Here is a 72,089-nt window from a genome sequence, read left to right on the forward strand (position 1 = left end):
ACGACCAGGTGGATTACTGCAGAATCTTGAGATTCCCGAATGGAAGTGGGAGCATGTGATTATGGACTTTGTTACACATTTGCCTATGACGTCATGTCAGTGTGATGCTATCTGGGTTGTCGTTGACCGTTTGACGAAATCAGCACACTTTATTCCTTATAACCAAGAGTCTTCTTATGATCGCATGGCACGCTTATATATCCAGGAGATAGTGCGATTACATGGGATTCCAGTGAGCATAGTCAGTGATAGAGACCCGCGATTTACCTCACGATTTTGGGGTAGTTTTCAGAAGGCATTGGGTACCACTCTGAGTTTGAGCACTGCATATCATCCGGAGACTGATGGGCAGTCAGAGCGGACGATTCGTACGCTGGAGGATATGATACGTTCTTCTATCATGGATTTTGGCTTATCTTGGCAGGATCAGTTACCTTTGATCGAATTTGCCTACAATAACATTTATCATCATAGTATTGCTATGGCACCTTTCGAGGCATTATACGGTCGATGGTGTCGTACTCCGTTATTCTGGGATGAATTCGGAGAATGACAAGTCGAGGGTCCTGAATTGGTGTTGCAGATTGTAGACAAGGTAGATTTGATCAAGCATAGGATCAAAGTTGCTCAAGATAGACAAGCCAGTTATGCTAATATTCGTCGCAGGCCATTTCAGTTTGAGCCTGGTGAATATGTGTTTCTCCGAGTATCACCTTTCAGAAAGGTGATGAGATTCGGCGTAAAAGGCAAGTTGTCTCCTCGTTTCATTGGGCCTTTCCAGATACTGGAGAAGATCGGAGATGTTGCATATCGTTTGGCTTTACCGCCAAATCTTTCCAGTATACATAACGTTTTTCATGTGTCGTTGCTTCGACAGTATATAGCTGATGAATCTCATGTGATTCAGTCCACTGATATTCAGCTAGAGTCATATCTGTCTTTTATTGAACGACCAATCCGTATCCTAGACAGGAAGGAGAAAGTTCTTCGGAACAAGACTATACCACTTGTGATGGTACAGTGGCAACGCCGAGGCGTTGAAGAAGCAACTTGGGAAACTGAAAGTCGTATGCAAGCAGAATATCCTGAGTTGTTTGCCTTATATTTTTGATTTACCATGTAAGATGTAATTACAGTTGTTGTAATAAAACATGGTTTGATGTTTCATATTATTATCTTAATTTGTTTTTAGATATTATTTCGCGGACGACATATCTAAAGGTGGGGAGAATGTAGTAACCCAGAGACCATTTTAAGATAATAATATGTTAAACATGATTAAGGGTTGGTAATTAATCAATTTTGGAGTATTATTGGACTTCGGAAGAGAATATGGGCTTTTGAGTTTGGGCCGGATCGGAAGCTCCGAACCCAGATCGGAAGTTCCGATCCTAGCCACTTCGGAAGCTCATCGAAAGCACAGAGATCGGAAGATCCGATCCTGGAACAGAAATTCCGATCCTGGCCGGGAATTTTGCCTATAAATAGGGCTTCTCAGATTCATTTCTGAATTACGAATTCCCGAGTTTCTTTCTTCAGTTATATAGTGTGAGATATACACTTGAGGGCTCTATCGGTTATAATAGAGGTTCTAGAATAACCAAGGTGTGGTTATAGTCATCCGGGTCTAGCGACTTCAAAGGGCTAACTATGGATCTATTTAAGTTTTGGGAGTACTTATTAGCTTAGTTAAGGCTTACAGAATTTATGTAGTGATACGGTGAACTTTTGAATATAGGCTTGGAACCTAGGATCTTACTATACTTGAACTAGCCTAGAGGTACGTACACATTGACTGAGATTGCTAGCGAGTATACATGTTTATATGTTGCATTTTTTTGGCATTATTATATGGCATGAGATATGATTTACCGCTTTCTATATTCATATGTCATGTGCATATACACGTTGAGCCTATACCGTGTTATACCTGACTATAGAGCCGCTCAGCTCTATACTCGATAGTCTGTCACTGAGAGTACCGCGACGGCGGGGGCATTTATGTCTGTCTACTGTAGTGTACTAGACGAGTGTGGTTGCACCCAGAGGTTGATCCGTGCGGTGGCAGCACTCATGTGGCACCGGTTCTGAGCATGACTTTTCAGATGACTCTGTACCAGTCATCATGTTGCATGCATTATATACATATGTTTACTCATGTCTATGTACTGGGCGTTAGCGCTCACGTCCTAGTTATTATCTTGGACACCCTATTTCATGGGGCAGGTCGCAGGATGGACGGAGCTGGTAGTTCAAGGCAGGACTAGGGTGTTAGAGTAGGTGCCCGTCGAGCCAATGTGTTGGCCGATGGTCCTTGCGAGAACTCTTGTATGACAATCTTTATTTTAATAATATTTGACATTATTTAATTTGGCACATCTTTATCTTTATACCTATGCAAGCTGCATAGATAAAGCCCTTGAATATACAAATAGTAGAAAGAATATGAGATGGTCATGTGATGACTATCATGAAACTCATATTTGGAATACTGTATATTCTAAACTGTTCCTAGTCGATTCAGCCGCCATAAAGAAGGATAAAGGCCGCTCGAGCTTGAGACTAGTATTTGCGATGTGAGTACCATGTTTCATTGGTAGGGGACATGGAGATGTCCAAGCATGCAAATAGGTGCTCCTTGTAGAGTGCACTGAACAACCCTTCCTAAAGGATTTTCCAAGTGGTTCTCACTTATCGAGTGGAGAAGTCCTAGTTTATGGTTGTACACCATTAGTCCTTATAACCCGGGACAACATGGAGACTCTATATGCTAGTGCTTCACTTTGACTTGTTTACCGACTCATCTGGGGTCATCAGGTGGCAATGTTGGGTGTTGTGACGAAACATATAGGAGTCAATGCATTGTAGTCGGAGATTCACCGCTTACCTACGGGTATGGATATCCTATGTTATATCATGCATACGTAGCTTGAAATCTCTGATCAGAGTAAGTGTAATTAAGAAAGGAGTTTCTTGAATTACATTTTCGATGCAACTACGGCATGACACATAGTTATCGATTCAATGACAACTCTCGATAAACCAATGGTTGTCGAATCGGTCGGGATATATGAGTTGAAGGGACCGTAATGCACGCTAACCATAATTGATGGGTTCTTGCAGGCACTATCATTTGATACCTAGGGAGTCATGTAAGCAATGCTGCTAGATGTTTACATGACTGGTTGGGTACTATCAGACTTGAGTTTTCTGACGTTCTTATTATCAATGTGTTGATTAATAAGAATGGAGCTATATAGGGTATGCTCATATAAGGGACGTTTTGATCCCGAATCACATGGAGATGTGAACCCACTGCTAGTTATATCAGTGAACCATTGAGGGTCACACAAGTACTAGCTTTCTAGATCCCGTTGAGATTAAAATAAGTTCAATGTGTTGAACAACTTATAAAGGAGTTTATAAGTAAAATAAATTAGAAGTTTGACTTCTAAATTGGAGAATGAATGGAATAAGTAACTTTTAATTTGTGAATGTGTTCCAAGATTAAAAGTTGACTTAAAATAATTAGTTTATGAAAATGGTGATTTTCTAAACTATTATTTTGAACTTAGTTAATTAATTCAAGTGTTGAATTAATTTAACACTATTGAGTCTAGTAGAGCTCAAATTAATATAGTGTTGTATAATTATTGATACTAGTGGACTTGAATGGGTTCAAGTTAAATTTAATTAATTGATTAAACTTAAATGGGTTTAGGTTTAATAATTAATTAAAAATAAGTTCAAATGACATTTGAATATATATATTTATATATGTATATATATATAGGCGTGTATATATATATATATATATATATATATATATATATGATATATATGTGTGTGTATGGAATTTGAAGGGTTGAAAGATGGTTTGCAATTTTTCATGCATGTCTTGTAATTTTCCATGCATGGCTTAATTGTACTCATTAATCCCTCTTCTTTAATATATTATTTGGAATAATATATACACACACACAATCCACTCCAAAAATCCTAGAAGTGGCCGAACACTCCATTATATTTTCCTCCAAGTTTTCTTTCATTTTTGTGGGAGAAGGAAAGGAAAATCTCAATGAAAAATCCTCTAAATATTCTAGTGCATATTTAGAGTGGATCTAGATCGTTTAGTCGTGGACCTAATTCGGAGGCTCGAAGCATTGAATTCATTTTGAGCAAGGAGTGCTCTTGGAAGCTTGTAGATTGAGTCTACCATTTTTCAAGAGCCTAGTTGTTTATCAACTTGGTTGGAGCCATAAATCAATCCTTGAGATTGATAGGTAAAATTCTAAACACCTTATGGTTGTTTGAGTTTTTGAATACTACACAAGTGCTCGGATTTCTTTTATTAAAAATTTTATATTTCCGCTGCGTTTTCGGGCACGAGTTAACTGATCCCCTTCAGTGGTGTCAGAGCCTAGGTTACTCTTTTGTGTAGTATTTGTTGGATATTATGTTGAGGTCAATTTCTAACCGCATGAGAAAATCAATATTTTAACTTTTAGGGCAAATTTTATAAAAATTATTTTTTTTATTTTCGGGCAGCCCTTGGGCTGCCCGAAGGTGTCCTAGGGGCAGCCGTGGGCTGCCCCATATTTTTAATAAAAATAAAAAAAAAAATTGGCCGGAATCCGGCGACGGAGTTTCGGTGACGACTATGACGACTTGAGTTTTTCAAAAGGTGTTTTGGAATATCATGTGTCATAGGCCCTAAATTGTTAAATATATTATAGTTGATTTTTATGAAAAATTAAACTTTATAATATGTGATTTTTCTCATAAAATAAATAGTTAAAGTGTGACTTTGATTATTTATAGTAAATTGTGATTTACAAGAAATTCAATTATAAATAAATTAATTTGAAAGTAAACAAAGGTGTTTGTTTATTTTGTTAATTTATTTTATAATTGTGGTGGTTAGTGATTGGACCAAGATATATAATATTTGATCAATTAATTATTGAGATAATTAATTGATGGTGTATGATATGTGATATTATGCATGAAGGATGATTAAAAGCCCAAGACCAATTTGCTAGGTGTATGCTAGGATATTTTGTGTTGAATGGTTGTAATAATTATCAAATTACAAAGTGGGCTTGGTTTATGGCCCGTTCCCACCCCATGAGATGTATCCCTATTTGCCATGGATATTTTCATGTAAAATATTTGATAGCGGAAGTTCAAGATTGGAAGATGGTGGGCCATGATGAATTATGAAGATCCAAGACATGTAAATATTGAAAGCTTATGTAATTGTTGCATTTGCATCCCATGCATTCCCTAGGAATTGGACCTAGGCCCGTGTTTGGCTCACACGGGCCAAATAGTTTTTGGGGCGATTGATCATCCTTGTTAATTAGTATGTGCGTTATTATTTTATAATAACAAAGTTGCATGAATCCGGCAAACATACGATCAAACATGGCGATCTTTAAAATTAATGATGAGACCTTTTTCAAAATTAAAAACCCTTATTTTGAATTAGATTCAAAATTTATATCAAGCCCGAAAAGGGGAATTATAAATGTGTTTATAATTTCCATGTCTTCCATCGACAATGGATGCATGACGAACGCTACCCGTATTCAATACTCGGCTCATATTATTGGGGGGGTTTTTGGATGCCGGAAAGCTGTGACATCCATTGACATGGTGATGTGAACTACGTGGAACTCCCATGACTTCGGCTCATATTATTGGGGGAACTCATGGCGACCATCCATTAAGGTTCGATATCGATGGGTAAGGCTTGACACGTAAAGATAAACGACGTCATTTTATTGGGTCCTAATCAAGCGTGAGACAAAAGTTTACGTAAGGGTTGCATGGAGATGCAATTGGAAACTACTTTTTAGAAATTATGATTGGCTGATATTATTCGGGATCGTAATTGGCTAATTGGACCTTATGTACCTACTGAGGAAAGGAGTTTCCCATTTTTACTAGAGGGTAGTAAAAATGTCAAAAACAGTGGGAGTAAATATTTATAAAGTTAAAGTCCACACTTTATATCTTATTGAATATTTTAAAATAGTCATTGACATTTATCTGTTATTATTTTTCAGTACAAGTTTTGACAATGTCATCAATTCGCAATCCGCTATCTACTATACTCGACAAACATTTACTGACCGGTCCAAATTACCACGATTGGCTAAGAAATTTGAAAATCGTCTTGAATTCGGAGAGGATTGCATACACACTTGATGAGTCGCCCCCTGATACGGCTCCGACTGATTGTATCCCTGAGGAGCTACAGACTTACAAGGATTGGTGTGACCATGACTTGAAAGCCAAGTGTTATATGTAGGCTTCTATGAATGATGAGCTTCAGCGATGTTTTGAGAGTGCAAAGCGTGCTGCTGACATTCATTTGCATCTCAAAGAACTCTTTGGTGAACAAACACGCCCTCTTCGACATGCGATTGTCAAGGAGCTAATCACTTTGCGCATGCGAGATGGGGCTTCGGTCCATGAGCATGGCCTGAAGCTGATTGGGCTCGTGGAGAAACTCGTTAGCATGGATCTTGTGCTACCAACTGAGTTGACCACAGAAGTGTTGCTCTTGTCATTGCCTAGCTCAATTTGATCCTTTTGTGGTGAATTTCAACATGAACAGGTTAGATCCAACCCTTGAGGAGTTGGTTAACATGCTTGTTACGTTTGAATCCACAATCAAGAAAGAGAAGTCGGTTCTTTATGTGGGATCTTCATCTGGTTCAAAGAATAGACCACATGGGAAGGAAAAGAAGCGTTCCTTCCATGCTCCCAAAAAGAACGTGCCCTTGAAGAGGCAAGCTCCGAGTCCCGTTGTGGTAGCCACACCAGTTAAGGCTAACAAGACTAATGACGTCTGTCATCACTGTAAGAAACCTGGACATTGGAAACGTAATTGCAAGGAATATCTTGACCATAATGATTCTGGAAAGGTTATGTTCTACATTGAAGTAAACATTTCACTTAAATCTTCTTCTTGGGTATTGGATACCGGCTGTGGCTCACATCTCTGTAATGATTTGCAGGTGATGGAAAGAAGTAGGAGACTCAGAGATGGTGAGACCTTCTTGAGGATGGGTGATAAGTGCATTTTGTATGCATTATTTCATGTTATTTTTATGTCTATTTTGTGTGCATTCATATTATTTTTATGTGTTTTTATGTGTTTTAGTGCATGTGTGTGTATTTCACTCATTGGGTTAATTTTGTAGGAAAATGGATTTTTGAAGAGTGAATTACGGAGCAGCCTTGATCGAAAAATCAAATTTAATTTTAAAGACATTGAAATCCAATCTCCACCGTTCAGATTAAATTAAATATGTTTTGAAGCTTCTGTCTAAATTTCAGCTCAATCCGACGGCTAGATCTCGAGATATGAATTTTTGAAAATTGTCGCTCGGCGCAGATTTTTTGTACTGCGCGCGCGCGAGAATCAAGCTCGCGCGCGCGCGAGTCCAACGTACAGGCCTCTGTTTTTATGTGCTGCGCACGCGCGAGGCCTTTGCCGCGCGCGCGCGCGTGTTCGGGGGTCATATGTGTTCCGAAAAATCCTTGTTTTGAGAAGAAATTAACTGATAGGCGTTTCGGACCATATATATACAAGATATAACATATTTTTTAGGGTTTCGGAAGCTCCAGAGCGCAGACAACGCAAGAGGAGGCGGCTACAAGGCTTGGGAGAGAAGATTTCTTCTTTCTTTTCTTCTTTTTATTTTTTATTTTTGAATTATTGTTTTTAATTATTGAGTAGTTTATTTTCAACCAAGACGACGTGATTGAGCCGAACAAATTCATGTAGAAAACTTAGATGTTTGTTTGGGATTTTTTAGAGTTGATTTTAGTTTATTGATTGTCATATTTATATTTGTCTTGTGAATAGTTTGATCAACTGTTTGCTTGCATGTTAATCAATTTCAAATCGACAGAGGAGGTTTCGATTTTGATCACTCTGATAATTAACATATTGTAAAACTGACTAGAAATAGAATTCGGTTTCATTATGCGGTTTGGGTGTAAACTAAATTTTCATAAATATTTAATGCATTCAAATTTGATTAGAATTACGAAAGATTAGTTCATCAATATTTGAATAGGTTTGATTGTTCTAGAAATAGACCTTTGAACAAATTAGGAGAATTCCCGTGAAATAAGATTAAATCTGAGTCCTGAATTGACTACATGTTACGTGATTTGTTCGGTACCTACGTGTGTCTTGGTTGTCTTTTTTTTAATTATTTTTATCTTTAGTTATTTTCATTCGTATTTCTTAAGCAGTTTTTATTTTATATTCTTATTTTATTTAATTCAAAATATTTTCTATTATTTTGTCTAGATTAAGTAAAATAATTAAATCTTGAGAATTGACAACAGTCCCTGTGGGATCGATACTTGGACTCTCTGTCCACTTTACTATTACTTGACCTGGTACGCTTGCCAGTAGATTTACATCACACCGATTTAGCCGGTCAATGGGCAATGGGGCAAGAGTTGCAGCCAAAGCTATTGGAGATGTTTACTTATTGTTGGACAATGATTTTAAATTATGTTTGAGAGATGTTTTGTTTGTACCAGATTTGGTGAAAAACATTGTTTCCATTTCTATGCTTGATAAAGATGGATATTCTTGTTTATTTGGCAAAGGTGTTTGCAATATTTACAAGAATGAATGTTTAATTGGTATAGGACAATTGGAAAATGATCTCTATAATTTAAAATTAAAAGATATTCCTATGTATAATGTCCAAGAGATATCAACAACATCCAAAAGAAAACAAGATACTCTAAATCTAGCACACTTATGGCATGCTCGATTAGGTCATATATCTTTTAAAAGGATGAACAAGCTAGTGGGAGAAGGCATGTTTGATATGTCTGATATTAATTCTCTTACTACTTGTGAACCCTGTCTAAAAGGAAAGATGACAAAAATTCCCTTTAAGGGCCATGTGGAGCGAGCCAAGGGACTGTTGGATTTGATCCATACAGATGTGTGTGGTCCACTTAGCATCACCACTAAGCACGGACATTCTTACTTCATTACCTTTACCGATGACTTCTCTAGGTATGGGTATGTGTATTTGATGAAATACAAATCTGAAGCTTTTGAAAAGTTCAAAGAATTCAGAAATGAAGTAGAAAAACAATTGGGACGAAGCATCAAGGCACTTCGATCGGATCGAGGTGGTGAGTACTTGAGTACTGAATTCCAAGAGTATCTTAGGGAGAATGGGATTTTCTCAAAGTGGAATCCTCCTGGTACACCTCAGTTGAATGGTGTTTCAGAACGTCGTAATCGAACTTTGATGGACACGGTTCGGTCTATGATGGGGTTCACGGAGTTGCCGCCATCCTTTTGGGGATATGCACTTGAGACAGCGGCACTTTTGTTGAACAATGTCCATTCAAAGGCAGTTGATAAGACACCATATGAGATATGGATGGGAAAATCTCCAAAGTATTCTTATCTAAGAATATGGGGATGCCCTGCTTATGTGAAGCAGATAGTGGGAGATAAATTGGATGCTCGATCCATTTTATGCTACTTCGTGGGATATCCAAGAAATTCGGTTGGATATTATTTCTATCATCCCAAAGAAACAAAGGTGTTTGTTTCTAGGAATGAAACCTTCTTGGAGAAGGAATTTCTATTGGATAGAAAATGGGAGATGATAGAACTCGAAGAAGTTCGAGAAACACCCATGATTGTGGAACCCACACCCGAACAGCCAAGAGAGGAGATACAAGCTCCTAGAAGATCCGAGAGGATCTCAAGACCACCTATGAGGTATGGTCTGCTTCTTGAAGAGGGCCAAGATGAGCCTGACCATGGATGTGATCCAAGGACCTTCAAGGAAGCATTGTCTGATGCCGATTCATCCAAGTGGCTTGAAGCTATGGAATCTGAGATGAATTCCATGTATTCGAACCAAGTATGGAATCTTGTGGATCCACCTGAAGGAATTGTTCCTATAGGGTGTAAATGGATTTACAAGAGGAAGCTTGGGACGGATGGGAAGGTTCTGACCTTCAAGGATCGATTGGTGGCAAAAGGTTATACTCAAAGGCAAGGAGTTGACTTTGAAGAAACTTTTTCTCCAGTCGCAATGTTCAAGTCCATAAGGATATTGCTTGCCATTTCCGCATGGTATGACTATGAAATATGACAGATGGATGTGAAGACAGCTTTTCTTAATGGGGATATTAAGAAAGAAATTTACATGTCTCAACCTGAAGGGTTCACATCTATCGGAAGTGAGCATAAAGTATGCAAACTTCAGAGATCTATCTATGGTCTCAAACAGGCATCTAGGAGCTGGAACCTCAGATTTGATGGTACAATCAAAGAGGTTGGGTTTACTAAGAATCCTGAGGAACCATGTGTGTATAAGAAGGTCAGTGGGAGTGCTGTGACATTCCTGGTACTTTATGTTGATGACATTCTACTCATTGGGAATGATGTAGGAATGTTGCAATCAACTAAAGTATGGTTATCGAGTAAGTTCTCGATGAAGGACTTGGGTGAAGCATCTTTTGTATTGGGAATACAAATCTATCAGGATAGATCAAAAAGATTTCTTGGTCTCACCCAGTCCACATACATTGATACCATCGTGAAGAGGTTCTCGATGAATGAGTCTAAGAGAGGACATCTACCAATGTGTCATGGCGTGTCTCTATCCAAGTCCATGTCTCCCAAAAATGATGCAGAGATAGAGACGATGACACGCATTCCATATGAATCTGCAATTGGTAGTATCATGTATGCGATGATATCTACACGTCCTGACGTGGCCTTTGCACTTAGTGTTACAAGTAGATATCAATCGAACCCTGGTCTTCCACACTGGAAAGCTGTGAAAGACATTCTCAAGTATTTGAGAAAGACTAAGAATATGTTCTTGGTTTATGGGGGTGGAGAACTAAAATTGGAAGGCTATACCGACTCTAGCTTCCAAAGCGATATTGATGATTCGAAGTCAACTTCCGGTTTTATATTCATGCTCAATGGTGCTGCTGTTTGTTGGAAGAGTTCCAAGCAAAAAAGCACTGCGGATTCAGCCACTGAGGCAGAATATATTGCTGCATCCGATGCTGCAAAGGAAGCTGTTTGGATTAGGAATTTCGTCCAAGAGTTGGGCGTTATTCCTAATGGAGTTGATCCAGTCCCGGTGTACTGCGACAACACTGGTGCCGTTGCTCAGGCAAAAGAACCAAGGTCTCATCAAAAATCCAAACATGTACTGAGAAAATACCACATCATCCAGGAAATTGTGGAACGAGGAGATGTCTTGTTAGACAGAGTCGCCTCCGCAGATAATGTTGCTGATCCACTAACTAAGCCTTTACCAGGACCATTCTTCGAAAAGCATCGCGAATCAATGGGTTTGAAGAATATGGGTAGTTGGCTCTAGTGCAAGTGGGAGATTGTTAGAGTAGGTGCCCGTCGAGCCAATGTGTTGGCCGATGGTCCTTGAGAGAACTCTTGTATGACAATCTTTATTTTAATAATATTTGACATTATTTAATTTGGCACATCTTTATCTTTATACCCATGCAAGCTGCATAGATAAAGCCCTTGAATATACAAATAGTAGAAAGAATATGAGATGGTCATGTGATGACTATCATGAAACTCATATTTGGAATACTGTATATTCTAAACTGTTCCTAGTCGATTCAGCCGCCATAAAGAAGGATAAAGGCCGCTCGAGCTTGAGACCAGTATTTGCGATGTGAGTACCATGTTTCATTGGTAGGGGACATGGAGATGTCCAAGCATGCAAATAGGTGCTCCTTGTAGAGTGCACTGAACAACCCTCCCTAAAGGATTTTCCAAGTGGTTCTCACTTATCGAGTGGAGAAGTCCTAGTTTATGGTTGTACACCATTAGTCCTTATAACCCGGGACAACATGGAGACTCTATATGCTAGTGCTTCACTTTGACTTGTTTACCGACTCATCTGGGGTTATCAGGTGGCAATGTTGGGTGTTGTGACGAAACATATAGGAGTCAATGCATTGTAGTCGGGGATTCACCGCTTACCTACGGGTATGGATATCCTATGTTATATCATGCATACGTAGCTTGAAATCTCTGATCAGAGTAAGTGTAATTAAGAAAGGAGTTTCTTGAATTACATTTTCGATGCAACTACGGCATGACACATAGTTATCGATTCAATGACAACTCTCGATAAACCAATGGTTGTCGAATCGGTCGGGATATATGAGTTGAAGGGACCGTAATGCACGCTAACCATAATTGATGGGTTCTTGCAGGCACTATCATTTGATACCTAGGGAGTCATGTAAGCAATGCTGCTAGATGTTTACATGACTGGTTGGGTACTATCAGACTTGAGTTTTCTGACGTTCTTATTATCAATGTGTTGATTAATAAGAATGGAGCTATATAGGGTATGCTCATATAAGGGACGTTTTGATCCCGAATCACATGGAGATGTGAACCCACTGCTAGTTATATCAGTGAACCATTGAGGGTCACACAAGTACTAGCTTTCTAGATCCCGTTGAGATTAAAATAAGTTCAATGTGTTGAACAACTTATAAAGGAGTTTATAAGTAAAATAAATTAGAAGTTTGACTTCTAAATTGGAGAATGAATGGAATAAGTAACTTTTAATTTGTGAATGTGTTCCAAGATTAAAAATTGACTTAAAATAATTAGTTTATGAAAATGGTGATTTTCTAAACTATTATTTTGAACTTAGTTAATTAATTCAAGTGTTGAATTAATTTAACACTAGTAGACATTTTAATGTACAAATAATTAGATTAATTCAAGTGTTGAATTAATTAAACACTATTGAGTCTAGTAGAGCTCAAATTAATATAGTGTTCTATAATTATTGATACTAGTGGACTTGAATGGGTTCAAGTTAAATTTAATTAATTGATTAAACTTAAATGGGTTTAGGTTTAATAATTAATTAAAAATAAGTTCAAATGACATTTGAATATATATATTTATATATGTATATATATATAGGCGTGTATATATATATATATATGATATATATGTGTCTGTATGGAATTTGAAGGGTTGAAAGATGGTTTGCAATTTTTCATGCATGTCTTGCAATTTTCCATGCATGGCTTAATTGTACTCATTAATCCCTCTTTTTTAATATATTATTTTGAATTATATATACACACACACAATCCACTCCAAAAATCCTAGAAGTGGCCGAACACTCCATTATATTTTCCTCCAAGTTTTCTTTCATTTTTGTGGGAGAAGGAAAGGAAAATCTCAATGAAAAATCCTCTAAATATTCTAGTGCATATTTAGAGTGGATCTAGATCGTCTAGTCGTGGACCTAATTCGAAGGCTCAAAGTGTTGAATCCATTTTGAGCAAGGAGTGCTCTTGGAAGCTTGTAGATTGAGTCTACCATTTTTCAAGAGCCTAGTTGTTTATCAACTTGGTTGGAGCCATAAATCAATCCTTGAGATTGATATGTAAAATTCTAAACACCCTATGGTTGTTTGAGTCTTTGAATACTACACAAGTGCTCGGATTTCTTTTATTAAAAATTTTATATTTCCGCTGCGTTTCCGGGCACGAGTTAACCGATCCCCTTCATAGGGAGCAGGAGCCTTGAGGATTTTATTATACAGGATTGATATAGCTGTATAATGTTTAAGTTTTCGATTTGGTTGTATCACTATAGTATTAAGCCTGGATTATTTACTAAGCTGATATGTAAATTATGGATTATGTTTCCGCACGTTTTACTATGTTGCATATATTGTTGTATTAAGTTTAATGCATGCTATTAGTTGTCACTTAGTGGTAATTCCCTGCAGGGTCACTACACGATCGTTGTCTATAAATAGAAGGCCGAGAATTTATTTTCAATTGCCAATTCCGGATTTCCTCTCTACTCTAGTCGTATTCGAGTTGTTCTAGCCTTCCTAGGCTTGCCCCAGGAGTCATTGAGGCGTTCGATAGTCGTAGTGGAGTTGTGCCCAAGTTCTGGAGGCATCGGCATCAAAGGGCTAACGACGGACGAAGGTATAGATTTTGCTTCCTAAAAATATTTAGGAGTATGCTTTAGCTTAGTTAAGGCTTTTAGAGCGCTATAATGATAGTAGTGTCATTTGGCAGTGTAGAGCAGACTATAGGCGTGGACCTTTCGAGATATCCTGACTGAGTATGCATGTATTATGTGACTGCATGGTTTATATGTCATTGATTTATGCTGCATTCATTTGCATACTGAGCTATCTCCTTCGAGATGTCTGTTAGTAGGGTTTTTCCCTATCCTGTTAGTGGTTGGACTTCCATCGATTTGGGTCCGGCATATCCACTTGTATTATGGTATGGGAGCCAACTCCTGAAGCGACGGCACAGCGTGCTACATACCAGGGCCCGGTCTGTCTCTGTTATCTGATTCTTGACCTCGAGTTTATAGGGAGTTCACTTTTCATGCATGTATACTCATACTCTCGTGCTGAGCGTTTTATGCTCACGTCTCGTACTCTGTGTTTCTGGACACCCTATTCCTTGGGGCAGGTTTGCGATTGGACGAGGCTGGGGGATCCAAGAGAGGCTAGGCAGTGGTTGGCCAGCTGGAGCTTCGTCTAGGTTTTATTTCTGTTGTTTTGGGTTGATACAGCTATTCGATTTGGTTGTATAAAATTGGATAAATTACAGATTCCTTTCCTTGGGATTGTATTTATTTATGGTTTCCGCAAGATTATTTCTGATATCTGTTTTATTAAGTTAATTGCATGCCTAAGTTCTGTTTAGTAAGTGATCCGGGTAAGGGTCACTACATTTATGGTATCAAAGCATGCATAGTATTCTTGGGATTTAGACTCTGCATAAGGTAACCGTGAGGTACTTTTGTAGATGGCAGATCGTGACGACCAGAGTTCTCATGGCAGTATTGGTGGGCGTTGGGGTGATGCCGACCGGGAGCCTCGTCGAGAACGGCGTCATCGTCATCATGACGACGAGCATTTCACTGTGCGTCGATTCTTAGCTATGGGTCCTAAGCCCTTAGTTGGAGGTGAGTCTCCGGAGGATGCAGAGAACTGGTTAGACCGCATGGAGATGACTTTTCAGACTTTCCAATGCACCGAGGAGCAGAAGATGGAGACCCTGGGTTATCTTCTGGATGGACGTGCGCGCAGGTGGTGGAGGTTTACTTCTGCACCTTTTGTTGCGGCGAGAGGAATGGCCACCTGGGCTGAGTTCCGCACAGCTTTTCAGAAGCTGTATTTTCTTCCTGCACTCCGACAGTCGAAGGAAGGCGAGCTACTGAGTCTGCGATAGGGAGCCATGTCTATCGATGAGTATCAGCAGAAGTTCTTTGATCTGCTATCCTATTGCCCCGAGATTGCTGACAGCTCTGGGATGAAGTATAATCTGTTCCTTCAGGGCCTTAACCTTGAGATCCATGACCGTGTGGCGGTTGGCGACGACATGTCCTATGAGGATTTGGTGAGCCGTTGTCACCAGGCTAAGGACAGCATTCGGCGGAACAGGTCTTTCTCTCAGTCGAGACCTACTAGTTCTTTAGGTCCCCGTGCCCAATCTTTCAACAAGTCTGGATCTACTTCTTCTTCCTCTGGCTCTGCTGGTGTTGTCCATTTTGGTAAGAAGGACAAGTGTGATCACTGTGGGAAGAACCATCCATCCGACAAGTGCCGTAAAGCTTCTGGAGCTTGTTTCCGTTGTGGAGAGACTGGTAATATCCGGAGAGATTGTCCACTATCTGGGGGAGGCGGTTCTGGATCTGGTTCAGGATCTGGTTCTCAGGCCACCGTACAGCAGAGGTCGCAAGGACAGCCTGCTGGGAGTTCTCATTTGAGGCCACGAGCTTCTGGCCAGGTGTGTGCCCTGAGACATGATCAGGCAGTGGAGGAGAATGAGAAAGTCATCGCAGGTACATTTCTGCTTTATGGTATACCTGCTATTGTACTTATTGACACTAGCGCATCTCATTCCTCCATTTCTGCACATTTTGTTAAGAGGCATAAGTTACCATGCATTGCACTAGACGTAGTGATGTCTGTTTCTACTCCGACGGGCCAATCTGCTTTGGCTAAACGTCTAGTGATGGGTTGTCCTTTAGAGTTCGAAGGGAACATTCTGTTAGCGAATCTCATGGTCCTGGCGATGGATGACTTTGATTGCATTCTGGGAATAGATATATTGACTACCTATTGAGCTTCAGTGGACTGCTATCAGAGATTAGTACGCTTTCATCCGGAGGGGAGTGAGAGCTGGTTTTTCTATGGTGAGGGAGCGCGACCTCCGATGCCTTTGGTATCAGCTTTGAGAGCCTGTCGAGCTCTAGAGTCTGGTGGGGAAGGCTACCTTATCTATGCAGTTGATTTGTCCGCTGAGAGTATTGGGATAGAGAGCATTCCTGTTGTGGATGAATTCCCAGATGTATTTCCTGATGAGATTCCGGGTTTTCCTCCTGCTAGGGAAGTCGAGTTTGGCAAAGAGTTGATGCCGGGTACTTCGCCTATTTCTCAAGCACCGTATCGTCTGGCTCCGTCAGAGATGCGTGAGTTGAAGAATCAGCTACAGGATCTTTTGGACAAGGGATACATTCGCCTAGTGTATCTCCTTGGGGAGCTCCTGTTCTCTTTGTGAAGAAAAAGGATGGGTCGATGCGGCTGTGCATTGACTATCGGCAGCTGAATCGAGTCACTGTGAAGAACAAGTATCCATTGCCTTGTATTGATGACTTGTTTGATCAGTTGCAGGGCACGTCAGTTTACTCCAAGATTGACTTGAGATCTGGGTATCATCAGTTGAGAGTCCGTGATCAGGACATAGCCAAGACTGCATTCCGTACTCGCTATGGGCATTACGAGTTCCTAGTGATGCCATTTGGTTTGACTAATGTGCCGGCTATATTCATGGATCTGATGAACCGTGTTTTCAGGGAGTATTTGGACTAGTTTGTCGTGGTCTTCATTGACGACATATTGGTGTATTCGCGTAATACGGAAGAGCATGTTTCTCACTTGCGGTTGGTACTACAGACTCTTCGGGATGAGCAGTTGTACGCCAAGCTGAGCAAGTATGAGTTTTGAATGGATCGAATGGTCTTTCTTGGCCATATCATATCCAGGGAAGGGATTTCTGTTGATCCAAGCAAGATTGAAGCGGTACTTAATTGGTCGCGTCCGACGACAGTTGCTGAGATCCGTAGTTTTCTGGGTCTAGCAGGGTATTATCGTCGCTTCATTCTGAACTTCTCTCAACTAGCTCGACCTTTGACGCAGCTTACCTACAAGGGTGTGGATTTCGAGTGGTCCTCCGAGTGTGAGGAGAATTTCTGTGAGCTTCGATGGCGGTTGACTTCTGCGCCGGTGTTGGCATTACCATCAGGATCTGGAGGGTATGTGGTATACACGGATTCTTCTCTTCAGGGGTTAGGTTGTGTCCTGACTTAGAATGGGCATGTGATCGCATACGCTTCTAGACAGCTGAAGCTTCACGAGGACAACTATCCAATCCATGATTTGGAATTGGCAGCCATTGTGTTTGCTTTGAAGATCTGGCGTCATTATCTGTATGGCGAGAAATTTGAGATCTTCACCGACCATAAGAGTCTCAAGTATTTGTTTACTCAGGCGGAGTTGAACATGAGGCAGAGACATTGGATGGACTTGCTTAAAGACTATGATTGCGAGATTAAGTACCATCCGGGAGCTGCTAATCTCACTGCTGATGCCTTGAGTCGCAAGGTGCGACTATCCGCACTTCAGACTTGTTCGATATCTAGTGCGATCAGTGACTGTTGTACTTCAGGATATACCTTCAAGCATAAGAAAGGTATGCAGAATATCCAGATGTTTGCGATACTATCTGAGCCAGCTTTGTGTTCGCGGATTCGAGATGCTCAGATGTCTGATTCGAAGACCCAGCGTTTAGCTCGTCTAGCTAACGAGAGTAGCTCGTCTGGATTTCATTATCAGTCAGATGGCTTTCTGTGTTTGTCTGGTAGGCTTGTGATTCCGCAGGATGAAGAGTTGCGAGAGGAGATTTTGTCTCAGGCACATCGCACTAAGTTAAGTATTCATCCTAGGAGCAACAAGATGTACAAAGATCTACGTACTCGTTTCTGGTGGAAGGGAATGAAACGCAGTGTTTATCAGTTTGTTTCGAGATGTTTGGTGTGTCAACAGGTCAAAGCAGAGCACCGACGACCTGGAGGATTGCTTCACAGTCTGCCTATTCCTGAATGGAAATGGGAGTTTATCACAATGGACTTTGTGACCCATTTGCCGATATCCCCGAGGAACTGTGATGCTATCTGGGTTGTGGTGGACCGACTCACCAAGTCAGCGCATTTCATTGCCTATAGTCGAGAGTACAATGTAGATCGTATGGCTCGGTTGTATATTCAGGAGATCGTTCGACTTCATGGAGTGCCTGTGACCATTGTCAGCGATTGGGACCCCAGGTTCACTTTTAGATTCTGGGGGAGTGTTCAGTGTGCGATGGGTACTACTCTCAGTTTGAGTACTGCCTATCATCCGAAGACTGATGGTCAGTCAGAGCGCACTATCCGTACTTTGGAGGATATTCTTAGAGCGTGCGTCATGGATTTTGGTTCAGCCTGGCAGGATCATTTGTCGTTGATCGAGTTCGCGTACAACAACAGCTATCATACTAGTATTGGGATGGCACCTTTTGAGGTGTTTTATGGGCGACATTGTCATACTCCACTCTTCTGGGAAGAAGTGGGGGAGATACAGGCTGAGGGACCGGAGCTTATCCAGCAGGCGGTAGACATTGTCGATCAGATCAAGAAACGGATTAAAACTGCACAGGATCGTTAGGCCAGCTATGCTAATATCAAGTGTAGGCCTTTGCAGTTCGATGTCGGGGAGAAAGTGTTTCTGAGAGTGTCACCTTTCCGCAAGATTCTCAGATTTGGCCTTATGGGCAAGTTGTCTCCCAGGTTTATCGGTCCGTTTGAGATCTTGGAGAGCATTGGCGATTTGGCTTATCAACTAGCTTTGCCACCACATCTATCCAGTATTAACGACGTGTTTCACGTATCTCTGTTGCGACGGTATGTGGCGGATGAATCTCATATTCTGCAGCGGTCTGAGGTTCAGGTGAACAAGGATTTGACTTATGTTGAGAATCCTATTCGTATCCTGGATTATAAGGATAAGGTTTTGCGGAACAAAGTCATTCCTCTGGTTTTAGTTCAGTGGCAGTGCCGAGGCACTGAGGAAGCTACTTGGGAGCTTGAGGACAGGATGCGTGAAGACCATCCTGAGTTGTTTTGATTTCATTCTTAATTTGTATTCAGTTGCAAACTCTGTAAACGTTTGATTTGAATGAAGAATGTTTCTGATTTCTGTATTTCATTCAGTACTTAAGATCTGATTTCGAGGATGAAATATCTTAAGTGGGGGAGAATGTAGTAGCCCGTAACCAAAATCAGTAATTAAGGGATTAATCATAATTACTTGGGTAGAGTTCGGAAGCTCCGAAGGTGAGTTCGAAAGCTCCGAACAGGATCGGAAGCTCCGAAGGTGGATCGGAAGCTCCGATGGTATTACGTCAGGCATGACGTGTGGCAAGATCGGAAGCTCCGATCAGGATCGGAAGCTCCGATCACCCCTATCCGAAGTCAACAAGTGATATTTTGACACATGGCAGATCAGGATCTTCGGAAGCTCCGATGGCAGGATCGGACATTCCGATCGAGGATCGGAGGTTCCGATCATTGTCTATAAATAGAAGGCCGAGAATTCATTTTCAATTGCCAATTCCGGATTTTCTCTCTACTCTAGTCGTATTCGAGTTGTTCTAGCCTTCCTAGGCTTGCCCCGGGAGTCGTCGAGGCATTCGATAGACGTAGCGGAGTTGTGCCCAAGTTCTGGAGGCATCGGCATCAAAGGGCTAACGACGGACGAAGGTATAGCTTTTGCTTCCTAAAAATATTTAGGAGTATGCTTTAGCTTAGTTAAGGCTTTTAGAGCGCTATAATGATAGTAGTGTCATTTGGCAGTGTAGAGCAGACTATAGGCGTGGACCTAGAGTTGGTAGAGCTTGCACTGATTTGAGGTACGAAAGTACTGTTCGAGATATCCTGACTGAGTATGCATGTATTATGTGACTGCATGGTTTATATGTCATTGATTTATGCTGCATTCATTTGCATACTGAGCTATCTCCTTCGAGATGTCTGTTAGTAGGGTTTTTCCCTATCCTGTTAGTGGTTGGACTTCCATCGATTTGGGTCCGGCATATCCACTTGTATTATGGTATGGGAGCCACCTCCTGAAGCGACGGCACAGCGTGCTACATACCAGGGCCCGGTCTATCTCTGTTATCTGATTCTTGACCTCGATTTTATAGGGAGTTCACTTTGCATGCATGTATACTCATACTCTCGTGCTGAGTATTTTATGCTCACGTCTCGTACTCTGTGTTTTTGGACACCCTATTTCTTGGGGCAGGTTTGCGATTGGACGAGGCTGGGGGATCCAAGAGAGGCTAGGCAGTGGTTGGCCAACTGGAGCTTCGTCTAGGTTTTATTTCTGTTGTTTTGGGTTGATACAGCTATTCGATTTGGTTGTATAAAATTGGATAAATTACAGATTTCTTTCCTTGGGATTGTATTTATTTATGGTTTCCGCAAGATTATTTCTGATATCTGTTTTATTAAGTTAATTGCATGCCTAAGTTCTGTTTAGTAAGTGATCCGGGTAAGGGTCACTACATTGAAGTTGGGTTATGGATCAATTTTCGGGGGTCGCGCTCCCTCACCATAGAAAAACCAGCTATCACTCCCATCCGGATGAAAGCGTACTAATCTCTGATAGCAGTCCACTGAAGCTCGATAGGTAGTCAGCATGTCTATCCCCAGAATACAATCGAAGTCATCCATCGCAAGAACCATGAGATTCGCTATCAAAATGTTCCCTTCGAACTCCAAAGGGCAACCCATCACTAGACACTTAGCCAAAGCAGATTGACCCGTCGGAGTAGAAACAGAAACTACTACGTCTAGTGCAATGCATGGTAACTTATGCCTCTTAACAAAACGTGCAGAAATGAAGGAATGAGATGCACCAGTGTCAATAAGTACGATAGAAGGTGTACCAAAAAGTAGAAATGTACCTGCGATGATCTTCTCATTCTCCTCCACAGCCTGATAATGCCTCAAGGAGAACACCTGGCCAGAAGCCCGCGGCCTCAAATGAGAACTCCCAGCAGGCTGTCCCTGCGACCTCTGCTGAACGGTGGCCTGAGAACCCGATCCCGAACCAGAACCAGAACCAAAACCGCCTCCCCCAGACAATGGACAATCCCTCCGAAGATGACCAACCTCTCCATATCGAAAACAAGCTCCAAAAGCTTTGAGGCATCGGTCGGTCGGATGGTTCTTCCCACAATGATCACACTTGTCCTTCTTCCCAAAACGGACAAGACCAGCAGAACCAGAGGAAGAAGTAGTAGATCTGGACTTCTTGAAAGTCTGAGCACGGGGACCCAAAGAACTCACAGACCTAGACTGAGAGAAAGACCTGTTCCGCCGAATGTTATCCTCCGCCTGGTGACAACGGCTCACCAAACCCTCGTAGGTCATGTCATCACCAACCGCCACACGGTCATGAATCTCAGGGTTAAGGCCCTGAAGGAACAGATTATACTTCATCTTAGACCTGTCAGCAATCTCGGGGAAATAGGATAACAGATCGAAGAACTTTTGCTGATACTCGTCAATAGACATGGCTCCCTATCGCAGACTCAGTAGTTCGCCCGCCTTCGACTGACGGAGTGCGGGAGGAAAATACAGCTTTTGGAATGCTGTGCGGAACTCGGCCTAGGTGGCCACTCCTCTCGCCGTAACAAAAGGTGCAGAAGTAAACCTCCACCACCTACGGGCTCGCTCATCCAGAAGATAACCCAGTGTCTCCATCTTCTGCTACTCTGTGCAGTGAAAAGTCTGGAAAGTCATCTCCATGCGGTCTAACCAGTTCTCCGCATCCTCTAGAGACTCGCCTCTAACCAAGGGCTTAGGACCCATCTGCAGGAATCGGTGCACACTAAAATGATCCTCATCACGATGACGATGATGGCGTTCCTGACGACGCTCCCAGTCGGCATCGTCCCAACGTCCACCAATACTGTCGTGACTACTCTGATCATCACGATCCGCCATCTACAAAAATTACCTCACAGTTATCTTATGCAGAATCTAAATTGCCAAGAATACTATGCATGCTCTGATACCATAAATGTAGTGGCCCTTACCGAGATCACCTACTAAACAGAATTTAGGCATGCAATTGACTTAATCAAACAGTAATCAGAATTAAACTTCGGAAACCAAAACCAAAAATACAATCCTAAGGAAAGGAATCTGTAAATATCCAAATAGTTATACAACCAAATTGAATGTTGTATCAACCCAATACAAAGAATAAACCTAGACGAAGCTCTAGCTGGCCAACCACTGACTAGCCCCTCTTGGATCCACTCGCTTCGTCCAATCGCAAACCTTTCCCAAGGAATAGGGTATCCAGAAACACAGAGTACGAGACATGAGCATAAAACGCTCAGCACGAGAGTATGAGTATACATGCATGCAAAGTGAACTCCCTAAAAACTCGAGGTCAAGGATCAGATAACAAAGACATACCGGGCCCTGGTATGTAGCACGTTGTGCCGTCGCTTCAGGAGGTGCTCACATACCGAAATACCAGTGGATACGCGGGACCCAAATCGATGGACTACTAACAGACATCTCAATAGAGATAACTCAAGATGTAAATGTATGCAGCATAAAATCATGGCATATAAATCATGCAGTCACATAATACATGCATACTCAGTCAAGATATCTCGAACAGTACTTTCGTACCTCAAATACTAGGCGCGCTCTACCAGCTCTAGGTCTATGCCTATAATCCGCACTACACTGCCAAATGATACTAATATCATTAAAGAGCTCTAAAAGCCTTAACTAGGCTATTGCATACTCCTAAATATTTTTAGTAAGCAAAAGCTATACCTTTGTCCGTCGTTAGCCCTTTTCTGTCGATTGCCTCACAACTAGGCCACAGCTCCGCTACGACGTCTGGATCGCTATGCCACTTTCGAATTCCTGATGGGACGCCTAGAATTCCCTAGATATGAGTTAGAAGGCTAAGGAATCGAGAGAGAAGTGGTGAATGGTGTGTTTTGAAATGAATCTCGGCACTTCTATTTATAGACCACGAACGAAACGTCCGTTCCTCAACGTTGCGTCCGTTCTGCCTGAAGAACGTTGCGTCCGTTCACCATCGTTGCTTCCGATGGTGCCAATGTCACATCAAGTACGTAAGCAGTGACGCATTTCTGATGGCACGAACGTTGCATCAGTTCCTAGAACGTTGCTTCCGTTCTGCCTGACCCTCCGGACCATTTTTTATCATTCTGGGTCTAATCCCGGGCTCCGTTAATCCATTAGAAGTCTTCTTAATCCTGTTTATCAGTGTAATTAGCAATTACTTACTAAAATTGGGTACGGGCTACTACAAGCAATGTGAGGACAATAAGGTAGCAAATCAAAGAATTTCTGCTGGTACTCCTCAATCCTCATCGTACCCTGTCGTAAACTCAGTAACTCACTAGCTTTCGCATGTCGTAGAGCTGGAGGAAAATACAGTCTCTGATAAGAAGTACGGAACTCGACCCACGTAGCTAATCCCCTCGCTGCTATGAATGGTGCGGAAGTAGATCTCCACCACTTCCTCGCTCTACCCTCAAGCATAAAGGCAAGAATCTCCATCTTATCCTCGCCTGTGCAACGGAACTCCTGAAAACACTGCTCCATTCTCTCGAGCCAATCCTCAGCCTCCTCAGGCGTCTCACCTCCTGTCAAGGGCTTCAGGCTAACCTCCTTAAATCTGCGCATGCTCACTCGTCTGCGCTCCTCATGCTGACCTCGACGACGTATACGATCATTCGGATTGCCCCATCGACCGCCGCCTTCGCTATCGTGGCTCTCATCGTAATCTTCCATTTGTTGCATAAGAATAGATAATTACTTAATCTGCTTTTACGAACTTCCCAGTGCAATACGCTCTGATACCAAAAAGTGTAGTGACCCAACCCGGATCCACTAATCTAATCAGAGTTATAATAAAGCGCATGCAATAATACTTAAAGTGTAAGAAGCGGATAATTTAAAATACAACGAATCCAATCGGCAGAATACAACCGACGATAACATAAGTGTATAAATACCATTATACTGTTGGAGAACGCAGCGTTCAGATCAATTAGGATTGATACCCAGTGCAGCGGAAGTTTAAAATTTTTGTATGGAACGATTCCATAATGGGTATTAACCTTACGATTAAATTGTGTGTGTAAAAATTAAATAACAATTATAAAATTTTTACCTTTAATCTCGAATCGAGATTTTGGACACCAACAGATTTCTCTGCTCTTGTTGTATATCCCTGGAACTGATGGACGAACTGTTCTTCAATCAGGTCCACGAATAGATATTTAATCCCTCTGATAGATTGCACTAGAAAATCTATCAGAAGTTTCTACGAAGAGATTAACGAATTTGATCCCTTAAACCAGAATGTAATTCAAAATCACAGGCTGGATTTTTCTCGAGCAGAGGGAGAGAGGGGGGACGGCCACCTTTAAAAATTAACTAGGGTTTTCGAAAAATCCTTGTGACCTGTTGTGTCTAATTTCTGTACTGCAATAACTTATTTATAATGTAGGCCACTAACAGCTTAGGGCCCATTAGTCATAAGTTCAAGCCCGACAAGCAAAGCCCGCATGTTCAGAAATTAATATAAAATTCATCGTGACTCCGATTGATAAACCGATTTCACCAATGTGCACAGAAACCATTTCTGCACCTTTTAAAGTCAAGATAAATTTTTCTGAATCCGAATTCAGTGATTTCCAAAAATGGCCATCCCTATGTCATTTTAGGAAATCTTACTCCTCTACTCTTAAATAAGAAGTCCAACTTCTTCGTTCATTAAATTTAACTCTTTAAATTTAACTATCTCAACGGGGATTAAAAATCCATTACACTGTGTGACCCTCCATGGTTCAGGGATACAGCTAGCCGTGGGCTCACAACTCCTTGTGACTCGGAACAACAATTTCCGACTTGCCCATCGAATCATGGTATGAGCGCCTAGCAACATCGCCCCATGATTCCCTAGGTATCACTGATAGTGCCTACAAGAACCAGTAGATTTTGGTTAGCGTACAGTACGGTCCCTTCATCCAAATATCCCGATCGAATCAACAACCATTGGTATATCGAGAGTTGCTCGAGATTCGATAACTATGCAATACATCTTGAAGATCAAATAGTGACATCGCATGTGCTACTAAGAAACCATTTCTTAAATCACATCATGTACTCTGGCCAGAGATTCGTCACACTAATATCTCCTCAGATCGCATAGGATATCCACACTCGCAAGTATGTGGTGAATCCTTGACAACAAAGCATCGACTCCTATATGTGTTGTAACTGTACCCAATCCCGACACCTGATGACCCCAATAGAGTCGGTAAACGAGTCAAAGCACAGTACTAGCATATAGAGTCTCAATGATGTTTCAAGTAGTAAGGACTAATGGTGTACAACCAAAACCGCGGACTTTATCCACTCGATAAGTGATAACCACTTGGAAAGTCCGGATAGGGTAGTTCGATCATTCATCATATGAATATCCATTTGCATGCTTCGAACATCTCTATGTTCCTTACCAATGAAACGTGGTACTCTGCATCGCAAATGCTAGTCTCAAACTCGAGCGTTCCTTATCCTTATTATCGGATGGCTCAATCGACTAGGAACAGTTTAGAATATACAGTGACTATAAGATGTGTTTCATGATAGACATCTCCATGTTCTATCACATCTTACATACACTATAGTATATTCAAGGTCTTTATCAAAACAACAATAGTATATCACAATATAACAATATGAAGAAAGATAAAGTCATTGCCATTAATAAAAGTGTAAATAATATTAAACAAAAGATTGTTTATACAAAGAGTCATCAAAGCCCTTAGCCACAAGTTGGCTCACCGGGCACCCACTCTTTCATATACAACCAAATCGAAGGTTCAGGATAAATAAATCCCTACCCTCTAAAACCTCACGCTCTCGGATCCTCAAACCTGTTGAGAGTCGCCTGGACCGTCCCGCCTCAAACCTGCCCCGCCACAAGGTACACCACAATACCCAAACACAGGGGCGTGAGCGACAACGCTCAATACATAAGCATTGATATATGTACAAATTTGCGCACACAGATGATTTAAAATCTCGGGTAAAACACTTGTTTATGGTGCCAGGAATATACAGTATCGGCTAGAGAGCGACTCCACGGGGTAATCGTATATTCTATATCAGGGTTGAGCCAACCCCATCCTGACCCGAATCCAAAACAGGATACAAGTCCCATATGGAAACTGTCATACCTAGCTCGAGTCCAACATGAGATCACTCACTGTTCCCTATGAAGACTGTCAATGACTCACATATCTCGGAATGCAGTCATACGTAAAATCGTGCATGTGCTAAGGCGGTAAAACATGCTAAAACGTGATAAAACATATAACACATACTCATGCAACATACATGCAAATATATCATGACGGATATTTCGGTCAGTACTTACGTACCTCTAACACTGCTGGTCAAAACCTAGCTCCGCTGGTCTAGACTCCAAGCCTACTAGTCCATTCTAGTGCTACTGCGATGCAAATATTCATGCATCAATAATTAAGGTCTAAAAGCCTTAACTAAACTATTCTATACTCCTAAATATTTTTAGGAAGCCAAAGCTATATATACCTACGTCCGCCGTTAGCCCTTTGCTGTCGCTTGCCTCAAAACTAGGCCACAGCTCCGCTACGATGCCTGGATCGCTATACCACTTCCGGATTCCCCATAGAATGCCTAGATCTCCCTATATCTGAGTTAGAAGGCCTAGGAATCGAGAGAGAGAAGAGAGAAAATGTGCGAGTTGAAATGAATCTCGGCTCCTCTATTTATAGACACGGAGCGGAACGTCCGTTCTCTATCGTTGCATCCGTTCTCCCATCGTTGCGTCCGATGTCCTATCACCTGCGTAAGCAATGACGTCATCTTGCTGACGTCACGGATGACATCAGTAGGCCAGAACGTTGCTTCCGATCCATGAACGTTGCTTCCATTCCTGATCACCCTTCGGGCCTTTTCCGATCATTCTGAATCCATTTTTGAAGTCCGTTAATCCAACAGAAACTTTCTTAATCGTGTATTAATAAATCAAAACATGATCACATAATTAATTATTCATTAATCATTAAGTCTGGATACAGGTCACTACAATAAATCAGTCGCGTTTCGATTTGGGGAGGTCGTTGAGGGTGAGATTCGCTCGATGTATAAGATCGAAAATTATGCCTATTATCAACTATAAATTGTTATATATCGGTTTTTACTCTATTATTATTATTTTCAAAATTAATGATATATGTGAAATTGTGTGCAATCGTATCTTGTTCAATTTCTTCTTCTTCTTTTTTTTAAAAAAATAATAATAAATATCATATACAAAAATCGGTTATTTCTGTGAGATAAATATCTCATTCGACTCGATCCATAAAAAAATATATTTTTTTTACCAAAAATAATACATTTTTATTATTATTATTATTATTATTATTATATATTATCAGTCAACCCGTCTCAGAAGAGATTTAATATATCCATATATCATATTCACTTTAATTAAACGAAAGTTAGCTTTCTGTCAACAGCGGACCCAATATATCATGGAGGCAAGGGACCAATCGTTTTTCTTTTCTCTAAGTTTCATCTCCCAAATTCATTTAATAGCCATGTCTGGCCTTAACTTGTGATCCCCACAACTACAAATCATGGATCTTCCCTTGACAGATCCAACACCATGCAAATAATGTAAATTTAATCGATTTAATTAGTAAGTAAAAATAAATTTTTTTACTATACAATGTTACTAGATATTTATTTAAATTTTTTTTGTTTGGACTATAAGCTTCCAACGTCCGATCTTCTGAAAACTCTTAAGTAAAATAAAACCCTCTAAAAAATTGTAAGCTATCGGTTTTCAAAAAATTTAATATTTTTCACTTAAATTTACAATAACAATCTCCACATCTATAATAAAATATGACTCCCACAACACCATAATGATATATGCAATGCATAATGTAATTTCAGACACAAATATAATTAACACTCGTAGTATTTGATTTTTTCTTCAATATAAGACAGAAATATTTTTATAGTGTCACTTTCAGGCTCGATGTGATTACAGGATCGGATGATATGTGATCTACATTGCACAGATTTTAAACAGGATACTTCGTTTTCATCTTTTTCTATAATGCCCCTCCATTTAAAGAGCTGAGAACGAAATTATTCTAGGTTATCCATAAATTTCAGTAATTATTATATATGACAGCCACGTTTCATTTTTCTGGCTTCAACATCGGATGTATACCAAAACTAAAAACCGAACCTAACTATACATATATAATTTTTCTATGAATAGCCCCAGTCGCATTCCAGTATACATAATATATTAGTTAAATCTTCGAACTAATACGATAGACTATACAAACCATGCTAATTTAACAAACCATTTTGACAAATCTTAATTATACATGTGACAAACTCGTTCGAAAAAGTAATTATTCACAATCGAACGGACCATAATCATTAATCAAATATTCAACTATTACACCTACTATTTTTTAGTACAGTTTAATTTTATTCCATGTTAAATAATTTAATTATCTCTCGGACATGACAAATATCAAAGTTTAAGGCAGTCTCTAGACCCAGTTGGGACAAAGATAACAGATCTATTAATCTGGTATTTCAAATGACCATGCTGCCCTTTTCGTATGCGAGGAGTAGAGGTGCAAACGAGTTGAGCTACTTGTGAATAGCTCGTGAATAGATCGGTCAAAACTCGACTCGAGCTTGATTTGACCGAACTCGAGCTCGAAAACATACCATCGAGCTCGAGCTCGAAATATATGTGCTCGAGTAGCTCGCGAGCTACTCGAAAACACATATAAATATAAAATATAATATAAATATATATATAAATATAATGTATATAATATTTTATTTATTTATTTATTCATATAATTTTATATTTATATATAATTTTCGAGCTCGAGTAGCTCGAGCTCGAGCTCGAGTAGCTCGAGCTCGAGCTCGAGTAGCTCGAGCTCGAGCTCGAGTAGCTCGAGCTCGAGCTCGAGTAGCTCGAGATATAAACGAGCTCGAGCTCGAATGCGAAATTAACTACTCGATCGAGCTCGATCTCGAGCTCGAGTAGTTAAATATGAGTCGAGCTCGAGCTCGAGTAGTGTAATACTCGACTCGGCTCGACTCGTTTGCACCCCTAGCGAGGAGTGAAAAGAAACTTTGAACTTTGAAAGGAAATAACGTGACACTTAAAATATTTGGAAATTGTCCACGCACATTTATTTTTTAAAAAAATTATTACATGGTTTTTTTCAGCAATTAAATTTAGAAAATTAATTTTAAAGTCTCTCCAACGATTATATATATATAGAGAGAGACTTGATCTCCGTGCTCAAAACAATTTCGATTGACTTGAAATTTTCACGGTAGGATCGTTTCAAAAATACGAATCCAACGATATATCATATGCTACAAATTTCAATCTCGATGGTCGGAATCGTGAAGATGGCCAAAAATAGGGTTATGCAGTTTTTGGCCACAAGTTACGTTTGTTTTAAATAAAACTATTATCCTAACATTTTTTTAAGAAAAAACAATAAATTTAACGTCTGTTTATAATTTTTCTGAATATGCAACACAATGACCAATATAACATTCTATTATTGCATATTTTAAAAAGAAATCAAAAAAAAAAAATTCCGATGAGATGATGTCTCGAATCAATTTGTTGAGACTAATTTCTAACTCAACCTAATACATGAAAAATATTATATTTTATAATAAAAATACTCTTTTTTCACGAAAATACGAATCAAATCGACCTAAGAAGAGATATGATAATTCAAATTTAAATTTTTATTATTATTATTCGAAGTAGAGGCTTAATCAAATACAACCCCACACGCTTGACTCTATACACAAACGTACTATTAAACCGTGTTTTCTAGTATCTTAATTAATGTGGCAATGAGTCAACTAATTAAACAGGCATATGGCGACTTAATTATTGCAGTAAAGTATTGCCTATTTATGTAAAAACAATGACTTTTTAGAAGAGAATTAACAAAGTCAATACTTATCAAAATATTAGTGACCTAAATTGAAGAAAAATAAATTAAAAGTAACTTTAATCACTAATAAACTGCATTTATATATATATATATATATATTTAGAGTTTCTTTCAAGTGCCCACCTATCATGTGTGTATATATATATATATTTATTTATTTATTTATATGCACACACACTACTATATACCTTAAAATAATTAGAGCATACTTGATCCATTTATTTAAAAATGTAATATATTTAATAGTATTATTAAAATAATATAATAAATTTTTAAATGTAATCTTTGATGATGGTGTTTTGAATAATAAGTGTTAATATTTAGACATGGGAAAAAATATATTTTTTCCTTTAGACGTGAGATTGATCAAGAAATAATTAAAACGCTTGGTATAAGGACATTCAATTATTTTTATTTTGCAATTTATATATTTTAAAATAAAAATAATATTAAAGAGCAAATTAATAAAATAAATAAAAGTAGTTTATATTATTGCTCTTCTCTTTCAAGAAGGCGATTGCAGAGAAGAACATCACTCGCTCTAGCTGCTGCAGACTGCAAGAAGATTAGAAAAGGAGAGAAAGACAAAGATAGATAAAGATAGAGAGAAAAGACACCTCAGAAACAGCAGACAGTACTCTCAGAGGAAAAAAGAAGAATTGTTTTTTTAAAAAAATTCAAATTCCAAAGAGAAGAAAACGATGTGTGATATTCGACAAATCTGCATATATTTTAAGAGGTATGTGTGAATTCGAATTGAGCAAACGACAGAAGAATTAAAAAATCAGTGATTAAGTTTTGATATATATATGCTTTCACTTTTACTTCTCGTTTCCCTTTTTATTCTTTTATTTGATTGATATCTTTTCATTTTGATGGATCGATCCGATCCATATATAGACTGATGATGATGGAGAAGAAGAGTAGTACTGTGATATGGGAATAGCTAAGCCTCCAATACGGCGGCCAGCTAATTGTGTTATCTAAGTCTGGAGTAAGAGGTGTTGAATATTGGGATCGACAATTTGTATTTGTTGAATTCTATATATATATATATATATGTCCCAGGATTATCATGAAGCTGGTATCTTGGGTTTCTCATTCGAGAGATCCAAACAAGAACATGAGCAGCAGATCCGGAAGAACAAACTGAGGATTCAAGCTGGATTCGAACCACCTTTAGTGGGCATGGAATTAGAAGATGATGATGAATCGGGAGGAGTTGATCTTCCGGCCGTATATGAAACTACTGCGGGTATGTTACACGAAATGTTCAATAATTTCCCGGCCTCTGAAATAATATTGCTGGAGAATGGGTATCGAATTCCCAGAACGATTCCTCCCACCGGACCCGCCGATTGGAACCAACACCGGCAAGGGATCGTGGGAAATTCCAAGAATCAGAATATTAATGAGGATTCAGCGCAGCTTTTCTTGATGAATCCACATGAGCATCAAAAGTCACCTTCACCAATATCTCCTGCAGCTGCTTCGCAAAATCCTCTCCCCAAATATTCTTCGGCTACTCTTCACATGTTGCAATCTTCTTCTTCAAATCTCCAAGCAGCTTTCCATAACGGCCAATTCGCATGGAACGGAAATGAGAAGATATTGGAAGGACAAGCAGGGCTTTCTTTATCATTATCTTCTTCATTAATGGAAGACGGAGGGATGTTTTTCTTGGGAGGATCACATTCACAGTTCAATAATATTCTACGAAATTCCAAGTATTGCAAGGCAGCTCAAGAGCTTCTGGAAGAGTTTTGTAGCGTGCAGGGTCCGTTGAAGAAAAACAAATTCAAAACAAACCTTACTAGTCATGGGAATTCATCATCTTCTACTAATTCCAAACATAATCTCCCTCCATTATCAGCTTCTGACAGGGTTGAGCATCACAAGAGAAAGGTCAAACTATTGTCCATGCTTGACGAGGCATGTAAATTATATCTATCTTTCACTCTCTTCTTTTTTATATTATATTTATTTATTTTACAGACAAAATAAATAAATAAATGTCCGGCAACGGCAACCATTTTATTTTATTTTATTAATTGCCGGCCAATGAAACATGCTTCATTAATTAGCTACTACGTACGCAAATTAAATTAAGTTTAATACTCCTAGCTACTTATAAATTTTTCTTTACATATATTTGTGGGGGTGGGGTATAATTAGAGTATGCGCGCAGGGAGATAGATTATTATTAATGGAGACTAAGCAACCACCGGCAGATTGAAATTGAACGTCCAGCAAGAATTCCAACATTGCTTATAATTTTGTTCTCCAATCAGTACACACGGTGTTTGAATACATATATATATATTTAAACATATATAATAGTTCTTTATTGTTTTGGATCGATCGACAAAAGATTGCATTTTCAAATGAGACAAGGATATTCTTTCCTTCACATCAACAATCATTTCACTGCATGTACTAGCTAGGCTCTGATTCATCAAGTTATAATTATTATATGTCGAATCTTAATTGGCCCCCTTTCTCAGTATATATGTCTGAAATAAAACTAAAATCCTCCGTCAACTAATTAAGAAACAAGAAATTAATTTTTTTTTCTCACATGCAAAATCTTGCCATATTTGAAATTTAATTAGGCCAATTTAATATATTATATCTAACAATAATTAATACGTACCATTAATTAATTAACATCTCTATCAGAATAATATATGTTGATCTCTGGAAATGTACGTACGTACGGCCCAATTAAGTAAATTGTCTGTCTTTCTTAATTTTTTTCCCTCCCTAGCTGCAGGTGGATAGACGATACAACCACTACTGCGAGCAAATGCAAATGGTTGTGAACTCATTCGACATGGTGATAGGTTTGGGGGCAGCGGTTCCGTACACGTGTCTGGCACAGAAGGCGATGTCTCGGCATTTCCGGTGCCTGAAAGACGCAATTTCAGCCCAAATAAAGCACAACTGTGAAGTTTTAGGCGACAAAGATGCTGCCACATCCGGCATAACCAAAGGCGAGACACCCAGGCTCAGAATTCTTGAACAAAGCCTGAGGCAACAAAGAGCATTTCATCACTTGGGAATAATGGAACAAGAAGCATGGAGACCTCAAAGAGGCTTGCCTGAAACATCTGTTAACATTTTGAGAGCCTGGCTTTTCGAGCATTTTCTGCATCCGTAAGTATATATATGTTTTACTTCCACAATTAATTTCTTAAGTAATTATTTCTGGTTTTATGCAGTAAAAAAACTGAATTAATATTATATATGGTTAGGAATCAATCCAAAATTTAATAATCAAGAATTCACCACGCAGACGATTACACACAGATAAAAACAATAATACCAGAAAGCAAGTGTTTACGTGGTTCGGCACTACGTCCACGAGAGAGCAACACAACACTTTTATTAATCACCAACAGAACAACCAAGCTCAAGAACAGAGCTTATTACAGAGATGGACAACGAAAAACTCTCAAGCTAGATACAGACTCTATTCAAGCTTTTGATACTTGAATTCTTTCCGTCACAATCTTCGCTTGTTTCTCTCCTCCGAAATCTCTCTTTTCTTCTCTCAATATATTCTGAAGAATTTGATTTTCTGTTATTCTCGTTGCGACAAGCTTCCATCTGTATATATAGAGAATTAAACCGACTTTCATCTTGGCCTTTAGGTCAACATTAACTTACGGCTCAATTACAAAGTCAACATAGTCCAACCAGATAAGCCTTCATTCATCAGTCTAATCTGCCCTCGTACATCGATATGCATCGATCTGCCTGCAAGCGTATAGCTTCTCAGACACTTCATCTGACTTCTACCCAAGTCACAGTACTCGAGCAATCTATCTGCATGAACTCATCCGAAGACTTATCTGGCCATCACTTCGATCTGATCCCAGTACTCGATCTGCACCGTGAACTCATTTGAACTCCGAGCTCATCTGATCTGTACAATTCGATCCGATCTCTTCTCTATTCCCATTCAATCTGATAGAAGCATACTTCAACAATCTCCACCTTGATTCTTTCAGAAGGAATGCTGCTCTCCATCCTAGCCGCCTTGGCTAATTTCCAATCACCGCATTAACTAAGTCCAAACATTTCTTGAACTTAGCATACGGCAGTGACTTAGTCATAGCATCTGCAGGGTTTTCTTCTGATGCTATCTTCACAAGGATCACATCTCCTTTTTCAATTACATCTCTCACGAAATGCATTTTCACGTCTATGTGTTTCGATCGTTCATGATAGACTTGGTGTTTCGTCAAGTGTATTGCACTTTGATTGTCACAGTATACTACAACTTGATCTTGTTTTACACCCAACTCCGCTATCATCCCTTTTAACCACAATCCTTCCTTTATGGCCTCAGTCACAGCTATGAATTCTGCCTCAGTGGTAGAAAGAGCAACCACTGACTATAAATTAGACTTCCAGATGATCGTTGTGCCATAAAAGGTGAACACATAATCAGTCAACGACTTTTTCGTGTCTAAGTTCCCAGCAAAATCTGAATCCACATATCCAACTACCGGATCAATCTCATCTTGCTGTTTCTCAAACTTCAATCCCAGCCCAGTTGTGTTTATGAGATATCGGAGAATCCACTTTAAAGCTTCCCAATGATATGTTCCCGGATTAGCCATAAATCTTGACATTACACTGATTGCATATGCCAGATCAGGCCTACTACACACCATTCCATAAATGAGACTCCCCACTCCACTAGCATATGGAATACCAACCATCTTCATCTTGTCTTCCTCACATTCAGGTGACTGATTCGTAGATAGCTTCAAATGCTGTCCCATAGGGGTCAAGACAGATTTTGCATGATTCATATTATACCGCAGAACAACCTTCTTCAAATAGTTTTTCTAACTCAGATGAATCTCCTGTCTTTTCCTGTTTCTCACTATGTCCATGCCCAGAATTCTCTTCGCTTCACCCAGATCTTTCATCTCAAACTCTGTGTTGAGCTATTGTTTCAAGGATGATATCTCTGTCCTACTTTTACTTGCGATCAAGATATCATCAACGTAAATCAGTAGGTACAAGATAACCTGCCCATCATCCTTCTTCAGATAGACACATCTGTCATATTGGCTTCTAACAAAACCAATATCAATCATGAACTCATCAAACCTCTTGTTCCACTGCCTAGGACTCTGCTTTAGCCCATACAATGATTTTCTCAGTAAGCAGACTTTGTTCTGGGTTTTCTGATGTATGAAGCCCTTTGGTTGTTCCATATAAATGGTTTCTTCCAGGTCACTGTGTAGAAACGCAGTTTTCACATCCATCTGCTCAAGCTCCAAGTTGAGCTGGTTCACCAGTGCTAACATAATCCGGATGGAACAATGTTTGACCACTGGAGAATAGACCTCATTAAAATCTATCCCTTCTACTTGACCAAAACCCTTTGCAACCAATCTTGCTTTATACTTGATCTGATCTGTACCAGGAGTTCCTTCCTTTTGTTTATAGATCCACTTGTATCTCAATGTTTTTTGATGCTTCGGTCTGTCTACTAGCTTCCAGGTTTGATTCTTCTCAAGTGAGTTCATCTCTTCATTCATAGCTTCAATCCACTTGTTTTTCTGTTTACTCGCCATAGTTTCATCATAAGTATTTGGCTCTGAATACTCCACCTCCTCAGCTACTGTTAGTGCATACCAAGCCAGATCAGCTTCACCAAACCTCTTAGGAGCTCTGATCTCCCTTCTGGTTCTGTCCCTTGCAAGATTATAAGTACTCAAATCCTCTGTTTGATCAATCGCTGTCACATCTTCATCTTGCATCTCTTCTGACTCTTTATCTGGCACAGAAGACTCCACTTTAATCGGTAGTTTATTATTCACACTGATCTGACTGTCCTTTCCATCTGTATTCATTTTATATCCAAGTTTGGATTCATCAAACTTCACATCCCTGGTGTTGCAGCACTTTGGATCTCTTGACTCCAGGTTCCAAACCTTATAACCCTTCACACCATCCGGATACCCAATGAATATACATCTGACTGCCCTTGCTTCCAACTTGTCCTGTTTCAGATGAGCATATGCAAGACATCCGAATACCCTCAAGTTTGAGTAGTCTGCAGGTGTTCAACTCCACTTCTCCATTGGTGTCTTGAAACCAATCGCACTGGATGGACACCTATTGACCAAATAGCACGCAGTAGATAATGCTTCTCCCCAGAAGGACTTAGGTAGAGAAGCATTGATCAACACACATCTTACCCTTTCCAGAAGAGTTCTGTTCATTCTCTCTGCCAGGCCATTCTGCTGTGGTGTTCCTGCCACTGTTCTGTGTCTGATAATTCTTTTCTCCTTACATAACTTCACGAACTTATCTGATAAGTATTCCAGCCCATTATCTGTTCTCAGGTGTTTTACTCTCCGATAACTCTTGTTCTCAACTGCCAGCAGCCATTCTCTGAACTTGTCATATGCTTCATCCTTAGTCTTTAAGATGAATATCCATACTCTCCTCGAGTAATCATCTATCAAGGACATGAAGTATCTGCCTCCACCATGAGTTTCTGTCCGAGAAGGACCCCATAGATCTGAATGAATGTAGGCCAATGGTTGCTCAGTTGTGTGACTCCTTGACCAAACGATACTCTTTTTGATTTTCCAAGAGCACAAATATCACACAGCTCAAGTGATTCGATATTATCTCCACCTAACAGACCCTGTTTAGACAGCTCATGTAATCCCTTCTCACTTACATGTCCAAGCCTCAGATACCATAGCTTGGTTCTGTCTTGCTATTCCTGAATACTTGCTGTACTTTTAATAATCGTTTCACCTTGTAGTACGTACAGGAGGTTCCTCTTGACAGCCTTCATCACAATCAGAGATCCTTTAGACACTGAGATATTGCCTGCTCCTGATTTGAATGAATATCTCTGAGCATCAAGCGTTCCCAATGATATCAAGTTTCTCTTCAACTCGGGCACATACCTCACCTTGGTGAGTACTCTGTCGATCCCATCATGCATCCTTATTTTGATATTTACAGAGCCCTTTATTCTGCATGATTGATTATTCTCCAACAGTACCATGCCCTGATCTGATTCCTCCAATTTTTCAAACCAAGATCTTATAGGACACATATGAAAGGAGCATCCTGAATCTAGTATCCATTCGTGGTTTTGATCACCTTTAGAAACCACCAATACTTCTGCTGAGTCATATCCATCTGTAGCTATGGCCAGAGTACCATCATCCTTGGGTTTTTCCTGTTGCTTCCCTTTCCTTTCAGGATAATCTCTTCGCAGATGTCCAACCTTCTGACAGGCATATCACTTCATATTACCCAAGTTTCTGTTCTGGTATCTTCCTTGACTCTTCGATCTGGACTTTGGCCTGTATTTCCCACTAGATGTCCTCTTATGACTTCTGCCCCTCGCCGTAAGACCTTCTCCATGTGATTTAGTGTTTGTGTTCGATTTTCTCTGAAGTTCCTTGGATTGAATAACAGACATAACTTCTTCCAATGTTATCGTCTGTTCTCTTCCATATAGCAAAGCATCCCTGAAATTTTCATATGCTTTAGGAAGAGCATTCAGAAGTATCAAAGCTCGATCTTCATCCTCAAGCTTTACTTTAATATTCTCCAAGTCATCCAATATCTTGGTGAATTCTTCGACTTGGTCTTCAAGGTTCTTCTCATCCTTAATCACAAAGGAATACAATCTCTGTTTCATGTACAGACGATTAGCCAGGGATTTTGTCATGTATAAATTTTTGAGTTTGAGCCACACCGCCGCTGCAGATTCTTCTCTGGCCACCTCCCGAAGAGGTCTATCTCCCAGACAGAGAATAATTGCACTGTGTGCTTTCTCGAGCAATTCATCCTTGTTCTTTATCTCATCGGACATCTCCTCCTTCTTCTTAAGAGCCTCCACCAATCCTTGTTGTATCAGGATTGCACGCATCTTAATCCTCCAGAGTGAGAAATCGTTCTGGCCCGTAAACTTCTCAATATCAAACTTCATTGATCCCACCATCTTTGCTTGGTTTCCCACAGACGGCGCCACTTGTTAGGAATCAATCCGAAATTTAATAATCAAGAATTCACCACGCAGACGATCACACACAGATAAGAACAATAATCCCAGAAAGCAGATGAACCTAACGCACAGAAATCAATCAACCAACTCACGCGAAAGCAATAAATAACACAAGTGTTTACGTGGTTCGGCAAAGATTTGCCTACGTCCACGAGAGAGCAACACAACACTTTTATTAATCACCAACAGAACAACCAAGCTCAAGAACAGAGCTTTTTACAGAGATGGACAACGAAAAACTCTCAAGCTAGATACAGACTCTATTCAAGCTTTTGATACTTGAATTCTTCCAGTCACAATCTTCGCTTGTTTCTCTCCTCCGAAATCTCTCTTTTCTTCTCTCAATATATTCTGAAGAATTTGATTTTCTGTTATTCTCGTTGCGGCAAGCTTTCATCTATATATATAGAGAATTAAACCGACTTTCATCTTGGGCTTTAGGTCAACATTAACTTACGGCCCAATTACAAAGTCAACATAGTCCATCCGGATAAGCCTTCATTCATCAGTCTGATCTGCCCTCGTAAATCGATCTGCATCGATCTGCCTGCAAGCATATAGCTTCTCGGACACTTCATCTGACTTCTACCCAAGTCACAGTACTCGAGCAATCTATCTGCATGAACTCATCTGAAGACTTATCTGGCCATCACTTCGATCTGATTCCAGTACTCGATCTGCACCGTAAACTCATCTGAACTCCGAACTCATCTGATCTGTACAATTCGATCCGATCTCTTCTCTATTCTCATTCAATCTGATAGAAGCATACTTCAACATATATATATATATATATATATATATATATATAGCTTTATTATTGGATCAAGAGAAGCATTTCATCACTAAAGAAATTAATCATTATCGTGGCATTCCATGACAAGACAAATCTAATTGATGCATGCAATTGTTCAGCCTTTTCCTTTTCTTTTCTTTTCTTTTGTTTTTTTTCTTTCCTTTTTTTTTTTTATCTTTGGTTATTGTCGTTTAAAGGTACTCAAATTACAGTGCTTGATCAATGTTGTCCTTTCATTTTTTATTGCCATAATTTGTCAAATTTCTCAGGGGCACATCGTTCCTCCTGCGTAAAATTTTTTTCCCAAATATCTTATCTAAAAGACTCAAGTTTGCAACTGGGGATCTGATCTCTAAGTTATTTATTTATACTAAGAGAGAAATAACGCCTGCTTAGGTACTGTGTCAGACATTCATTCTGATAAAATATTAAAAAAAATAAAACGCTAGTTTAAATTCAATATTTAAGCATTCAAATTTCAATACACCTCAACACCCATTAGCTAGCTACGTAGAAAAGTAAGTTACTTTTTTAACAAGTCCTCCATATTATTTAGTATATATGCGGAAACAATCTGACAATTTAATGAATTAAATTGATCGCACTCAACCAGTATAACTGAAATAAATGGTGTACGTGGTTTTATGTAAAATAAGACAGTGTTGTACTTCGTGTCGTAACACCAAAGACAACACAGTGCAGCGGAAATTTAAAGCGTAAATAAAACTCAAGTAATAACTTTTGCACGAGTATACTAGTAAACGTAAGAGCAGTCTTACAAAACAATCCTAGTGATTTTACGAAAAGTCATTAAATACTAAATTTCTCAACACATTGAGAAATCAAACTTGCATCCTAAAATACGACAAGGTATAAAAACTATTGGATGCAACTCCCGTGGCCTAAATTGAAGAGACAGTAAAAATCTTCGAACAACACTATTCCCATAGTGTTGTCTCTGATGTCTTCAACACGAACGGCAACACGGGGACATGCAACAACGATGGTTGCAAACCTTGCTTCAGAATTCTTCAAGATCTTCACTCGAATTCTTCCGAGTATGCGCAGAGTAGTTTTCGTCTGAAGCCACACCTTTTCTTGTGCGTAGAAATCTCCTTTTATAGATAATCATCCAAGCTTTGAAGATTTCCTTAGATAGAGTCCTACAAGAATATGTAACAACTTTTTAGTAGGAAATAAACTCTATCAATACATGGAAATCAAATCATGATAATATCAAATTATATTTTATCAAATAATCACATTATCACGATATGATTTAAACTTTGGCAAATATATCTTTAACATATACAAGATATACATGGAATATTTACCAAATAATCTATCTTGTCTAGAAAGCAAAATCTTCTAATTTCCAATTAATTGGGGCCGAAATATACAAGGAATAAAATTCCTTTCAATCTCCCCCTTTTTGTTTTCTGGACAACACAATGCACAAGTATGAGATACTTATAAACTCCCCCTGAGTTAAAAACTCTTCCCCCCCTGAATTTTAAAGTCTCCCCCTGAAGTGTTGTCCCTCATGTCATAACACGGTGGATAACATGAGCAAATACCCATGGGATTCTTTAATTCGAATATCAGAGCATAAGTGGGGTAGAAGATGTTAGTCTAGTTAACACATATATGAGCAATTAAGGCACGTAACTAGAACGAATAAAAACAGTTATATCAGAATGAAGCAATTAAAATAAAGAAAGGATGAGAGAAGAAACAAAATCTAAATTTGATCACTATCAGAGCTATCTTGATCAGAGGCTTCATTCTCATCATCCTTAGTCCCAGATGGACCAGCTTCATCTTCATCTTGTGCACTATCTCCCCCTGTTTGGCCAGAAATGCCAAGTTGTCGCCGACAATCAGCCAAGACCGTGCTATAGAAGGCAATGTCTTCCTGAGCTTGAGCAATCTTTTCCTCGGCATGAGTCATCAGCAGCTGAATGGTGGCAGTGGTGAATTCCAGAGAGGTAGGAGTAGGCACTGTGTCTTCAGTGTTGTCCCCGTGTTGGCAACATCGAGGGCAACACCAGCCATGTCAGCAGCAGGAGTAGGAGTGGCAGTCTAGGGTAAATCCATTACGCGATTCCCCTTTAGAAGCCTAGCTGCTAACTTCAAAGTCTCAAGCAGATCAGTGAGATCTTCTGTAATATTGCGAATGAACGTCTGAGATTCCAAAATGTCATAAATCAGAGATGGGAATGGCAGCTTGGTAGACTTGAGACCTCCATCAGCAAACTCGAGTACCGTCTTGAATACCATCTTCCCAAAATTAAAAGGACTCCCAGTACCAATGGCATATAGAATGATCGCCTGAGGTCTTGTGATAACGGTGGAGTTGGAGGAGGGCGTCCAATTCCTCACAGCTATCTTGTGCAGCACAGAATAAAATGAAGTGAGCTTGGCTGCAGAAAAATGGTCAGAGAACTTTTTGACCATACCTCCAGTGAGAACAGTAATCACTTCGTTGATCTCTGGAGGATTTCCTTCATCAACGTCTGGGGTTGAGTAGTGAGAGTTGATCACGGCTGGAGTGAACTCGAACAGCCGACCCCGTAGATACACCAAGAAATACTTTGCAGACTCTTGATCTTCAATGCTCGATTTTAAGTTGGCGTAAAACTCCAAAATCACCCTCTTACAGTAGGGTATCACAGCAACCACAGTAGAATAAAGCTGTCTAAGCTTTAAAAAATCGATCAAATTGTACCTATCATATGATCGGACATCTATGTTCCTTTCATCCAGAAGTCCTCTGTGAGCGAGAAGAGGCCAAGTAGCAGCAGCATCACCAGAGTAAAATGTGAGGGAATGGGCAGCATCCATGTCATATTCCTCATCAACAGTGTTGTCCGTGGTGTTGACGACACCAACTGCAACACTGACATCAGCAGCAGTAGAAACATCCTCTTGGTCTAGAGGGTCTTCATCAGCATCCATGCTGGAAACATCCTCAGAGTCTTCTTCTTCTCCAATATCAGTACTCTTATCAGAAGAGTCAGCAACCGAGTTGGCAGAGGAGGAAGAGGAGGAAGAGACAGAATCTTGTTGAGCTTTGCCTTGCGCAAACTCCTCCATCATCTCAGCATCAGGCGCATCATCGGAGATATGAGCAGAGGGAGGAACAGAAGAGGAAGCCTTTCCTTGCTTGAGGCTTTCCAAAATTTGTGCCAGAGTGGCATCTTCATCCGAATCAGCACTTGCTTGAGGCACAGTAGCTGTAGGGGTGACTTTAGAAGGAACACCATCAGAAGATTTTGAATCTTCGCTATCAGAAGCGGATTCAACTATGGGAGCGGATGCGGAGACAGAGGTAGCAGTCGAACCAGAGGGTTTTTTCCTTGCCACAAATTCATAGTTGGCATCATCAGAATCATCACCGGAGCTGCGGTCTTCTTCAGCCATAGATATGCGTGGACCCTTGTAAAAACGCTTGGATTGAGTAAAATCAGGGTTGTATCCAGCCTGCCTTTTTGATCGACGAGCCATTGGTGCAGCCGGATTCACCTTATTCAAAACGGAGAAATCAGGAAGATTTTCCACATCAATTGCGTTCCCTGGTTCTCCAGGCATGAGAACAGCAAGAGGAACAGGTTCCATGGGTACAGGAATTATCGGCAGAGAAGGAGTGGAAGATGGGTTTTCTGGTGTTGTAACACCGGCAGCAACATCAGGCTCTTTGTGGCCCATCTCACTTCGAATATCCTGTGGATCAAATCCTGCCATTGAACGAAAATTTCAGAGTGAGAGACGGGTAGGGTTCGCAGAGAAAAGCAATCGGGAACAAAGAATTGAGAGAAGATGATAATGCCCGATGAAAAAAAATATTTATAGAATCCTTATCTCAAACGGTAACAAAATCCTAACAAACCCATAATTACCCTGATCCCTGATCTCTCTTCAGTTACAACGGTAACTTTCCTAACGGACGAAAATTAAAAACCGAGATTAAAGAGATAAAATCCCATAATTAAGGCAATAATCTGAGATAAATATTTCAACCCAAATATTCCAGAATTACCTCCACATCAGCCTAACTCCACTGAACCAAAAATCAATCACGAAAATTCAATTTTTTTTAGTAAATAGGGTAAATCATCAAAATTCATCTATTTAGAACCTTACCCAAAAACAGAACCTTATGAGCAAAAATGCATATGCATGGCCTATTTTATGCCTAAACAGAGTGTAACATAAAATAAAAATGCAATCACAAGCAAAACAATATGTTGACGAGTGTAGTGTTGCCTCTCATGTTGCCAACATCAACTCCAACACCATAGTTTTTCAAAAAGCATTTGAGATATACACACTTGATTACCCTTGATAAAGAAAATTTCAGAAGTGGTAGCTTTCACACTAATCGAACAGTCTTCATTGGACTCAATTAGGTAGCTTTTTCCATTTTCTTCCAATTTGGATAAAGTTCGTATTTATGACATTGGTCAACAAACTTTATAAAAAATTATGACACTGAATTTGCGAAACCACCTTTCACATGGAACAAGAACATGGAATACACGTACATCCCTCAACTACTTAGTGGTTTAGTCAGAGTCTATTTTGCAAGGGCCAGTGTGTTTCAATAACATTTTGCAGAAAAACTTGGCATTGAGTGAATCAACGAACCAGAGATTTAAACACCACACAAAACAGAATGAGTGCAGAATGTCTAAAAACCTTAAAAAATGCATGACAAGAAAAACAACAGTGTTGTCGGCAGTGTTGTAACACCGAAGACAACACATGCAAGGGATTATAATGCACACATGCTGAGAGACCTTCGAAGAGTTGAAAATCTCTCATGATCTAATGCTTTAGTAAAGATGTCTGCCAATTGGTTATTGGTTCCAACAAACTCCATTTGAATCATACCTTTTTCTACCAAATCTCGAATAAAGTGATGACGAATGTCAATGTGTTTTGTGCGTGAGTGTTGAACTGGATTTTTTGATATATCAATAGCACTCGAATTATCACAATAAACAATGGGGGGTTCACTTTTAAACCCATAATCTTCAATCATTTGGTTCATCCAAAGAAGTTGTGAGCAACAATTTCCGGCTGCCACATATTCAGATTCAGCAGTCGAAAGTGACACACAATTTTGCTTACGACTATACCATGAGACCAAATTATTGCCAAGGTAAAAACAACCACCCGTAGTGCTTTTTCTATCATTCACATCACCAGCCCAATCGGCATCACTAAAACCTACAAGGTTAGTGTTGGTTTCCCTTGTATACCACAATCCCAAGTCCAATGTACCCGAAACATATTTCAAAATTCTCATGACAGCTTTTAAATGGGTTACCTTTGGATCAGATTGGTATCTAGCACATAAATACACACTGAACATGATATCAGGACGACTAGCAGTCAAATACAAAAGACTCCCTATCATGCTGCGATACATGGTGTTGTCAACACCAGCCGCAACACTGTCTTTTCCTAATTTTTCACTCGAGCCCATAGGAGTTTTCATGTTCTTAACATTCTCTTTGCAAAACTTTTTCACCAAGTTCTTTGCATACTTACTTTGACAAAGAAAAATTCCTTCATTTGTTTGCTTAACTTGCAATCCAAGGAAAAAAGTTAACTCTCCTACCATGCTCATCTCGAAAGTAGAAGACATGCATTCAACAAAATTATCAACATGTTTTTGGAAAGACGCACCAAAGATAATGTCATCCACATATACTTGACAAATAAGAATTTCACCTTTGGCCTTTTGAATAAAAAGGGTTTTGTCAACTTCACCTCGTTTGAAGCCAATTTCGAGTAAATACTCGGTCAACCTACCATACCATGCTCGTGGAGCTTGCTTCAAACCATAGAGTGCTTTCTTCAACTTGTAAACATGATCCAGGTGATGTGGATCCTCAAAGCCTTTGGATTGCTTTACATACACTTTCTCATTCAAGATACCATTCAAAAATGCACTCTTCACATCCATTTGATAAAGTTTTATACCCATATGACATGCAATAGCTAGCAATAGTCGGACTGACTCAATGCGGGCAACAGGAGCGAAGGTCTCATCAAAATCAACCCCCTCAACCTGCGTATACCCTAGAGCAACCAACCTTGCTTTGTTCCTAATGATGTTTCCTGATTCATCGGTTTTATTTTTGAAAATCCATTTTGTACCAAAAACATTACCATGATCAGGTGGTGGAACCAAAAACCAAACATCATTTCGGACAAATTGCTCAAGTTCTTCATGCATGGCATTTACCCAAAATTCATCATTCAAAGCATCATTGACATTCTTGGGTTCAATATTGGAGACAAAACAGGAATGCATTACCTGAGAGTACACAGAACTCATGCATACTAAACCAACCATCTTGCGGTAGTCAACCTTGTCCTTACCTCGAGTTTTCCTTGTTCCATGCACATCTCCAATAATCTGTGATGAAGGATGATTCTTCTGTATCTTGCTTGGAAGGTTCTTTTCAGTAATCATTTCAGCTTCCTCATTATTTTGGGAATTTTCTTCATGAATTTCTGAAGAAACCAGTGTAGTGTTTGGTGTTGTAACATCTGAGGCAACACTGTGTTCTTCGGAAGGAATTTCTAGCAAGCCTTCAACATCATCTTCAGCAGTTTTTCCTTTGAGATCTGCACCATCATCAAAAACGACATTAATGGATTCCATCATTGTTCTGGTCCTAAGGTTATACATCCTATATGCACGACTATTAGTAGAATAACCAAGGAACAAACACTTATCACTCTTGGAATCAAATTTTGCTAGGTGATTTCTATCATTCAAAACATAACACACACAGCCAAATATATGAAAATAGTTAAGATTTGGTCTCTTTCCCATGCGTATCTCATAGGAAGTCATTGAAGAACCACTTCTCAAATAAACCCGATTGGAAATATGGCACGCTGTGTTCAATGCTTCTGCCCAAAATCTTTTGGAGATATGTTTTGAGCTCATCATCACCCTAGCCATCTCCTGCAACGTTCTATTCTTCCTTTCGGCAATTCCATTCTGTTGAGGAGTTTTTGGGGCAGAGAACTCTTGTGAAATGCCCTTCTTATCACATAAAGAAGAAAACAATGAGTTCTCAAATTCCTTTCCATGATCAGTTCTGATCCTTGCTATAGTCAAAGTATATAGGTTAGTAATCTTGGTAAACAACTTCTTAAAAACACCAAAAGTATCTGATTTTTCTCTAAGAAACCTTATCCATGTAAAACGAGAAAAATCATCAACACATACCAAAGAATATTTTTTACCTCCATAACTTTCGACTTCCATGGGTCCCATCAAATCCATGTGCAAAAGTTCGAGACACTGTGTTGTCCCACAGTGTTGTAACACGGGATGCGCAACACGGGTTTACTTACCTTTTTGGCATGCACCACAACCATATGGAACACCAGTCTTTAGATTTGGAAGACCTCTGACAGCTTCATACTTACCCAGATTCTTTAAGGTCTTGAAATTCGCATGTCCAAGTTTTTGGTGCCATAGACTAAACTCATCAATCTTTGAGTGTCTACATGCCAAGTCTTCACCTAGTTGGTAGCAGTTATCCACTGATCGTGTACCTGTGATAACACAACGATTAGCATTATCAAAAACTTCACAAGTATTTTTGTCAAACTTCACATGCAAATCATCATCACACAGTTGACTAATTGAGATTAAATTTTTATTAAGTCCTTCAACATGTAAGACGTTTTGAAGCTTTGGAAACCCTTCCACATTGAGTGTTCTTTTGCCAACAATCCTTCCTTTTGCACCTCCTCCATAGGTCACTCTACCACCATTCTGTTCAAGGTAATCCGTGAGGTGATCTTTCAAACCTGTCATGTGCCGAGAGCTTCCACTATCAAAATACCAATTACCTGCAGTGTTAGCTTTCAAGGAAGTATAAATAACAAAACATCTCACATCAGGCTTTTGTATCCAGACTTTCTTCATAGTGGGCCTCTTTCTGCCAGTGTTGCTCTTGGTGTTGGACAACACGGAGGGTAACACTTGCTTAGATTCCCACAAAACATAGTCATTTTTAAGCTTACGACAAAAAGGCCTGATATGACCAGATTTGAGACAATAGTGACATACAAAAGGATGCTTCCATTGTTTTGGCTTAGAAACAGAAACATCTTTTTCAACAATGAGTTTCTTACCTTTCGAAGCAGTTGAAGGATGGTTCAAGGAATCATTACCTTCCTTCACAAATACTGGTGTTTTGGAACATTCACCAGTTTCAAAAACACTTTCTTTAAAACCAAGTCCAAACTTATCATTCTTACCAATAGTCAAAATGGAATCAAGTTTGCTCGAACTGGAATTAAATTTATCAAGTGTAGTTTTTGCTCTTACAAGTTCAGAATTCAGCAACCCTAATTCCATATCTTTCTTACTCATGAGAATTTCCAGTCTAGCCACAGCAGCTTTCAATTCAGTATTCTCTTTTGTAAGAGTTGTGTTCAACTGATTCCTCTTGTTCCAATCACTGTATAACTCTTCATAGAGTTTTTGAATACCTTCCAGAGTATAAGGATCTGCTACCTGTTCTTCATGATTGCTGGAATTGACAAGGTTAGAAGCAACAAAACAAACAGATTTTTGAATAGTGTTGCGTCCAGGTGTTGCAACACCGGAGCCAACACCAAGAGGATTAATTTGAAAATTTTTCTTACTCTCCAGTAACGCAGTAAAAGATATGAGATCTGCCTGTTCAACCTTTTCTTGTTCTTCTTCAGAATCATCATCACTCAGAGAAACATTCATACCTTTCCGAAGGCGATTTGCGCATTCATAAGCATAGTGGCCATATCCCTTACATTCCCTGCATTGAATGTTATCAAAATTTTTGCTTGAGGACTGAACCTTACTATCATACCTTTGACGAGGTCCTCGAGTAGCAGCAGGTTTTTGAGGCTTCTCTGAAGTAGGCAGTCTAGGAAAATTTGAGGATTGTGCACTTTTCACATCCTTCTCTTCTTTCATTACCTTGAGATAATCAGTAAATTTCTTCGAGATCAAGGCAATAGAATTTTCCTCAAGATTAGAATCCTTTACTTCCTGTTGAACTTCAGCAAAATCATTGTAAACATTATTAGATACTTGAAAAGCAATAGACTTACCTTTCGAGTCATCTTCGGCTTCCAACTCCATCTCATAGGTGCGAAGAGAACTAATTAACTCATCCAAACCCATTATAGATGTATCTTTTGATTCATCTATAGCACAAACCTTGGTGTGAAATCTTTTGGGAACAGAACGAAGCACTTTCGATACAAGTCTCTCGTCCGAAATAGGATCACCAAGAATAGATGCTTCATTAGCAAGGCTCTTCAACCTTACATTGTATTCCATGATGGTCTCTGATTTCTCCATTCTCATTTTCTCAAATTTTGAAGTTATGAGACGCATCCTTGTCTTCTTGACACTAGCCGAGCCTTCACAGTGGGTTTGTAGTTTCTCCCAAGCATCCCTAGCACAAGTACAAGTACCAATTAGATTAAACATGTTCATATCAACTGAAGTGAACATAGCATTAAGAGCTTTAGCATTATAAATAGCCGCAATATTCTCTTCGGCTGTCCATTGTGATCTTGACTTTGGTCCTGGTACATCATCATCTCTCATCGGTGGTGTCCAGCCATCAAGAACACGTTGCCAAGCCCTGGACTCAATGGATTGAATATACATGCTCATCTTCAATTTCCAAGGGCCGTAATATGTTCCATCCAAAATAGGTGGACGAATTGCACTTGTGTACGGAGTGTCCATAACTAACCTGTAACACAAACCAGGAACTCACTTAGTAAAGTCAAGTGGTGGCTTTGATACCACGTGAAATAAACGGTGTACGTGGTTGTTATGTAAAATAAGACAGTATTGTACTTCGTGTCGTAACACCAAAGACAACACAGTGCAGCGGAAATTTAAAGCGTAAATAAAACTCAAGTAATAACTTTTGCACGAGTATAAAACTCGTGCGGGTGCCTTAGGGCTAAATATCACTAGTAAACGTAAGAGCAGTCTTACAAAACAATCCTAGTGATTTTACGAAAAGTCATTAAATACTAAATTTCTCAACACATTGAGAAATCAAACTTGCATCCTAAAATACGACAAGGTATAAAAACCATTGGATGCAACTCCCGTGGCCTAAATTAAAGAGACAGTAAAAATCTTCGAACAATACTATTCCCACAGTGTTGTCTCTGATGTCTTCAACACGAACGGCAACACGGAGACATGCAACAACGATGGTTGCAAACCTTGCTTCAGAATTCTTCAAGATCTTCACTCGAATTCTTCAGAGTATGCGCAGAGTAGTTTTCGTCTGAAGCCACACCTTTTCTTGTGCGTAGAAATCTCCTTTTATAGATAATCATCCAAGCTTTGAAGATTTTCTTAGATAGAGTCCTACAAGAATATGTAACAATCTTTTAGTAGGAAATAAACTCTATCAATACATGAAAATCAAATCATGATAATATCAAATTATATTTTATCAAATAATCACATTATCACGATATGATTTAAACTTTGACAAATATATCTTTTAACATATACGAAATATACATGGAATATTTACCAAAGGAATAAAATTCCTTTCAATAACATATCAACAAAATTACAGTTACTGAATTATAGAATGAAAAAGAATGCACCTGCATGTCTTCTACTGCAAACCTCATCGGTCGTCAACCGTGCATTGACCAGGAGTTCTTACATCTTCTACAATATACGTACTTTTCTTTTGTGCATTTGTAACAAGTGAATCCATTTTTTTTTATTATTATTGAAATAAATATATGTTGCGTTCAGGATTCTAATTAAGTTTTATGTATAATTTAATTTAGTTGATTGTTTTTTACTTGACAACATGGAGTAAAATATTTATGTTGGTGGGGTGGGCCGGGTTGTACGTGAATAGACGGAAGAAGGGAGAGCGTGCAGGTGCCCATTTCAATTCTGAATCTTCTGCAGCTGTTACTGTGATGGATTGTCACGTTTCATGCAGCAAAAAGAGATAAAAAAAATAAAAATAAAAATGGTACATAAATCCAATACATGGTGAAAGTTTTGTGGTCACATAAATCTGTTTACGGTTCGAATCTAATGAGTGGTGTCGTTTTCTTTTTCTGATGTGTGTTGTCGTCTCAGGTACCCTAGTGATGCAGATAAGCATCTCCTGGCTCGACAGACTGGCTTATCAAGAAACCAGGTACGTAAATTACTGGATTAATTTCATGATTTTAGGAAAACTGGTAGCAGCTGGCACGCATAAACTAATGTTTATATATATCGATCGAGTTTGGAGTTCATTGACCTGCTAATAATATCATCAACAAAACAAAACAGATAATTAATTTCATCCATTCATTTAATTTAAGATCGATGCAGCTTAATTATTTATTCATCGTTTAATGGGTCCACAGTAAAAAGTAAGCCGGCCCATATATATCATATATCCCAAACGTACGGTACTACTGGGAAACTTTTTGGATGGAAGTTTTGCAAGGATTGGTGTAATTATTGGGTGGCTTTTTCTTGTTTCTGTTAAAGAAAAGGCATCCCTTTCTTTCGATTGGTTTTTCGTGATCTGATGTGCGTATATAAAAGACATAAATTCTGAAATATATAGAGTGAAGAAGAGTAGTACGTAGTGTAAGACATGAAAGTTTGCAGTGGTGGTCTATCTTTTCTCTCTTTCTTACGTACGCATGCATGAGGTTGTACCACACAATTCAGTGACCTTTCAGCCTGCATCGCTGACTGAAAACTGCACCCAGCTCATTTAACTCCCATTCTTTCCCATAATCCTCCAATCAATTCATGCAACTAATTAGAAAAATTTTAAATATTGTATTATATTATATTATATTATATTATCGGGCAATGCCCATAACAATTCTCCAGTCTATTTTTCGTCTAACCAACAAACTCACTCAACTAACTAGGATTCTGACCAATCCTGAGATTTCGTTTTTACCACTGGATCAAGCAACTCTTAGTGAAAAGAATTGAGTGTGTATATATCATAGTCCTATATATATATATATATATATATATATATATATGATTCGATCGAGGAAGAGTCAAGTAGCAATTTAACATTTGTAAATAATGAAATTTTGAATTTGGACAAAAAATTATCATATCAACATGTGTAATTCTTTTGTTGAGTCGTGGATCTGCGCGCTTCTTTAAAACTGAGAAAAACAATTATATTGTTAGTGGTGACCAATTAATAATTATCCATATAATATTATATATTGATCATGGCATGCATAGACATTTTAGAGTGTCTTCTTTTTAATTTGTACATTTTAGAGTTTCTTGTTTGTCTTTTCCGATGGATGGCATTTATATGAATTTAAGGATCGATGTTGAATCTTATTATAAGGTTTAATTATGTACGAGTTTAAAGTTTTTACGTTACATGGTTTGGTAATGTTAACAGGTGTCGAACTGGTTTATTAATGCGAGGGTACGGTTATGGAAACCCATGGTGGAGGATATGTATCAGCAAGAATCCAAAGAAGAGAGTAGTCAGCGGGACCAAAGCAGTGGCCACATGATCAATAATGCGCAGATCACTCCCGCCAAAACATCTCAAATCGAAAACGACCCAGCTTCCTTCGTCGCAATTAATAGGCACACCGCCTCTAACTCGGTGGCGGCGCTACCTCTTCCGGCAATGCTTGGGGTCAATTCCGGTGATGTGTCGCTCACGTTGGGCCTGCGTCATGCCGCCAACTTATCGGAGAAGAATTCGTTTTTGGGTTAGGATCATTGGGGCTGGTTAGAATATTGATTAAATTATTCCACCTTTACTTGTTTTTGAATAAGTCTTTAAATTTATTTTGTTTTTTTTTTTTTAGACAAATCGATTACATTATGAGATTTCGGAAGCTATTGTTAGCAACATGTACGGGATATATATTAATGACCAATATAATTCATGTATAGTTCATATTATTCCACAATTTATTTAGCTTTCGATTTTTTTTTTCATTTTTATGTGTGTGCATCTATGTGATCCATTATATGTTTTGTAAATCGTACAATTATACATGTCATAACATAAAAAAAATATTTTTTGCGTGGTAAAATTAGTAATTAAAATATTGTCGATATTCAGTATGTATGTATATATTAAAATTCATTTTGATACACGAACTATTAATAAAATATCAAATTTATATACATAATATTGAAAATTTTAATTTGTACATGATCAAGTTTTTTTTTTTAAATGTAAATTTATTAATCTCCAATTGAATCATACATAAAAAAAGACCTCTAGAAATGGAGGAACGTATACAAGAAAAACGGCAAACGACAACGCTTTTTTCGCGTTGTTATTGTCACGAAAAAGCGTTGTCGTAGCTAGTGTTGTGAAAGACCGCGGTCAAAGACAACACAAAAAAAGCGTTTGTGTTTTGAGCAAAGACAACGCATAAAAAGCGTTGTGATATTTGAAAAAGACAACGCTTTTTCCGCGTTGTCTTTTTTAGCAACGACAACGCTTTTTATGCGTTGTCTTTGACCGCGGTATTTCACAACACTGGCTACGACAATGCTTTTTCACAACATTTATAAAAGCGTTGTGTTTTGCAAAGACAACGCTTAAACCACCTACGACAACGTTTAAAAAGCGTTGTCTTTTCTCAAATAAAGAACAAAAAAAAAATTAATTCACAAATTTTCAATATTATAAATCACTCAATATTAAAATTTTTTGAAAAATAAATCTAATATACAATATTTCAATATTATAAATCATTCAAATATAACAAAAATCATTCAAATATAACAAATAATCGAATTCTTCATGTTCATCTCGACTATGTGCGCTATTCTTTCTGCCTCAAACCGGAGTCGGCGATCAGACCAACTCTCAGAATGCTAAATCCATTTGGAGGACTGGGAATGTGCTGAACAATAGCAGCAAACAAGAATAACATTTCAAAGCCATGGTTATGAATGGCACAATAAATCAAACATCAAAGAAGAAAAGTAAAATGAAAACAAATACATAATCCGCATACTGAAAATGTGCTCCTCATCATCGAAAAACTCCAGCCCCGCATCATTTCAAGAAACCTTCTTTTCCAATTTATCACTTCTCAGGCTTGACGAACGTTTTGAGAGATAAATTTGTCTAATAGTTTGAACCTGAAACTGCAAGTTTCAGACTAGCATTCAACTCAAAATACAATAAAACAGTAGTAGAGATAAAAAGTTCAGTAATGAAGAAATAATTATTCATAGCCATTGTAGGCTAAGGATTAATTTCAACTTCTAAAACTGCATAATGAATCGTAATAGAAGAAATAATTATAGCATCCTTCCAAGATCATAACAAACTTTACATCGCGAAGCCTCCATTGCAAATTCCTGTAAAACCATCACATCACGAGCAGTCTTAACCAGAGCCTGGATTTCCATGAAAAGATCTTAAGACATAATTCAATAGTAGCATATTTGATATAAATATGTCAATCTGGAAATCCCTAGGAATTGATAGGTGTCCCTTGCGCCCAGACTTTTCCCCATGCAGTTTTATCTAAGAAAGATGAACATCACCAAGAGTTTAGGCCTGAGACTTGATTTTGATATTTTTTTTTAATGTAGCCCGTGTAAGTAACTTAATCAAAACTTATATTGGACACTAATTTTAGTCACAATAACATGAATGACAACTATTCACTGGCTCTCGGTCTATGCTCCTACTTTGCTCCACAATATTTTCACATAGGTTCTAAAATGTCACTACAACAAAAAAGCTAATAGACAAGGGTGAAAAAACGTTGTTAAAGGGGGGTTTGAAACCGATGTTAAAAGCCATGTTGTTAAAAGTGCGGTTAAAAACAACGGTTAAAAACCGTTGTCTTTGTGAGCCAAAGACAACGGTTTTACAACGGTGAAAAACTGTTGTCATTGGCTCACAAAGACAACGATTAAAAAGCGTTGTTTTTTTATCGCACTTTTAACTACAGGACTTTCAACATCAGTTTTAAAAACCTTTTTAACAACGGTTTTTCACCCTTGTCTTTTTTCATGTATAAAATAAAAAAAAAAAACAATTTCCAATATTATAAATTCCCCAAAATTTGAAAATAAAAGTTAATATACAATTTTTCAGTATTATAAATTACTCAATATTCAAAATTTGAATCCTAATAAAGAATTTGAATTCCCGCTCGCTTCGAAAGATTTTCAACGCATTCCTAGCCGTTACCATAACTTATTCCTGTCAAGAGGGAAAAAATAATTTGCATATATTGAACCAATTTGAGATTCATATCATATCTGGTCACTGATTCCATGGATGAGCAAAAATTGTGACAAAATCCAATCGATTGTGGGCATATGTATGATACCTCGTTTAAGGTTCTAATCTTCTTATCCACCATTATCCATCGACCATTGCACATGACAGAGGTTTTCCGTATCATGCAGTAAACAAGGCTGGAAATGCTACAAAATAATTTGTTATTACTAATTACCATTATTATAAATAGCAGTATATATAATTCTCGTTATAACTTCATGTTTTACTTAATATATACGATATATTAGTAAATAAATATATTATTTCAGTTGTAGTAAGCAGATGGATCACCATGTTGCTTCTGGTTCTGGAAGTATTCCTCCCCCACCCCCCCCCCCCCTCCCCCACCAGATGGTCGTATATTGAAAGTCAAGTGTTATATGCAGGCTTTTATGAATGATGAGCTACAGAGGCGTTTTGAGGGTGTAAAGCATGCTACTGACATTCATTTGCATCTCAAAGAGCTTATTGATGAGCAAACACGTCCTCTTAGACATGCGACAGTCAAGGAGCTGATCACTTTCCGCATGCGATATGGGGTTTCTGTCCATGAGCATGGTGTGAGGATGATTGGGCTTGTGGAGAAGCTCGTTGGCATGGATCTTGTGTTGCCAACCGAGTTGACCATGGACGTGTTGCTCTTGTCACTGCCGATCTCATTTGATTCTTTTGTGGTTAACTTCAACATGAACAATATGGAACCGACCCTTGAGGAGTTGGTTAACATGCTTGTTACGTATGAGTCCACAATCAAGAAAGAGAAGCCGGTTTTTTTCTTCATCTGGTGCGAAGAAAAGACCATGTGGGAAGGGAAAGAAGCGTTCTATTCCTCCTCCCAAGAAGAATGTGCCCTTGAAGAGGCAAGATCTGAGTCCCGTTGTGGCACTACAAGAAGCCTGGACATTGGAGGCGTAACTGCAAGGAATATCTTGACCAGAATGGTTCTTGAAAGGGTATGTTCTACATTGAAGTAAACATTTCAATTAACTCTTCTTCTTGGGTATTGGATACCGGATGTGGCTCACATCTCTGTAATGATTTACAGGTGATGGCAAGAATTAGGAGACTTTAAGAAAGGTGATACCTTCTTAAGGATGGTCAATGGGGCAAGAGTTGCAGCCAAAGTCGTGGGAGATGTTTACTTATTGTTGAACGATGATTTTAAATTAGTATTGAGAGATGTTTTGTTTGTACCAGATTTGGTGAAAAACATTGTTTTTATTTATATGTTTGATAAATATGGATATTCTTGTTTATTTGGCAAAGATGTTTGCAATATTTACAAGAATGAATGTTTAATTGGTACAGGTGAATTGGAAAATGATCTCTATAATTTAAAATTAAAAGATATTCCATTGAATAATGTCCAAGCAATATCAACAACACACAAGCGAAAACAAGATGCTCTAAATCTGGCACACTTGTGGCATGCTCGATTAGGTCATATTAAGAAGGATGAACAAGTTATTGGGAGAAGGCATGTTTGATATGTCTAATATTAATTCTCTCACTACTTGTGTGACTTCCCGTATTTAAAAACATTTAATAAAAGAGTTGCGGAAAAAGAGTGAGAAAATTTTTCAAAACTTTTTAAACTATGCAGGGAGTGCATCGCCCTAGTACATCAACAAATCATAATATGGAACACGGATGCAACCCTACATTTAAGTCCATCAAGATACGGCACGTCAAAACCTACTAATAACATTTAAAGAGGATAGGGGAAAGCGAGTTCAATTAATTAACTATGTATATAAAATACATTTGAAAATAATCAGAGAACTCACATAACAACATTAACTGAAATAAACATTTGAAAGACGAAACATTTGAAATCCTCAAAACTCGTCTTTAAAAGACTGACAATGAAAATAATTAAATCATTACTTTTAAACATCGTACATAAAATATTGTAACAACATAACATAAATAAATATAAGTAAATCTTTCTGCTTTAAATACATCAGAGCTTTTGAACTATTGTGTCATGCAATGTCTTCGCCTCTTGGACTCTTCAGCCGTGCTACCAAAGCTTTTTAAATCAAAACTGCTAAACCATCTGCACCATTCAAGTATAGTGAGTCTAAAGGACTCAGCAAAATTAAAATATTCATATCAATATCATTATTGTTTCAAAATACTTTAAAATTAAAATAACTTGAACATACATAACATGATACCTTGAACTTGAGGAACTTTAACGTAAACATCATGAAACTTTAAACTTAAAATCTTGAACATGAACTTCAAAACTCTTAAAAGATGCAAGGAATTTAAACATGGACATCAACTTACTTAACTTTAAATCTTGAAAATAGACTTCATTCATATTCTCAAAACTTTACCATTTTATTCTTAAATAAACATTTGCACTTAGCATCTAATAAATAAAATCATGCAACTTGGACAAACATTAAACCATGAACATAACATAAAAACTTATCATTTTGGGGTGATGAATTATGTGAAATTGTGGCAACCGTCATAATGGGCACATTTTTAGTTCCTGTTGATCAACAAGCATATGGCACTAAGCCTCATAACATTCGTTCTTTGGAAAGGCCCTCTCCGGAGCTCATCCCGGAGCACCAGTCCCGTGTACTTATCTGTCTCATGAGCCATGTTTGGAAAGGCCCTCTCCAGAGCCCAAACCGGAGCACCAATCCCGTGTTTGCCACCACAAAGACACATAAGACATCAAAATATTTTTGTGCATCGACATATCATATCATGCTTCATCTTAACATCATTCATTCACGTCTCATCATCTTATCATTTCATCATCATATCATCGTATCATCATAACATATCATTTCATTATGAAGCATCATCATATCATCGTAATTTCCTTCATAAACTTTCATTCATGAACATAGGTTTCATGAATGAAACTTAGACATGTACATGCATCACATAACGTAATCGATCCACGTAAGTCGTTCTTTTCGTTCTTGACTTAAAACTTGAAACTTTTTGCATAGAAACTCTTAAATATATTTTAGAAGTCTTAAAAGATCATAACCATGAATTTAGGACCCTAAAATAACATAAACAAATCATGAATTTCGAAGTCAAGGCGCGGCAGCTCAACTTCTAGGCGCGGGCGCGCATGACCTGCGCAAATGAGCCTTCTTTCTCGCTCTGGAACTATATTTTAAATTCGGAATTTGGAAAAGGGGTAAACATGAAAGTTGTAGCTCTTGAGCTTGGCTTTCTAACGCCGAAAACCTTACCTCAATTGGAGTTTTTTGTAAAAAGTTATTTTCATTCTCCCGAGATATGTCACTTCCACAAATGCAAAACACTCGACACACTTCGGGGCGATTTTGACTAATCTTTCAAAATGATTTTGACAAAACTCAAAACATGAAAGTTGTAGATAAATGAGGTATCTTTCAAATAAAATTAACCTCATATCATTTGGATTAGTAAACTAGTCTTAATAATCAAAATGGTAACAAGTGCCGCTAATCCGGAACAATCCAGCACATGCAACATTTCAAAGATTTAATTCAAACTAACTCAGTACTTCAAAATGTAATATTTTCTACTACTATAGCTATATAATTTAATTAAAACATATCTTAGAACCTCAAAAACTCATCAAAACTTTAAAATAAACATGTATCTCTTGAATCAAACTCAATAACTTGGCAGGAACGACTTTTGCTTTACGATTTCATACTATCACATAACATGCTCTTCAAACCCTTAAAATCAAAAATTCATGCTTACATATCTCAACATACATATTCTCATATCAAAATAATTATATTTTGAATGGTGGTTTCAAAACCTTTAAAATTTGTACTTGCCTTAGATCTTCGAAGAACGGAATCAACATGGACCTGTAGAGAACTAGCTTTACTTAAAACGAATCGAGACATTCTATAAAGGTAGTCAAATGAAGATGAAATCCAAGAGGTTTTTTAGCTGTTCCTAAGATCAAGACAACACTTTTACATGGTGAGTAGACACCAAAAACCAAAGACAAAACTAAGAAGAATTGCAGCAAAAATCAAGTGCAAAGGCAGCTTACAATAAGGCTTCGATCTAGGCCGAAACATCCACCAAAAATAGTCATTCATAGTTCAAATCGAAGGTACGGATGTAAGGAAGATAACCCTTCAAACGAATTGATGTTTCGCCACCGAATGAAGAAGTTATGAGCACAATTCAGCAGCTGCTCATAGGGTGGCGAGTTGGAGGATGGAGGTTGAGAAAATGGAGAAGGAAAAAGAAGATGATACGTATGGAAGGGAATAGAATGAGATAATAGGTGGGGGAGGAGACAAGGGACAAGATATTAGTTGGGATGGGGTAGGGGAGGATAATGATAAGGGGCGGTGGTTGGAAATACTACATCAAACGTAGTCTATTCAACACACCTCAAACTCGACTAGCAAGATTTTTCTCATTTCGATGATTGAAATAAAATCATATCAATATTATACTCAAAATACTTGTAGAATTATTTCCTACGATCTCGTGCGTAGGCTAGTCTCGTTTTCTCGGTCTAGAATCAATTTTCATAAAATCATTTAACTCAACAAATAAACATATATTTTAATATATGAAACATCAACTTTTAAATCGTTTACACAACACATAAAATATATTTAGTTGATAATAAATTTTAAATCATGAATAATAAAATACAATACCTTAAAATTCATTTAAAATTTATTTAATAAATCATGAATAGATTTATGAATTTTTTGGATATTACAATCTGCCCTCCTTAAAGTAATTTCGTCCTCGAAATTTGACTGATCAATCTCCAAAATTATAAAATTTTCCTCAACTAATCCATACAATCCCACACTTACATGTCTAGTTTCCAATATTATTGTCATATAAATCAACAATCTGCTGCACACTCTGATAAAAATTTATCGTTCTTATTTGCAATTCTAATCTTATCAAATCAAAACATATCTGTTCGAATCTGCCACGAATCCGCTTGAAGATTTAATTCAGATCGAAACATATCTTTTCATGTCGGCCATGAATCTGCTTTAAGACTTAATTCAGATCACCAAAATCCTCAAAATCTTCAGACACGTGATTCCTACTCCCAACGCTAGCTAAAGGTCAAAGAAAACGGTAACAAAACGGCTTGTTTTCTTCTCTTTCACCGTATAAATACGATCACTCAAACTTATTTTTAATCAAACTCAACTTATTCTCCCTATCACAAGTTATTTCTTCAAGATCTCGAAGAACAAGATGAGATTTGCAATATTACTCTTTGTAACTATTATGATTATCCTTCTCATGTACCTTGTATTTACCGATGAATATCCACCCCATGTTTTCTCTCTATTCTTGAATTTGCTTGTACTCGTTGTTCTTCCCTTATATTGTATGGTCATAATGATAGAGCTTACTTAAACTCAATCAATTTCTAAAATTCTTCCATTAAAGCTTAGCATTCAAAATATTAATTTTGAAAATAAGCTTGTTCCAACAAACTTAACCTTGCGAAATCCAAAAGTAATTTCACATGTCGGCAAATTTTCGTGTCACAGCTTAATCCTAAATTATTCTTCTTATAGTCCAAAGAAACAATCACCGAGAACATTATTTGTCAATGAACCTATTCCATACAACAAGAGTATACCAACAAAAATCAATTATCATCTTTCATTCCTCATAGTAAAAGTATAATATCCAACAGAAAATAATCTTAACTTTAATGTCCAAAGAAGAAATTTTCATCAACAAATCATGTGCCCTTACAAAATATTTTAATCCAAACAATAGTATCCCAAGTATACCGACTTAAATCTAAAAATGATCACTTAGTTTAGTATAATAAAATCTTCCTATTAACCCAAATGAAAAAGTAATACAAATCTCAATTGATATTTTGGAACAAATCATTATTTTCCCAAGATACTCTTAATCAAGTCAGATTCATCACAACTCAAATCCAAAAATCCATCCAACATAGGAAAATTTTCTTTTGAAAATCACAGGTGATCATAACTGTAAGAGAAAACACAATTGAAATTATTAAACATATAACTTACAGTCATGGAGGCAGGAGCATTCGAGTCCTTGGCGAGATTGCATGCACGAACTATCTCCCAGAGCCAATTGCTCTGATACCAACTGTGACGTCCCGTATTTCTTAAACATTTAATAAAATAGTTGCGGAAAAAGAGTGAGAAAATTTTTTTAAACTTTAAACGATGTAGGGTGTGCATCACACTAATTCCCAAAGAAAATAAAATCTAAATCTTTAACAATAAAAATCGTGTCTCAATGTTCATGAAGTCTAAGAAATACGGATGCAACCCTACTGTCAAGACCATCTAAAATACGGAACGTCAAAACCTACTAATAACATTTAAAGAGGATAGGGGAAAGCGAGTTCAATTAATTAACTATGTAACACCCAGTATTTTTAGCACGTAAATTCGCATGCATAATTAGGGATTTTATTTATTTAGAATTTTAGATTATGGGTTAAATAATTATGTGAAATTATGTGTGCATGTTTTAAGTTATTTTTAAGCATTTAACCCATTATTAGTGATTTTTCATGATTTATGGAAATTAATTGTTTTGATCGCGTAAACGGGACCGTGGACGGACGAGATACCAAAATATTTAGCCAAAAATATTTTATGAGTTTTATTAGCCTTAAAATAATATTTTAAGGTATTTTGTCAAGAAAAATTTAGTATTTAGTTATATATTTATTTAAGGGTTTATTTTTAGCCAAAATAAGTAATTTTAATGACTTTTATTAAATTTTAAAAATCCCTTAAATTTATATTTCGGGATTTGGGTTGTGTTATCAGAATTATTAAGTTATTATGGAGTTTTAAATATTTAATTAGGTATGATTTTATTTCTAAATTAGTTAATATCCTAATTTAATTCTATTTATCAAATTTAAAACAAACCTACCCTATCTCTCAACCCTAATCAGCCGACTCCCACCTTCTTCCAAACCCTCTTCACGCCTCCATCTCAGAAAAATAGTCCTTCATAGCCGATCAACTCGTTCTTTGAAGATTTATCGAGTTTTTGGTCCGTTCGTCGTCCCGGAGCCCTTATACGCATCAACCTACTTCAAACAATTATAAAGGCATGTTTGATTCCTTTTCTTCTACACTATATAAGCTATTAAATCTCTTTTCATCAGAATCACCACGATTTTTACGTTAGAAAATCTGGAAATTTGAAGCATGCATGTTTAGTCATGTTTTTATTCATGTTTTTGCTTGTTCGCTTGGACCAACCCATGAAAAATAAATAAGTCCGGGATATATATTTAATTATTTTTATGCATAAAGTCTATTTTAAGTATAAGTATATTATATTATGAAAAATTAATTAAATATATATTACGGACATATTTTCAGTGCATGCATTCATGAAATAATTTTATGGCATGATTTAATGTTTAAGGTTGAGCTAGAAAATAATTTTATGTTGGAAGTTGAAGTAGTGTGACAATTTAAGGGGGACCAGTCCCCACATGTTAAGGGCAGTTTACTGTCAATTTAAGGGTAGTTTACTACCAGTAAGAGGTGATTCGTCACCGCCGCGTACGTTGGTTCTAAGAGACTGATCAGTCGAACTTTTAAGTTTAAGGTTACACTACGGATATGACCATGCGATGTTAGAAAATGTTATGCTCAACAATGTTTATGTATGTAATATATGATTATATATAAGATCAAGTTTAAGCAAGATTTTCAGTCATGATTCATGATTTTTAAGCATGCTCATTCATGTATAAGTTATGTATTAGTATTCCAGTGATTTAAATTATTTTAAACCCTTGTTATGTTAGCATGTTGGGCCTCTAGGCTCACTACACTTATATGGTGCAGGTGAGTACGTAGAGGAAGATGTAGTTCCTACCGGTGGTGAGGACGTATGAGCGGACATGCAGTGATCCCCCGTGACCGCCGGCTCAGTCTTTATGGATATTTTTAAGAATTTTTAAAAAACTCTGTTTCTTTTATGTTTGTCAGTGGTGAATTTTAGTACTATTTTTATTAAATAATTTTTATTGCATGCAAACTTTTAAGTGGATTGTTTGACAATATTCTATTTAAGTTTGACTCAGTTATTTAAGTAAGAATGTTGCATTTTATTTATGTTATTTTTAAATCTGTTTATTTTGTGCATATATGTATGAGCATGTATGTACATCTATTTTACTTAGTATTATTTAAAAAAAAAAATTCGCATTTATTAGTAATAGATGTTTCAATTGGTATCAAAGCCGCGTTCTTGGAGGGGTCATCACTGCTATGCGAGCTCAGAAATCCACGCTATCGGTCTGTAAGTTTTAATTGCTTTTAGTATGATTTAGTAGTATCATATTTAAGACTTAAGAATTTATGTTAGCAGAAAATTTTTAAGTACTTAGTTATGCATGTCGATTTACGTAAAAAAATATGTGGTGGTGCAGAATGCCTCCGAGACCAGTGAACAGGCGTGGAGGATCCCCACCTCCGCAAAACCCTCTATCAGCATTGGAGCAAGCCAATGCAAACATGATGGCCGGGATTACTGCTCTATTGGAGCAGCAGGCAGCACGTCCGAGACTGTCTCACGATGAGGACGTGGCGGAGAGGTTCCAGAAGAAGGGACCTAAGGAGTTCGTAGGTGCCACAGATCCACTCATTGCTGAGGGGTGGATCCGTTCTTTGGAGAGAATCTTTGCTTACATAGGGTTGACTGATGCGTACAAGGTGAGATGCGCAGTGTACATGCTGAAGGGTGATGCAGACTTATGGTGGGAGAGTGCATCACGGGGAGTGAATCTGACTACTATGCTATGGGCAGATTTTCGGAGGATGTTTTTCTCCAAGTATTTCACTGAAGACGTGCGCAGTAGGATGATTCGAGATTTCATGAGTCTCCGGCAGGGAGACAAGACAGTTGTGGAGTACATCCGTCAGTTCGAGAGGGGCTGTCACTTGGTGCCATTGATTGCTGACAGTGCACCTGAGAAGATGAGACAGTTTATCGAGGGACTCAGGGCAGAGATCAAGTATGAAGTTCGTATGGCGGACGTCCTTACTTATGAGACGGCAGTCAGTAGAGCCTTGCGTTCGGAGGATGGTAGGAGAGAGATCCACAGGGAGCAGCAGGGTAAGAGGCAGTTTCAGTCTGGATATCAGCGACCATCTTCGCAGCCTCCTGCGAAGAAGCAGTATACTGGACCGTCTAAGGGCCCGAACCAGCAGAAGCCACAGCAGCAGAGATAGCAGCCTAGGGGCGGGGCCCCTAATGCTGGAGGATATCCTACTTGCCCGAAGTGCCAGAAGATGCATTCAGGACCATGTCTTCTAGGAGCGGGCGTCTGTTTTCATTGTAAGGAGCCAGGGCACCAGATGGCCAATTGCCCGAGGAAGAAGAACACTACAGGGAGAGTGTTCGTGATGCAGGCTGAGGAGGCAGACCCAGATACCTCCTTGATCACCGGTATATCTTACCCCTAGTATTTTATAATTTCTTCCTTTGGTTAAGAATTTCGATTTTTCTTTGTGGAATAATTTGTTATTTGGGATTTTTCTATCTGCATGTTAGAATAGGAAGCATGTTTTACTTGTGATTAGAATTAAGGGTTATTAGTGACTCATCTTTGGGGGAAAAGTTTAGTAGTGGTATGAAGTTGTTGGGATTCTTCTGCATGCAGGAAGAATTCTAGTTGGAGGCAACTCCACGTTTGCGTTGCTAGATTCAGGGGCTACACATTCGTTTATCTCCCTAGAGTTTATCAGACGGATAGGCATCACACCTGAGATTGCCGACAGTGGTTATGATGTCACTATGCCGTCAGGACAGATTATTTCTACCTCTAGTGTCATTCGAGAGCTGGAGTTGGGGCTGCAGGGGCACTCTATTCGCGCAGATGTAGTGGTTTTGCCGTTGAGCGGGTTTGATTTGATATTGGGTATGGGCTGGTTGACAGTCAATGGAGCTTCGATTGATTTTCGTCGGAGGAAGGTGTTAGTGAAACCGCCGGGAGGCGACCCGTTTACTTTTCATGCATCTCAGAGTAGTGATATTCCCCAGGTGATATCTCTTATTCAGGCGAGGAAGCTGTTGAAACGGGGTTGCCGAGGTTTCCTAGCGAGTATTGTCACGGCCTCAGAACCAGCTAGTAGATTATTATCAGAGATAGAGGTGGTTCGTGATTTTTCGGACGTCTTTCCGGAGGATGTTGCAGGGATTCCACCAGTGAGAGAGGTGGAGTTCAGTATCGACTTATTGCCAAACACTGTGCCTATCTCAAAGGCACCGTACAGACTCGCTCCTACCGAGATGAAAGATTTGAAGGAGCAGATTCAGGAGTTATTAGAGAAAGGCTTTGTTCGTCCTAGCTTTTCTCCATGGGGAGCTCCAGTGTTATTTGTGAAGAAGAAGGATGGCAGTATGAGACTGTGCATCGATTATCGAGAGCTCAACAGAGTCACCGTGAAGAATAAGTACCCACTGCCGAGGATAGATGACTTATTTGATCAGTTGCAGGGAGCTTCAGTGTTCTCCAAGATCGATCTGCGATCTGGTTATCATCAGCTACGAGTTAGAGACGCAGACGTGTCCAAGACTGCTTTTCGGACACGTTATGGGCATTACGAGTTCTTAGTGATGCCATTTGGGATGACCAATGCTCCAGCGGTTTTCATGGATCTCATGAACCGAGTATTTCAGCCGTATCTTGATCAGTTCATCATAGTCTTCATTGATGATATCTTGATCTACTCTAGGAGCATTGAGGAGCATAGGCAGCATCTACAGAAAGCCTTGCAGACTTTGAGGGAGCATTGTTTGTTTGCCAAGTTCAGCAAGTGCGAGTTTTGGCTTGAGCAGGTGGCATTTCTTGGCCACATTATTTCGAGAGATGGGATTGAAGTGGATCAGTCGAAGGTTGAGGCAGTGCAAAAATGGGGTATTCCGAGGAATGCTTCGGAGATTCGCAGTTTCTTGGGTTTGGCAGGATATTATAGGAAGTTCATCAAGGGTTTTTCCTCTATTGCAGTACCCTTGACTTCCTTAACCAAGAAGAATGCGAAGTTTATTTGGAGTTCAGACTGTTAGAGGAGCTTCGATCAGCTGAAGGAAGCACTCACTACCGCACCAGTTTTGGCGATGGCAGTACCACACGAGGAGTTAGTGGTGTACACCGACGCATCTAAGCTAGGTTTAGGCGCAGTACTTATGCAGGGTGGTAAGGTTATTGCTTATGCGTCGAGGCAGTTGAAGATTCACGAGCAGAACTACCCGACACATGACTTCGAGTTAGCAGCAGTGGTCTTCGCTTTGAAAATCTAAAGGCACTATCTGTATGGCGAGAAGTGCAAGATTTTCACGGATCATAAGAGCTTCAAGTACTTCTTCACTCAGAAGGAGTTGAACATGAGGCAACGGAGGTGGTTGGAGTTAGTGAAGGATTATGACTGCGACATTAGCTACCATCCAGGTAAGGCTAATGTAGTGGCCGATGCTTTGAGTCGGAAGTCGACAGTGGTATCGTGTTTGACAGTGCAGTTACCACTGCAGAGCGAGATTCAGAGGTTTGATTTGGAGTTTTACTCGAGTAGTCATGCACCGAGCTTGTCAGTGTTGACGGTGCAACCGATTCTACGAGATCGAATCAGAGTTGGACAGACTACTGATGAGGAGTTACGGCGTTGGAGGCAGAGAGATGAGGCCAAGGGTGGTCGTCTTTATACAGTTGTGGATGGCATTGTTCAGTACCGTGGTAAGATGTGGGTACCAAATGTCGATCAGTTGAGAGCTGAGATTTTAGCAGAGGCTCACACATCTCCGTACTCCATTCACCCCGGGAGTACGAAGATGTACAGAGATTTGCAGCTATTGTATTGGTGGCCCGGGATGAAGAAAGACATCGGGAGAGTTGTGTCAGAGTGTTTGACTTGTCAGCGAGTCAAGACAGAGCATCAGCGTCCAGCAGGACTTCTTAGACCTCTTCCTATTCTGGAATGGAAATGGGAGAACATTACGATGGATTTTGTAGTTGGCCTTCCGAGGAGTAACAGAGGTTGCACAGCTATTTGGGTGATCGTGGATAGACTCACCAAGTCAGCTCATTTCTTGTCGGTGAGGACTACCTACTCCTTGACACAGTATGCAGAGCTTTACATCAAGGAGATTGTTAGATTGCATGGCATACCTGTGTCCATTGTATCCGATAGAGATCCGAGATTCACATCCGCGTTTTGGAAGAGTTTGCACACAGCATTGGGGACTAGACTACTGTTCAGCACAGCTTTTCATCCCCAGACAGATGGTCAGTCAGAGAGGGTGATACAGATTCTCGAAGATCTACTGAGGGCTTGTGTCATCGACTTTCAGGGCTCGTGGGAGACGAGATTACCATTAGTGGAGTTTACCTATAATAACAGTTTTCAGTCGTCTATAGGTATGGCTCCCTATGCAGCATTGTATGGGAGAAGATGCAGATCTCCTGTGCATTGGGATGAGGTTGGTGAGAGGATTTTACTGGGTCCTGAGATCGTGCAGCAGACAGCTGACATTGTGACTCAGATTCGGGATCGTATGAGGACTGCTCAGAGTCGTCAGAAGAGTTATGCAAATACTCGACGACGAGATTTGGAGTTCGCAGTAGGTGATCACGTGTTTCTGAAAGTGTCACCTATGAAGGGAGTGGTACGATTTGGCCGGAGAGGTAAGCTTAATCCGAGATATATCAGACCTTTTGAGATCTTGGAGAGAGTTGGCACATTGGCCTACCGTTTGGCCTTACCACCAGGACTGGCGGCAGTGCACGATGTCTTCCATGTATCCATTCTTCGGAGATATGTCTCTAACCCGTCGCATGTGTTGGATTTCGAGCCCTTGCAGTTGCCACCTGATCTAGTTTATGAAGAGAGGCCAGTGCGGATCTTGGCTCGGGAGGAGCGGAGACTTAGGACGCGGGTCATACCGATGGTCAGAGTCCAGTGGCTGAATCACTCGGAGGAGGAAGCTACTTGGGAGACCGAGGCAGACATGAGGACTCGCTACCCGGAGTTGTTCGGGTAAGTACTTTAATTTCGAGGACGAAATTCAAATTAAGGGGGGGAGAATTGTAACACCCAGTATTTTTAGCACGTAAATTCGCATGCATAATTAGGGATTTTATTTATTTAGAATTTTAGATTATGGGTTAAATAATTATGTGAAATTATGTGTGCATGTTTTAAGTTATTTTTAAGCATTTAACCTATAATTAGTGATTTTTCATGATTTATGGAAATTAATTATTTTGATCACGTAGACGGGACCGTGGACGGACGAGATACCAAAATATTTAGCCAAAAATATTTTATGAGTTTTATGAGCCTTAAAATAATATTTTAAGGTATTTTGTCAAGAAAAATTTAGTATTTAGTTATATATTTATTTAAGGGTTTATTTTTAGCCAAAATAAGTCATTTTAATGACTTTTATTAAATTTTAAAAATCCCTTAAATTTATATTTCGGGATTTGGGTTGTGTTATCAGAATTATTAAGTTATTATGGAGTTTTAAATATTTAATTAGGTATGATTTTATTTCTAAATTAGTTAATATCCTATTTTAATTCTATTTATCAAATTTAAAACAAACCTACCCTATCTCTCAACCCTAATCAGCCGACTCCCACCTTCTTCCAAACCCTCTTCACGCCTCCATCTCAGAAAAATAGTCCTCCATAGCCGATCAACTCGTTCTTTGAAGATTTATCGAGTTTTTGGTCCGTTCGTCGTCCCGGAGCCCTTATACGCATCAACCTACTTCAAACAATTATAAAGGCATGTTTGATTTCTTTTCTTCTACACTATATAAGTTATTAAATCTCTTTTCATCAGAATCACCACGATTTTTACGTTAGAAAATTTGGAAATTTGAAGCATGCATGTTTAGTCATGTTTTTATTCATGTTTTTGCTTGTTTGCTTGGACCAACCCATGAAAAATAAATAAGTCCGGGATATATATTTAATTATTTTTATGCATAAAGTCTATTTAAGTATAAGTATATTATATTATGAAAAATTAATTAAATATATATTACGGACATATTTTCAGTGCATGCATTCATGAAATAATTTTATGGCATGATTTAATGTTTAAGGTTGAGCTAGAAAATAATTTTATGTTGGAAGTTGAAGTAGTGTGAAAATTTAAGGAGGACCAGTCCCCACATGTTAAGGGCAGTTTACTGTCAATTTAAGGGTAGTTTACTACCAGTAAGAGGTGATTCGTCACCGCCGCGTACGTTGGTTCTAAGAGACTGATCAGTCGAACTTTTAAGTTTAAGGTTACACTACGGATATGACCATGCGATGTTAGAAAATGTTATGCTCAACAATGTTTATGTATGTAATATATGATTATATATAAGATCAAGTTTAAGCAAGATTTTCAGTCATGATTCATGATTTTTAAGCATGCTCATTCATGTATATGTTATGTATTAGTATTCTAGTGATTTAAATTATTTTAAACCCTTGTTATGTTAGCATGTTGGGCCTCTAGGCTCACTACACTTATATGGTGCAGGTGAGTACGTAGAGGAAGATGTAGTTCTTACCGGTGGTGGAACGTATGAGCGGACATTCAGTGATCCCCCATGACCGCCGGCTGAGTCTTTATGGATATTTTTAAGAATTTTTAAAAAAACTCTGTTTCTTTTATGTTTGTCAGTGGTGAATTTTAGTACTATTTTTATTAAATAATTTTTATTGCATGCAAACTTTTAAGTGGATTGTTTGACAGTATTCTATTTAAGTTTGACTCAGTTATTTAAGTAAGAATGTTGCATTTTATTTATGTTATTTTTAAATCTGTTTATTTTGTGCATATATGTATGGGCATGTATGTACATCTATTTTACTTAGTATTATTTTTAAAAAAAAAATTCCGCATTTATTAGTAGTAGATGTTTCAAACTATGTATATAAAATACATTTGAAAATAATCAGAGAACTCACATAACAACATTAACTGAAATAAACATTTGAAAGACGAAACATTTGAAATCCTCAAAACTCGTCTTTAAAAGACTGACAATAAAAATAATTAAATCATTACTTTTAAACATCGTACATAAAATATTGTAACAACATAACATAAATAAATATAAGTAATCTTTCTGCTATAAATACATCAGAGCTTTTGAACTATTGTGTCATGCAATGTCTTCGCCTCTTGGACTCTTCAGCCGTGCTACCAAAGCTTTTTGAATCAAAACTGCTAAACCATCTGCACCATTCAAGTATAGTGAGTCTAAAGGACTCAGCAAAATTAAAATATTCATATCAATATCATTATTGTTTCAAAATACTTTAAAATTAAAATAACTTGAACATACATAACATGATACCTTGAACTTGAGGAACTTTAACGTAAACATCATGAAACTTTAAACTTAAAATCTTGAACATGTACTTCAAAACTCTTAAAAGATGCAAGGAATTTAAACATGGACATCAACTTACTTAACTTTAAATCTTGAAAATAGACTTCATTCATATTCTCAAAACTTTACCATTTTATTCTTAAATAAACATTTGCACTTAACATCTAATAAATAAAATCATGAAACTTGGACAAACATTAAACCATGAACATAACATAAAAACTTATCATTTTGGGGTGATGAATTATGTAAAATTGTGGCAACCGTCATAATGGGCACATTTGTAGTTCCTGTTGATCAACAAGCATATGGCACTAAGCCTCATAACATTCGTTCTTTGGAAAGGCCCTCTCCGGAGCTCATCCCGGAGCACCAGTCCCGTGTACTTATCTGTCTCATGAGCCATGTTTGGAAAGGCCCTCTCCGGAGCCCAAACCGGAGCACCAATCCCGTGTTTGCCACCACAAAGACACATAAGACATCAAAATATTTTCGTGCATCGACATATCATATCATGCTTCATCTTAACATCATTCATTCACGTCTCATCATCTTATCATTTCATCATCATATCATCGTATCATCATAACATATCATTTCATTATGAAGCATCATCATATCATCGTAATTTCCTTCATGAACTTTCATTCATGAACATAAAACTTTACTCAATAACTTCATACATGTCATAGATGATAAAAATCATACTTTCATATTGAACATAGGTTTCATGAATGAAACTTAGACATGTACATGCATCACATAACGTAATCGAACCACGTAAGTCGTTCTTTTCGTTCTTGACTTAAAACTTGAAAATTTTTGCATAGAAACTCTTAAATATATTTTAGAAGTCTTAAAAGATCATAACCATGAATTTAGGACCCTAAAATAACATAAAAAATCATGAATTTCGAAGTCAAAGCGCGGCCGCTCAACTTCTAGGCGCGGGCGCGCATGACCTGCGCAAATGGGTCTTCTTTCTCGCTCTGGAACTATATTTTAAATTCGTAATTTGGAAAAGTGGTAAACATGAAAGTTGTAGCTCTTGAGCGTGGCTTTCTAACGCCGAAAACCTTACCTCAATTGGAGTTTTCTGTAAAAAGTTATTTTCATTCTCCCGAGATGTGTCACTTCCACAAATTCAAAACACTCGACACACTTCGGGGCGATTTTGACTAATCTTTCAAAATGATTTTGACAAAATTCAAAACATGAAAGTTGTAGATAAATTAGGTATATTTCAAATAAAATTGGCCTCATATCATTTGGATTAGTAACTAGTCTTAATAATCAAAATGGTAACAAGTGCCGCTAATCCGGAACAATCCAGCACATGCAACATTTCAAAGATTTAATTCAAACTAACTCAATACTTCAAAATATGATTTTTTCTACTACTATAGCTATATAATTTAATTAAAACATATCTTAGAACCTCAAAAACTCATCAAAACTTTAAAATAAACATGTATCTCTTGAATCAAACTCAATAACTTAGCAGGAACGACTTTTGCTTCACGATTTCATACTATCACATAACATGCTCTTCAAACCCTTAAAATCAAAACTTCATGCTTACATATCTCAACATACATATTCTCATATCAAAATAATTATATTTTGAATGGTGGTTTCAAAACCTTTAAAATTTGTACTTGCCTTAGATCTTCGAAGAACGGAATCAACATGGACCTGTAGAGAACTAGCTTTACTTAAAACGAATCGAGACATTCTATAAAGGTAGTTGAATGAAGATGAAATCCAAGAGGTTGTTTAGATGTTCCTAATATCAAGACAACACTTTTACATGGTGAGGAGACACCAAAAACCAAAGACAAAACTAAGAAGAATTGCAGCAAAAATCAAGTGCAAAGGCAGCTTACAATAAGGCTTCGATCTAGGCTGAAACATCCACCAAAAATAGTCATTCATAGTTCAAATCGAAGGTACGGATGTAAGGAAGATAACCCTTCAAACGAATTGATGTTTCGCCACCGAATGAAGAATTAATGAGCACAATTCAGCAGCTGCTCATAGGGTGGCGAGTTGGAGGATGGAGGTTGAGAAAATGGAGAAGGGAAAAGAAGATGATACGTATGGAAGGGAATAGAATGAGATAATAGGTGGGGGAGGAGACAAGGGACAA

General features: G+C 38.4%; 2 protein-coding genes across 3 annotated transcripts; both read left to right on the forward strand.

Moving 5' to 3' along the window:
- The first annotated feature begins 30,813 nt into the window (after nt 1–30,813).
- LOC140887277 (BEL1-like homeodomain protein 7) lies at nt 30,814–52,163 on the forward strand. Of its 2 annotated transcripts, none has more exons than XM_073294432.1 (5): nt 30,814–31,066; nt 31,228–32,259; nt 33,095–33,483; nt 50,356–50,416; nt 51,656–52,163. In XM_073294432.1, the coding sequence occupies exons 2-5, from the start codon at nt 31,387–31,389 to the stop codon at nt 51,980–51,982; spliced, it is 1,650 nt and encodes a 549-aa protein (XP_073150533.1). In that variant the 5' UTR covers nt 30,814–31,066; nt 31,228–31,386; the 3' UTR covers nt 51,983–52,163. The 2 variants fall into 2 exon arrangements, with proteins under 2 accessions (XP_073150533.1, XP_073150534.1); XM_073294433.1 differs by having other exon boundaries at nt 30,815–31,066; nt 33,101–33,483.
- A 2,749-nt stretch (nt 52,164–54,912) lies between these two features.
- On the forward strand, nt 54,913–55,447 carry LOC140890356 (uncharacterized). The gene is made up of 2 exons (XM_073298113.1): nt 54,913–55,251; nt 55,325–55,447. Exons 1-2 carry the CDS (start codon nt 54,913–54,915, stop codon nt 55,445–55,447), a joined length of 462 nt encoding a protein of 153 aa, XP_073154214.1.
- Nucleotides 55,448–72,089: the final 16,642 nt, after the last annotated feature.

The sequence above is a fragment of the Henckelia pumila genome, chromosome 3 (genome assembly GCF_033568475.1).
Source record: "Henckelia pumila isolate YLH828 chromosome 3, ASM3356847v2, whole genome shotgun sequence".
NCBI lineage: Eukaryota > Viridiplantae > Streptophyta > Magnoliopsida > Lamiales > Gesneriaceae > Henckelia > Henckelia pumila.

What these genes read in the sequence shown, in the direction of transcription:
- LOC140887277 (XM_073294432.1), top strand. Translation starts at nt 31,387, where the DNA reads ATGTCCCAGGATTATCATGAAGCTGGTATCTTGGGTTTCTCATTCGAG. An exon ending in TATTGTCCATGCTTGACGAG is followed by an intron (nt 32,260 to 33,094) that starts GCATGTAAATTA and finishes TTCCCTCCCTAG; the next exon opens with CTGCAGGTGGATAGACGATA. An exon ending in CTGGCTTATCAAGAAACCAG is followed by an intron (nt 50,417 to 51,655) that starts GTACGTAAATTA and finishes TAATGTTAACAG; the next exon opens with GTGTCGAACTGGTTTATTAA.
- LOC140890356 (XM_073298113.1), top strand. Translation starts at nt 54,913, where the DNA reads ATGCAGGCTTTTATGAATGATGAGCTACAGAGGCGTTTTGAGGGTGTA. An exon ending in AACCGACCCTTGAGGAGTTG is followed by an intron (nt 55,252 to 55,324) that starts GTTAACATGCTT and finishes TCTGGTGCGAAG; the next exon opens with AAAAGACCATGTGGGAAGGG.